Source organism: Acomys russatus, chromosome 3 (genome assembly GCF_903995435.1).
Source record: "Acomys russatus chromosome 3, mAcoRus1.1, whole genome shotgun sequence".
Lineage (NCBI taxonomy): Eukaryota > Metazoa > Chordata > Mammalia > Rodentia > Muridae > Acomys > Acomys russatus.
Window position 1 is genome coordinate 10,682,031 of NC_067139.1, and position 72,089 is coordinate 10,754,119.

At 39.3% G+C, this 72,089-nt stretch overlaps 1 pseudogene; it reads right to left on the reverse strand.

Annotated features, from left to right (window-relative positions):
- Positions 1–24,094: 24,094 nt before the first annotated feature.
- Positions 24,095–24,619, reverse strand: LOC127209767 (nucleoside diphosphate kinase B-like; annotated as a pseudogene).
- Positions 24,620–72,089: the final 47,470 nt, after the last annotated feature.

Consider the following 72,089-nt stretch of genomic DNA (forward strand, 5'->3'; position numbering starts at 1 on the left):
GCCTGGCAAGGCTGTCCTGTCAGGAGACCAGGTCCCTGTCAGAAAAAGTCCCTACTCCCCATATTATGAGACCCACAAGGAAACTGTGCTGCCTGTCTACCACATCTGAGCAGAGGGGTGGAACACAGGGAGTCTTATGGAAGAGTTGGGGAATAGAAGGACCTAGACGGGTCAGGAGATCCACAAGGAAACCAGTGGAACCAACAAATCTGGGTGGAGGAGGCAGGGTGCTGCAGAGACTGATGCACCAACCAAGAACCATTTATAGAAAAGATATTTCTTATACATAAGAAATAAAATAAATGATTGATTATGAAGTTAGCAGAGTCAGGAGTTAAGAGTCATCTTAAACTCTATAACAAGTTCAAGGCCAGCCAGATCCTGTCTTAAAAGTAAAAATAAGTTCTCTGGGTTGTTTTGGGGGGAGGAAGTCTCCCTCAGTCACAGTCATAGGGGAAGGGAGTAAGGGGAAAATGGGAGGGAGGGAGGAATGGGAGGATACAAGGGATGGGATAACAATTGAGATGTAATAAGAATAAATTAATAAAATAAAATTAAACAATTTTTTAAAAAGTAAAAATAATTAAAGCATGTAAGAACATCAATAATTTTATTTTATTAATGAATTGTAAATTGTTATTTTTATTTATTTTTAAAATTTTTTTTATTAATTTATTCTTGTTACATCTCAATGTTTATTCCATTCCTGGTCCTATAATTCTGATAACTGACATGTACCTACCAGAAGGATAAGATTGCCTTTATGGTTATACCATATGCATGCAAACTAAATTATCACTAGAAAATCATCTGTAGATAGGAAAACACAAATGTTGAAAAGTAATAAATTTAAATTTAGTCATTAGGCTAACACTGCAGATATGACAGAAACAGACAGCATACTTAGGAGAACTCCAGACCCTATTGAAATTACTGTAGGCTCCACAAAAGCCATGGAAACATGCCAGTGCCCTTGACAACTTTCCCAAGATCAACATATGCCTGGCTGGTAAATCTTCTTTGAAAGGAGCATCCTCCAAACTCAGATAATTCAGGTAGTGGCATAATAAGGGTAGCGCATAGATTAGGAGGGTCTGTAGTTGTACAGCCTTGGGCTAAATCCATACTGACTAGCCCTAACCCTAACCCTAATAATATTAGTCTTGCCTCAGTTTCCACATCTGGATACTATTTTAAAAATAATACCAGTTTTATAGGGCTGAAGCTAGTTAGCCATGTCATCACTTGTAAAGTATTATATAGTATACTAAATAAAACTTACACATTTTGACCATTCGGTATTACTTTTGAATCTAGTCATTAGAAGTGCTAGGGATGTTCAAGAAATTGTTCTCTCTGCATGTCATCCACCATATTAAGTGTAACAGAAGAAACTTAGCTACTTAAAATTCATATATTCACTAGATGCAGTTGTGGATGTCTGTAATACCAGCACTCAGAAAGCAGAGGCAGGAGGATCACAAGTTTAAGACTACCTTGAACTTTGTAACCCTTCCGGATCATCCTAGGCTACATAGTGAGCCCCTGTCACAAACAAACAAACAAACAAACAAACAAACAAATAATTCTCTTAATGAATTTCTCTGGTCAATTAATCTTTAGCACTATTTTGTTTATCACTAATCAATTCTCATTATTAACTATTGGCAATTTCAAACTTCTCAAAATCAGTGCATAGAAACAGAAGCAAGCAAAATGTTTGCGAAAATGTTGTGAAGCATTCGCTGGCTTTCCTTTATTTTACCGATCTTCACTTACATATATACATATCTGAGCAGTAATTTATACTAGTAATTCACTATGATGGCTTACCATAGCTACCTCTACTTAGCTATAAAACTTTTGTTAGACGGTCAGTAGGACATAACACTTCACAAAATAATGATATGACTAACTTATACTATTATCTTATTTGCAGATATTGAAACTGAGATAACAAAACCATACTCTAGTCCCCAGGACTGAGGCCATCTGGTCTACCAGCAGCAATTCTGGGACTCTCACTTGATTTCCCTAATCCAACTCCTTTCCTCATAAAAACAATGCAGATAACATCAGAATCAACACCAAGCAGCTCAGACTTCCCACTTCATTTGACGTGAATCAGTTATGTCATCAACTGTACCCAGCTTTCTAAAAGAGTGTGGGAAGAAGTTAAGGTAATATGTACAGAACATTACAAATTCTGTGCAGAAGTTCGGGATGAAATGTTATCATAATGGGTTCATCTTATCTGACATATTAAAGTAACTATGACATTAGGAGGGCAGAGCTGTCTCATTACTGCATGTTTAATATAAGCCCTTGGCAGCCTGGGTGTAAAAGAGCAGAGTATCTCAATGTGATGCTGGTGGGGAATTGTTTAATTATAACAGAATTTCACACAAAAGATATGATGATTGCTCAGGAATGGTCGGAGATCTAGTCTATTTCTAGAGGCTTTGAAAGCTGCTATTATTGGCTCCAGTGGTGTACTTTGGGCTATTTGAGATGATGATGATATCAAGTCATTACACTGAAATTAAAAAAATAAAAAAGAACATGCTGCCATTGTTAAGCATTGACTGACCAGATGAGAGTGGGTGGCCAGCTCTCATTTGTATTTTTGTTACATGGGTAGATCTGTTACCAGATTCTCAGTAACACTTCCTTTGCCGACTTCATTGAGAAATTAGAGCTAAGACCTTCCTAAATAATGGCTTGGCTCAGTCTTTTGAAAGGCTGGCACAATATACCAAAACAATTACCTGTGTTGTCAACAAAGTAAATTTACTTTTTTCTTGGTGTATGATGTTAATACTTGCTAGTGTATGCATGTATGTGCGTTTTGTGTTTGTGTTTGTTTGTGTGTGTGTGTGTTTGTGTGTGTGTTTGTTTGTTTGTTTGTTTGTGTGTGTGTGTGTGTGTGTGTGTATGCATGTGCATGTTGCCCCTGTAGAAATATAAGTTAGGGGTCTACCTTATTTCTTTTGGACAGGATCTTTCCCAGGACCTAAAGCTCATTGATCCAGTTCTGCTGGCCATGCAGTGAGCTTCAGGGATCTGTTTCTGTGCTCCACAGGGCTGGGTCACAGACACAGATCATTGTGTTTAATTTTTTAAAATGTAGGTTTGGGTATCCGAACCCAGGTCTTTATTCCTCAGTGACAGACATTTTACTGACTCATTTCCATGGGCACAAATTAGTTTTTTTTTTTAAAAACAAAGGGAAACAGTGCTTCTTAGATCAATGATGATGTGAAAGTCACTAGGAATCCAGGTCTTTTGTTTGAGCACCCCTTTGCTGGAAGCCATTTCTTATTTTATAAACACATATTGAAATCCCTTCACAAGCAACTGCACATTCAGGGCAGACTTTATTTATTACATCTACAGCTGGGCTTGCTGCTCATTAGAAGCTTGCACTCATCACTTCATAGCTGATAGATTATTTTCATTACATAGTATCTTTAAAGGCTATTTGAAAAGTAGGGGTTATCGTCATCTAATGAGCTTCCAATGACCAGAATGCCATCTTTTGCTAAGGCACTTTGGAATTTGATTAATTGGAGACCGGCCCCGGTCTTTCTGCAGGCATCCTTCATAAATCATTTCCCGTGGTCTGCAGGGAAATTGTCCACACTCTATTATTGGTGCCAAAACTATCTGAAATGGTCTCAGTTCCTCACAGGTTCAATCGTCTCCTCATAACTGTACCCACCCAGAAGTAGGAAAGCAGGGAAGGTAGATACCTGGCCTGGGGTTTGGTGAAGTGTTTTTCAATGACTCCCTGGTTGCTGTGGAGGCGACAATCTGAAGACAGGGTGATGCTGAGGCAAGATGAGCAGCCTTGGTGTGGGCACTTGAGAGTCCTTGGAGTCTGTCCCTATTTTTTTCTTCTCTTCATTTATGGAGTGCTTTTCAGTTTCGTTTTTTAAAAACAAAATCTGTAGGTGCAGAATCAACTGAAAGTTCTCCATCTTTGCTAGGTGTATTAGAAAGCTAAATGTTGCCACCAAATTAAAAAAAAAAAATCAGTGTTACCAATTGTTAAAAGCAGTCATTTTTGGTCACCATCTCTACGTATTCTGATTAAGATTTTGGACATCTAACCCATTCCTAGTTCATAATTGACAAAGACTTTTTCTCTGCATGGGTAGAATAAAGTAATTATTGGAAATAAATTTGTGTAACACTCCACACTTACTACAATCATTACGCAGCTAGTTAATTAAGCAAGGAGATCCTGTTCATTTTTCAAGGAAAATTGAAGCTACCGAGACACAAAATCTAAGTCTTATACTCTACCTTTGGTAATGTTGTTTAGCACTGTGTGTGTGTGTGTGTGTGTGTGTGTGTGTGGTGTAGGTGTGCATGGAGGTCAGAGGTCAGCCTTGGTTATTGTTCCATTTATTGGCCTGGAGCTTGCAGATTAGTCTACACAGGCTGGCCAGGGACCCCAGGGCATCCATCTGTCCCTTAGCCAGCATGGAGATTACAAGCTTTTGCCACCATAACTGTATTTGTGTGTGTGTGTGTGTGTGTGTGTGTGTGTGTGTGTGGGTAGGTTGTGGGATTCTAACTTGGGTCCTCCTTGCAAGGCAAGCACTTCACCAACTGAGCCACCTCCATGTCCCTGAATAACAGCAGACCTCTGGATTTCCAAGTGCCTAGGACTGTCCCTGCTTATTTTGACCTAGGAAATCTAGCTGATCACCATGCAAGCCCCTATGGAACTGAAGCTTTCCTGCTGACTTTCTGCTAGACACAGGAAACAGAGCTGCTGGGCACCCCCTATTCCTCTGAACTGAGCTCCATCTTTCTTGCCAGGATTCCATGTGGTGCAGTGAAGAAGCCAGCGGTTTCTGTATCCTGTCCTTTCCAGTACAACCCAATTGACGCATGGACAGACAGTAACTTCTTAAAACCTTAGCTTCTTGAAGAATTGGACACTTCATAATGTATGTACAGCCTTGCTCTCCTCAGGCCTTTCGATGCGTCTTTAGATTCCATGTGTTCTGGGGAAAGGAGCATCTCCTCAGTCTCCAGTCAGGGACTAACTCTCTTCTACAGGAATATGTGACTTTTGAGTGTGCTGATGGACTTAGGCCATAAAAGCAAGGAGTTTCTTGGGTGTACCATCATCCCTCGTGGTTTCAGGACAAGGCTCTATGTGGGAACTTTGTTATTACCTGGGCACAGACAGTGATGTAGAGACTTGTGTTAATGCACATATTTTGAGTCTCTATCTCCTTGGCAATTTCCCCCTTGAATTCTCAAGGTGCATACTCCTGAAAGTGCACTCCATGGAGGCACTGTGAATGCTGGTGGTGTATTCTCTGCTCTATGCAGAGTGCCCCTCTTCCTCTCTCGCTCTGGGAAATTATTACACTGAGCTCAAGGTAGATAACAAAATCATTGTTTTTTTTTTAAAAGAAAAGTTTAAACTCTTCTTTAAAGCTTGTTGAAACTGCAAAGACCCATGGAGACTCTCACAATGCAATTGGGGGAACACATCAGAAAAATTGCAACTGGAAAATAACCCAGCATTTCAAAATTAGATTTTACAGGGGAGCTAGCAAGCTGCTGAGAATTCTTTGCCTTAATGGTCTTGGCTTGAAGAAGTAGCCGGGAATTTGTATCTGACTATGAATCTGAAAGGAATGACATGGGGTTTTGTATGGCAATTTAAAAATTAATTATTGATATATTAGAATCTGGGACATAGCCTAGTTGGTAGAATGCTTGCCTAGAGTGAACAAGAGCATTAGTTTGAATCCTAGCACTGTATACACTGGATATGGTGGTGCGTGTCTGTAATCAGGGCACTCAGGAAGAGGAGACAGGAAGACCAGAAGTTCAAGGTCACCCTCAGCTAATGTAAGTTTGTGGCTATACTGGCATAGTGAGACCCTGTCTCAGAAAACCAAAACCAGAAGGAAAACCAAAACCAAAGCCTTTATGTTATACTCAGAGATCTGCTGTGAAAACTACCATGTATGAGCATGAGATGCAGGAACACTTAACTCCACAGCTGTAGAGTTTTTCATTTATTCATTTACTTACTCATTTATTTAATTACTTTACAGCCTGATCCCAGCCCCGTCCCTTCTCTCCTCGCAGTCCCACCCTCACTCCTGTCCTCCTCCTATTCCCCTCACTCCTTCTTCTCTGAGAATAGGAGGCCCAACCAAGGGGTACCAAACCTACTCTGGCACCTCAAGTCTCAGCAGGGCTAAGTGCATCCTCTCCTACTGATGCCCCAGCAAGGCAGCCCAGCAAGGATCCAGTGGCAGTCAATGGAGTTGGAAACAGCACCTACTCCCATTGTTAGGGGACCCATATGTTGACCACGCTGAACATCTGCTACATACGTGTAGAGGGTTTAGGTCTGGCCAATGCATGCTCTTGGGCTGGTGGCTCAGTCTCTGTGAGCCTCGGTGGGTCCAAGCTAGTTGACTCTGTGGGTCTTCTTGTGGTATCCTTGTCCCCTTTCTCCCTCTCTCCTCCCTCCGACTCTTCCACAGAACTCCCCAAACTCACCTATTACTTGGCCGCGGGTCTCTGCATCTGTCTCCATCAGCTGCTGAATGAAGGCTCCTAGAAGACAGTCATGCTAGGCTCCCATGTACAAGTACAGCAGAATATAATTAATAGTGATAAGGGTTATCTCTCTCCTGTGGGGTGGGTCTCAAGGTGGGCCAGTCATTAATTTGCTATTCCCTCAATCTCTGCTCCATCTTCACACCAACTCTTCTTGTAGGCGAAACACATTTGGGTCAAAGGTTTTAAGGATGTGTTGGTGTCTCTCTCCCTCGCCTGGGAGTCCCACCTGACTCTAGGAGGTGGTGGCTTCAAGTTCCTTAATTCCCATGATGGTTAGTGTCTCAGCTAGGGTTCCCCCCCATACACTCCCAGAAGCCTCCCCTGTCCCAGAGATGACCCCCCTCCAAGGATTTACATCTCTCTCCTGGTCCTTCTCCTCCCCCTCTCCTCCCCTCCCCTGCCCTCTGCACACCTGATCTCCACCCCTGTTACCTATTACCCCCCCCACCCCCTGTCCCATCCAGGTCCCGCCTCCATCTACTTCAGATATTTATTTTATTTCCTGTGTAGAGTGAGATTCAACATCTTCTGTTGGGCTCTCCTTGGCATATTTGGGTCAAGTCCCAGCTGTCTCTCAGAGATCGCTTCGAAATAATCTCAACATCTACAGGTGACTGGTGACCCGGAGAATGGGGGGCAACAATGACAGGGGCCTGGAAAAGCTGGACAGTTTCTTTCCCCAGGTACATTCAGTGCTTAGTTTCTCAAAAGCTGCTGTTCCCACTTCTATGCATTTTGATCCATAGCATTTCCCTGTTTGCAAGCCACATTTTAAAGTGTTTATTTAAAGACATTATGGGATTTGAATGGTGTCAAATGCATCCTTGACACCTGTGTAAATGTTCCAGGAGAGAATTATGGAATGGGAATGCAATTAATTTTCTATTGAAGAAAGCCTAATGGATCATAGAAAACACCCAAATTGGCATGTGTAATTTAATACTCGGCTCTTAGTGTTTCCCTGAAGGTGTTAGACTAATGAGATAAGTAATATCACAAATAGCAGCTCACTTCCCTTTGTTTACACAGTTTTGTTGCTTCATGCACTGTGTTTTCCACTTACTAGTGAACAGTTAACGTGGAACCATTCTCAAGATTAAAGAAGTCTCCTATACTCAAATAGAGTGACATTATTATTTTCTTTATCTTCACTGTTGAGAATATTCTAGAAACACACTGTTTAATTGATTTCCCACCTTGGAACTGATTGCTTCTGTTAACTCGACATTCTAAAACTATGAAGCTAAAAGTAAACACTGATTTGAACTAGATTTCATTCTCCTGAAAATGAAAACATTGATATTAATTAATTCAAATCCTAGAAGCTTGGTTTTTCAAAGCATTCTTCCTTCAGTGTCTTTTATTATGATTCTGCTTCTCATTATATCAAGACGTTCATATTTTATCATGTCCACATGGATAAATAATTTGTCCTCTCCTCACACAGTTCATCCCCCATCCCAGCCATCATGAATCCACACTTCTTTCCTGTAAATCCTTATCCACATAGCCTTTGATGTTCAGCTATGATTATATCAGTATGTCCAGCGACACCTTTGGACCCTAGACTTCAGACATTTGTGAAACATGAAAAATGGAAGTGTTTAGATCATCTGCATGGGAAATATGAAGACTGAAGTGATCAGTAACAGGGAGAACACACCTGGTGACTGCAGATGGCAGCAATAGGAAGGACCCAGCTTGTGACATGGTCTGCAGCAATATAAAGGACAGATCCTGGTGCCCATGGGAAGCAGTATTGGAAAGAACACAGCTTGGAGACTGTAGTCTGATCTTTTCATGGCATTTTTTTCTTTCCTATGGCTGTAAACAGGGTAATGCTAACTTCTCTGCTCTGGTTAACACCGGAATCTTATCTAAGTGGGCAGATAGTGTGTGTGCTGGAGGATATGGTAATTATTAAAGGCCAAAATGGCATAATGGTAATATATTTGAATAGCTTTAGGGTTTCTCAGACCTCCAACTATGATATTAGTCTTGGTATAGAGGAAGAGCAGGTCTCCCTGAGCCTCTGGGTACACATGTGCCTGTGTACCTCTGGTGGCATCCTCCACTCTGTGCTCTGCTGTGTCCCCAGAGAGCATCATTTCTGGTGATTGTCAAGCTCCCTCACTGAATGCCCGTTAGCTGAGCCTGTCAACGGGAAACAAAAGCAAATGTTATTGGAAGAGATGGGAGGAGCGGGGAAAGGAAAGGAAAAGGGGAGGAACAGAGAGGAGAGATGGGAAAGAAGAGAGAAGATAGGAGAGCAGAGAGTATGGAGAGAGAGGGGAAGAAAGAAAAAAGGGTGGGGTAAAGACAAGAAGAAAGAGAGAGGGAGCCAGAAAGAGTGAGAAAGAATGAGACTCTCTTTTTTTTCTAGTGCTTAAACTTTAAAAATTATGTTTAATGGGGGCTGGAGAGATGGCTCAGTGGTTAAGAGCACTGCTTGCTCTTCTAGAGGTCCTGAGTTCAATTCCCATCAACCACATGATGACTCACAGCCATCTACAATGAAATCTTGTGCCTTCTTCTAGCCTGCAGTTGTTGCATGCAGGCAAAACAGTGTATACATAATACATAAATAAATAAATAAATAAATAAATGAATAAATAAATCTTTAAAAAAGAAAAATTCATGATGGAGCACTAAAAAATATTTTTTAAAAATTATCTTTAATGGCAGAACGAGGACATTTTGCCCAGTCATTATATTTTCTTTTCTACTTGCTAGAAGACCTATCTGCAATATTTCTGTAAGACACAACACTCAGTGACAAACTGAACATTTTCCTCTAAGACAAGAAATAAGGCAGAGTTGTCTATTCTTAACAATCCTATTCATCAAAATATACAAAATTTCTTGTTTGTATAAGTAGATGTGGAAGAAAAAGTAAAGGCATCAAGATCAGAAAGCATTAAAAGCTGATTTTGTTCACAAAAAATTATATTTAATTAATTAAGTTTGTGTGTGCTGTGTGTGTGTCTGTGTGTGTGTGTGTGTGTCTGTGTGTCTGTGTGTGTGTGTGTCTGTGTGTGTGTGCTATGTACGTGTATGGGTATCCTAGTGACTGTGTTCAGCAGCATGCTTATGCAAGTCAGAGGACAGCTTCCAGGAGTGTGTTTCTTTCTGCTATGGAATATGGACTTCAACCTCAGCTGATCAGCCTTGAGGTCTTGCTGCCTCTGGTATTTCAACTTTAAATGGTGACAGCTCTGCTGTGTGTGTCCATTTTTGTAATAAGGATGCTTCCCTGACTCAGTTTCTCTAGACTTAATTTTTCTTTGTGGGAGTTTTACCGTCCCTTCTGGAAGCAATATTCTCATCCACGTTTCTTGGTTTGGACTGATGCTCTTTCCTGCCACTAGCTCTGTCTAATTCAGAGTTGGATATGCCAAGGATGGCCATCTATGCTCCACTCTCTGCCCCAGGGCTAGAAGTCACTAAGCAGCCCCTGGCTGACAAGTAGAACAGAGAGAAGAGCTTGAGCAAATAAAGGGTGCTAAGGAAAACTTGGGTTGAACTTTGTACAGTCAGTTCAAACAATTTTGTGTCCATTTTCTTCCTCAGAAAAATTGGATTTGTAAGTGTGTTATCACTCAGTTGTTCTGTGTGCCAAATGGAACTCAGCACACACTATCAGGTACACATAACTAGATAGTATCAATGTCTCACAATTGAGACTTAACATGTTGTAGCTGTCATGGTGGTCTTAAGCATTTCTTTGTGAGTGTGTGTGTGTGTGTGTGAACATGTGTTTGCATATTCATGTATGTACACAAGTCCGTGCAGCTACATGCATATATGTGTATATGTGTGTTTGGAGCTAGAGATCCATCTTGATTCTTGTTCCTTAGAAACTTAACCTTGGTTGGTTTTGGTGTTTTGTTTTGTTTTGAGACAGAACTTCTTTGCCAGCATGTGCTGTCATTTGTTTTTATTAATCTTGGCCATTCTAAATGGAGTAAAATGGAGTGTCAAAGTTGTTTTAACAAAGGAAGAAAAAGAGAAAAATGTATGAAATGAAAGTGTAGCCATTTTTCCTTAATCAGAGCAAAAATGGAAAACTCATTTGCATGAGATAAGAAATGGCCAATGGTCTCAATAAGTCAACTACTCGAAAAGGGCTGTAAAAGGTATTGGGTGAGATTAAAAACCCAAATTTGTGGTTGTGGAATATTTAGCATATCTACTGTTGTGGTGGTAGGTTTTCAGATAGAGGCACTATCCTGGCTTGAATGGCTGTGTTCCACCATAGACCATGTTTGAATACTAGGTTCCCTGTTGGTGGTGCTGCTGTTTGGGAAAAGTAGAACCTTTAGAAGGTGGACCTTCCCTGGAGAGGGACCTCACAGGACTGGGCTTGGAGGGCTTATAAACTTACTTTCACTTTTTGTTCTGTGTTTCCTGTGTGGATGCAACTTGATCAGCCAGCTTCCTGCCAAGATGGACTTTGGTACTGTAAGCTGAAATAAATACTTTCTTCCCCTTATTTTTCCTTTCCTGGGGGTATTTTTATCACAGCAACAGAAAGCAAACCAGTGACCTTGAAAACATCCTTATGTTTTAGAATCACATGTTACTGCAGCTGGCAGGATCCTTCCTAGTGATCTATTTACCCTCTCCTCCACTTTCAGGGAATTCTGAGACATAGGGGAAGTAGTGTGGCTTGTGAGGAGTAAGAGAACATAGGTCTTCAGATTTAAAACCCAGTACCACTTTAATTACAATAGGGAGTAGAAAATAGGTTTCATCTAGGCACTCTCCTGGATCCTTGATTGGTGCTGGCTTATCATACTCTCTCTTGACTGTTCAGTAGTGTCTGCCATGGGTCCTGGAAGGTAAATAGCTGAAATTCGTTAGAAAAGCCCATCTCTGATCTATTCAAACCTATGAATACTGGACATAGACTTAACAGTCATGCGTAGATCTCAAAAAGGGAATTGTGAGATGTAGTTAGTATATGTGGAGGGAAAAAAATCTAAATTATGTGTTGTTAGTAGAATTTGACTTTTGCCCATGGAGAAACATGTAGATATTTTCTTCAATCAGACTGTCCCCTAGAGCTCAAACCCCTTGTAAAGCTCTGGTCCCAATTTAATGGACTCTGGAACTCTTGGTGACTGATCTGCTAGCTTTCCTTTGTTCTTTTTTGTTACCTTTAGTTCTGTGGGTGCACTATTTGTGATTATGGAAATTGAACCCGTTGCTTTCACCTCTGATTTTTCTCACTACTAAAGTCTCCTCTTTGTCTCTTTAAATCCTCGGTTCATAGAACATTCACATAAAAGAAAAACACACCCTTCCTTTATGCACCTTCCCAGCAGACCGCCAGGCTGCTGCTTGCTCTTGGTAACACACTGTGTATAGCAGAGATTTGCTGTGTGAAAGACCTCAAAGGGTTTCACAGAATGGTGTGTGCCATTAGGCACAGTTTCCTAGTGAGTTAGAGAAGCACTGAGCTTCAACATCTCTTTCATGTGTAGGGAAAAAATGACATAGAAAGTGATTGGATGGCCTTAAGCCACACAGCAAGCCAGTGTAACCAGTATGAAACTGTGTTGTTTCTCCCTGTGTCCCTGTGCTCCTTTCCTGGAAGATCAAGGGCAGAGCAACAGAGTTCATTTTAAAGTCACCAAAGCCCTGGGCCAGTATCTTCAGAGGTGTGGCAAACAGGGAGAAGTGAGCCTTGCTTTACCCCCAGGGCCTTGTCTGCTTTCATGGATGCTGACTGCAGCTTCCTTTCTGGAGTGTTAATCTTGAGTCTGACAACTTGAAATTGAAAATCCCATTCAAGGTTCATGAGATCCATTGACTGTGGCCGGGGAGGAATCTCATGCATGTCTGCGCTCAGACCTTGCAACATCGGGACTGCGCACTAAGAAGTGATGCTCACACAACCAAGCAATGTCTTGAATGAACAGTAGCTCAAAGACAAGGATCTCAGTAGGATGACTAAAGACTTCTGTTTAAAACTTGCTCAGCCAGTGATGCACAAATTTATAAATTTATAAATACGATAAGCTGAGTCTGTTTTTGTTGTTTGTGTGTATAAGGCTCCAGGGCTGTCCACCTTGCATTATGCATCTCTCTGTCTCCCTCATGGACTCTTACACACACAATATATATGTATATATGCATATACCACTATGCCTCTATGTATGTATGTGTAATAATAACAATAATAATAATAATAATAATAATAATAATAATAATAATAATAATAGAAAAAGAGACCATTAATTTGAAAGAGTGGTTGGGAATGGGAGAAGTTTGATGGAATATACATGGCAGGGGCTGGATGGAGAAACTGGAAGGGGGAAGTGATGTAAAATGATAGGTTAATTTTTAAAATGTATTGAAAATGAACAGTAAAAAATTTAAAAAAGTGATAGAATTGTTTTAAGTCACTTGATTACTTATTTATTTATTTATTTGCTTTTTGGCCACAAGTTTTGGGCATGTTGCTGGCACCTTTCCTCCAAGATCTCTGTTTTAGGGTATGGATTACAGAAAGTTACTGACAATCTTAAGGAAAGAGAAGACACAATCTCATTCAAAGCACTGACCTCCAGAGTCAGAACTTCAGCTCTCTTTGCATCCACATGACAAAAGATCAACTCCTTAAAATGCCTTCTCAGGCATTTCTGCAGGATGTTGTGTGGCTTGGAGACACTGTCATCTGACTGCCGGTCCATCATAGTGTCTGTAACCTGATTTTCTGTGGCGCCCCTTCACAGGAAGACAGAACAAATACAAATTACTTTTTTTTTTTCATTTTTATAATTCGGTAATTTGTATAATTCCCCCATCTGTAGGGTATGGTTAGGGAATAGTGTCCTTATGTTCTAGCTCAATAATGGAGATATTTCTTACAATGAAATCCACATTCAAGGGACATTGTATATACAAGCATGTCAACCTGTGCCTCACAACATCCCATCAAGTAGTAGGGGAAGAGGGAGCGGAGCAGGGAAGGAGGGAGAGAGGGAAGGAGGGAGAGGGGGAGTGAGGGAGGGACAGAGAGAGAGAGAGAGAGAGAGAGAGAGAGAGAGAGAGAGAGAGAGAGAGAGAGAGAGAGGACATGAATAAAAGAAAATCCACTTCACAGAATTTATCAGTTTCAAGTAGTTTTCTTGTGACTCTTTGCAAATGGCTTTTTCAGTAATAAATAAAATGTCAGGGTGACCCAGGTGGAATGAATATCTTAGCTTTTGAAGGTCATTAGCAGCTATCACAGCACTGCTGTGGTAGAATGCTCTTCCCGAACCTCCGCACTGTGCTTCTTCAGGAGAGCCTACGCTTCTCTTACTGTGTGTCTAATTCTGAGAGGGTCTTATGTGCATATATTCTTTTCCTCTGGCCCATAAGCCAGAATTGAGGCTCCGGGCACCATTCATACCAGTAATCTGGGAAGGAAGTAAGGGTTAGTTAGTTCATATATCCACAAAACTCTTTCTGCGACCTTTTTCAGTGATGCATGGGTGGACAGATGAGCATGTGGATTGGTTCATATAAGCTACTTGCTAATTGGGTAGATATCTTTAATAAACACTGTAATATATTTTATTAATCAAGTACCCAGTTATTGAAAACACGTGACCGTAGAAAATAGTATGACGTATCTACTACCTTGCTCTTTAGAGATAACAACAGTGGTGTTTTGACAAAGCTCGCTTTTCTTTTTAAATATGCATACTTTAATATCTAAAAGAAAAGTTGGTATTTTCTCCATACAATTAAATATTTTCTGGTTAACTTACTTCCCATTATAACATAATTTCAGTTTCTTGCATAACTGTTTATTTGGATTCGTTCTGATTTTCAATGTTATTAAGAATTTAATATTCTTTTATATTATATATTTGAATTTGAATATATATGAAATTTCACTGAGAATATTTTTTAAATTGATTGTTTTGGTGACACATCTCTAATTGTTACCCAATGACGTTGCATAAATGCTAGCTCCCCCCACCATATGGAAGTACCATCTCCACACAGCATCACTAATTTTGAGTTATTTTGTGTATTTGACAATTCAGTTTATAAGGCTGAAAACATGAGGATAGAGAAGGAGTAACTCAAGTTTCACTTGCATGTTTGTGGAACAGGAAGTGAGCAGGAAAGCTTTCATTAGGGAGAATCTTGGAGGGACACAGGTCATCTTCGGGTACACAGTGATCGAGAAGCTGAACACAAAATGTTGTGTTATCCATGCAAAGAGGCAAGGCCAGGAAGAAGCGCAGACATTGCAGTACAGGCCAGAGTGTGGCTCCTCTCTGAGTAAGGGCTAGGGCAGCAGGATGTAGCAGACAAGGATGATAAAGTCTGGACCGCTTGATAAATGTTTCATCATACCATGTAGTCTTTGTCCTGTGAACCAGAATTTCTTCCAAGGTATCATCCGGTATCCTCTAGTTTGGCAAAGGTCCCCTTTGGTGTGGCAATGTTGCCTCTTTTCTTTAAACTTCTGTATCTTTTCATCGATGACATTGCTTGCTAACATTTATGTTTTCATCTATGACTTTACTATTTAACTATATATTGACTTTTTGTGTCATCTTCAAAAGCTTCTTAATCCCTTACTTCCTCTTGGGTGAGGTGGGTGCCTTGTTGCAGGGGGTGGGGGGCTGAGCCAATGGGCTCCTGCACAATAGAATTGCTGCAGTTCAGTGAGGTTGGACACAGAAGGACTCTGCCTTTCTTAAGAGGGCGCGCGCCTGTATGTGTGTGTGTGTGTGTGTGTGTGTGTGTGTGTGTGTGTGTGTGTGTGTCTTAGTCCTGTTTGTTGTGAATTCAGCAGATATATACACACAGCACGAACACACTAAGCAACAATAGTGAATGCCTGAATGTGGCTGGAAGGGCCTCAGTCAGAGGAATGATAAAGGTGCACAATTCTAGTTTAGAGAGAAGCCAGATGGTGACATGGAGAATGAGCTCGCACAGGAGGGGTAGTTAAGAAGCTACATTCTGAGGGGTAGGGAGAGGGAGAGGAGAGGAAGGGAAGGGAGTGGCAGAGATACTGGGATAAGACAGTTGGAGCGAGCAAGGAATAGAAGTTAGAGAAAAAAACTTTAAGGCATTTGTGAGGTGTGTGTGTGTGTGTGTGTGTGTGTGTAGAAAATGGTAAATGATGATTAAATAGAAGAAATAAATATATATTATTTCTGGCTTCGATGAGCAGGTAAAGCTCGAGAACAACAGGCACAAATATAACAGAAAGATAATAATTAGAGTGTCCCTGTACATTTGTGGTTCCTGAGTTAGTGAAGACATCTCTGGGTGTCTATTAAACAGTTCTCCTCATTTGTGCCAGTGTTTCACATGTGAAACTTTTACCACTCAGAGATGGGTCTCAGGACTTTGTTCTGTGAGATGTATGTATTGGAAGCAATTAATTTTTTTCTGTTTCTGCTCACTTCCTGTTCCACAGTCATATGCAAGTGAAATTTGAGTCACCCTTTCTATATCCTCATGTTCTCAGACTTATAAACTGAATTGTCAAACACATAAAATATGATTATTTGGATAGCTTATTGACCAAAATTGAATAGGAGGCATAGGTGAAGACTATTATAAAATTAATCAGTTCCTTCTCATTCCATTATGTTTTGATTATTGAGATGGTTTAATTTGCTGAAATAAAATTACTCATGAAACTCAGATATCCCAATTCTTTTTGTTCTTTGCAATCATTTTTATACTGTTGATATGAACTTTTAAAATGGCTAACAACATAGAATTCAAAATACACATTAATCTTATACTTCAAAATGATTTGCTACAAAAGCTTAATTATGTGAAAATTAGAAAAGACAGTTTATTGTTTTCTTAACATTGTCTGTAATACTGTATAATTAGAAGCTACAATTTATTTTATAGAATAAAATAACATTATCTGACTAAGTATGTTTTGAAAATATCTCCGAAAACAATTTAGAAAATGATTTACACTTAAACATATTTGGCTGTAAGTGCTTGGTCATTTGGTTATGTGGAAATATGAGTTCGGAACTGGAAAAGTAGTTTTTTTAATAAGTAAGATACTATGACGTGTTTCTGAAGTAAGAAGGAGTGAGACCGTTGGTTCTCTGTTATGGGCTGAGGTGGCCGAAGGTGAATGTGAAAACTGTTCTAATTCACAGGCTTAAATTGGAAAATTTCAGTAATGGACTTTGTGAGAGATGAGCTAATGCTTTTTTGCGACGAGATTTAACACATTTAGCATATCCTGTTAATTTATTTAGAACAAAAGCCTTTTGCATAATGTAAACAGTCTCTGTGCTAGGTAGTCTAATGCTTTCAGGACTGGGAGTTAATTAGTAACTATGGTAACTCTTAGACCCTCTAAGTCAAAATGCAAGGGTGATGCTTGACTGACAGGAGGCAGCCCATAATGCCCTTTCAGCTTTTGTGAAAAATAATAAGCTAATGGGCTTGCCAGAGAGGATGGTGAGCAGGCATTGAAGGCAGGGTGATGGATTTACTCAGACCTATTTACGAAGCCCTTTTCTTTTTAAAACATCCCTATGAGCAGGCAAATGGGCCCAGGTAAATGTTTCTCACTGAGGTGTTAGAGAGATGCAACAAGAGATAACGAAGGAAGACAAAATGATGATTGAGGCCTGGGACAGTTGTGTAATGAGGCAGCATCCTATGCTTTGAGAAGCTTTCTACCTGACTTCAAGCATAAAACAAGATCATCTCTCTAGGGAGTTTAAACATTGGAGTTGCAGGGGTTCGAAATATTCCATTTCACCAAGTAGGAGAAAGGAGAAACCATTATTTTAAAGGTCATTTAAAAGTCTTTATTCTGGGCCTTGAAGAGATAGCTCAGTGGTGGAGGGAGCACTTGCTGCTGCTCTTCGAGGGACCGAGTTCGATTCTCAACATCCACATGAGAAACTCACTGCCATAGAGGAATTTTAATACAGCAACATGGCTATGCTGGCTGGAATACAGACACATATTTAATCCCAGGAGACCTAGGCAAGCAGCTCTCTGAGCCTAAGGCCAGCTTGGTATAAGGCAAGTTTCAGGTAAAGAAAAGCTTAGATCTAAACATGGTAGTACACACCTTTAATCCCAGCTCTCAGGAAACAGGAGCATGCAGATCTCTGCGTTCCAGTTAGTTCTATTCAGACAGTTCTGTTGAGTTTTGGAAAGAAATGCAGGTATATGTGTTTCCTATATAGATCAGCATTTATTTTGTAGTGTCTTATTTTCTGTATCTTGGCTAGTTGTGCGTCTTTCTGTTAATCACCATATACTACAAATAGGAGCTTCTGTGATGACTGCTGAGGTATGCATAAATCTATGGGGTGGAATGATAAATCATTAGGAGTTAATTTAGTCCCGTGTCCATTTAGTAAAATAATAGTAGTGGATTCTCTCCTATGGCCTGTGACCTTTCTAGCCATAGATTCCAGGCTAGATAATAGGTATAGATTTCATATTTTAGAATGGGACTTAAATCCAGTCAGAAAGTGGTTGGTTATTCTCATGAGGGTCATGCCACTACTGCACTAGTGGGCGTGTCTAACTAGGCCAGTTGTTATTGTAGCTCACAGGGATGGGGTAAGGCTGATGACTACTTTTTCCTTCTCCTCGCGTGCATAGCACCTTCCTTTTCTAGCACTATGAAAGCTAGCCAGTAAGCATGACTTTTCCAGTGCAGTACTAGTTTGACTTCTCCATGTTCTATGACTCAAGTGCATCATTTCTTTAGCAATATAGTCTTAACTGTTGAGAGCAGCTAGAAACCTTAGCAATAGCCATCAATGTTTGAGGTCTTTGGGACCCCTGTGGCAAAGAGTTCCAAATAAATAAGCGTGTTGGTTAATCTCTTGTTTTCGTTAATCTCTTATTTTGTCCCATTATTGAAAAACTCTATTTTGACTCTTTCTATTTTATATGTATATTTTTAAAAAGCTTCCATAGTAGGTTTCCATATGGCTTTTTGAAGGTCTTTAGTGTTTGCCTTTCCCCATATTTCTTCCATTACTCTTCCCTCTCCTGCTCCAATTTAATAATTTCTGTTCCATTCTCTCTCCTTAACCCTTTATACTACTGTGTTTTTTCTACCCTTTCTTGAAGGACACTCATTATGGCTCCTTAGAAACCTCTGTGGATATTCCACATGAAACTCACATATCTGAGGCTTCAAAGCTAACATGCATAAATGAGATAAAACATATGACATCTGTCCTTCTGTCTCTAGGTCACCTGACTCAGACTATTAATGGCTCAATCCATTGACCTGAAAATTTCATTTTTCTTTTTTTTTTCCAAATGAAAGAGAAGATTTAATATACATCAAATATATATGAACACAGACACATGAAAACTGAAACACACACATATGTATATCTATATGAAAGTTTGTTCTGCATTAAGTTAATTGATCTTTTTTTAAAAATTTTTTTTAAATTAATTTATTCTTGTTACATCTCAATGTTTATCCCATCCCTTGTATTCTCCCATTCCTCCCCCCTCCAATTTTCCCATTATTCCCCTCCCCTATGACTGTTCCTGAGGGGGATTACCTCCCCCTGTATATTCTCATAGGGTATCAAGTCTCTTCTTGGCTACCTGCTGTCCTTCCTCTGAGTGCCACCAGGTCTCCCCCTCCAGGGGACATGGTCAAATGTGAGGCACCAGAGTACGTGAGAAAGTCATATCACACTCTCCACTCATAATAGATGAATAAACCATTGTATAGATATACCATATTTTCATTTCCTATTCATTATCTGATGAGCATCTAGGTTATTTTCACTTTCTGGTTATTGTGAATAGAGCAAAAAAAAAGAACATGGATGAGCAAGTAACTCTCTAGTAGGATCCACATGGTCCAGCCACACCACACACCTTTTGGGTATGGGTCCAAGAGTGGTATAGCTGGACCATGTGTAGACCTATTTTCAGCATCTTGCAGAACTGCAACACTGATTTCTACAGTGCCTACATCAGCACTAATAATCAGCAGTGATCAGTGTTCCTCCTTTGCCACACCCATGCTAGCATGTATGCGTGTGTGTGTGTGTGTGCATGTGTGTATGTGTATGTGTTTGTGTATGTGTGTGTATGTATGTGTGTGTGTGCATGCGCGTGTGTATATCAATTCTGACTTGGGTGAGATGAAATATCAAAGTAGTTTTAGATTGTACTTCACTGATGTCTAAGGGTGTTGAAAATGTTCAAATTCTGAAAACTTCGTTCAGCTCCATGCCACATTTATAATTGTGCTCTTTGCTTTCTTGATTTTTTTTGAGTTCTTTGCATATTCTGTTACTAACCATTTAATCAGGCATATATCGGTAAAGAGGGTTTTTTTTTTTTTTTTTTTTTTTTTTTTTTTTTTTTTTTTTTGCCTTCTCTGTGCTGCCTCTTAACACTTTAGTTTTATGAGGTCCTATTTATTAATTGTTCGTCTTAATGCCTGTGCTACTGGCTTCTTGTTGAGAAAGCCTTTTCCTGTGCCAGTGAATTCATTGTACTTTTCATTTCTTCTCTACCAGATTTAGGCTTTCTGGTCTTCTTCAAGACCGATTTCTGAATGGAATGTTGGAAAGAAGGCAAAGGACAACTGGTCTACCCTCAAGTGATAGTGCTGCAGGAATTGCTCATGTGAGAGTCTAGTCCACTCATACTTGATTTTAACATTATGTAGAGTTAAGTCTTCTATGCACGCAGAAGAGCTTTTGTTTTCATTTTTGTTTTCTGAATTTGAGACCAAATCCAGATAAGCATCAATACACATGTTGATAATTTATTTTTTCATTTCTTTTTTTTTTTTTTTTAGAATATTACCCTATTGCAGAGATGTATAATGGCTCGTTCATCCACTGGTTCACCTACTGAAGGCAATCTGGGGCATTTTTATTGCGAAGAGTTTACAACCAAAGCTGATATAAACATGCATGTACAGCCGTAGTAACATTAGTGTCCATCTGTCTGGCATTAATGCCTGAACGCAATTGCCTGGCTGTACAATTTGCATTCCCACTAACACCGAGGTTCCCAGTGTCTTTGCTAACAGTTGCTATTGGCATCATCTTTTATTTTAGCTCTGTTCTCAGTGTCAAGTTACAGTTCTGTTGTGAATATCCTAAAGATGAGGATGCTGGGTCCTAGAGGATAAGAGTGTTCAATGTGTGCCCTTTCCATCTGACAGTGTTCTCTAGGATATGCTTTTCCTTGTGTCTTGCCCAAAATTGTAACTCTTGATTTTCAAAGTTCTTTGCAGACATACTGCAGATACCGATCCTTTCTCAAATATATGGCTCAGAGGTATTTTCTCCTAGCTTGTTATTCAATTTCTTTGACATGTCTTTCTCAAAGAAAAATGTATCATTTATTTCAAAGTGCAGTCTGTCAATTTTCTGTTAATGGATGATATATTCATTATTTTCAAATGCTTGTTCCTCATTCCACATTGTAAAGGTTTGATGCTTCTTTTCTAAAATGTTTATAGTTTTAAATTTGAGTTTTTGACTCAACTGGAATTAATTTTTGCGTGTGGTATGATACTTAAGTGATTTATTATTACTATTATTTTGATATAAGGTTTTTGCTTTTTGTCTGTTTTTGTTTTTGTTTTTTTTTTGAGACAGGGTTTCTCTGTGTAGCCTTGGCTCCCCTGAACTCACTTTGTAGAACATTCTAGCCTCAAACTCAAATTGATCCTCCTGCCTCTGCCTCCCAAGAGCTGAGATTACAGGCCTGATCCACCATACCTGGCTCTATATACATTTTAACATTGTTTTCTAGAGCTACAAATACTTACTAATATTTTGAGCAGTGTTCATGAACCTTCTATATTAGTTTGGAAAAGGACTAGTACCCTTGCCATGTTGGATCTTCCAGAGCTTGAACATGTGTCTCAGTGTGGGTCAAGATACAGAATTTTCTGCTAATATTGTGTAATTATTAGCATCGACCTGGATTTTATTTTTGAATGATTGCCTCCCAAAAAACCCCAACACTGTATTTTGTCCCACTCACACATTTATTTCTAGTATATTAGAATAGATGTTTTAAGTTGATAAAGATGAAATATGATAGATATTGATTTACATTCAGATTTTTAGACTTACCAAGATAGGAAAGACATTTTCTTGAGGACTGCCAAATACAAATAGCCAAAACACTAGGAATGTAATACTTATATAATTCCCGATTGTTTTTTGGTTCTTCTTGCTTTATGTAGTTTATTTTATTTATATGTAATAATATAAATGTACATGTAAAAAAGAAATATAATAAATAAAGAGAAAATATAAAAAATAACAAAAAAGTTTTTATACCATAGAGGTAATAGGGAATACTATATTTAAGAAAGAGAGAATAGAGAAAAATAAAGGAAGGAAGGAAAGCTTGGGAGCTGGGATGTGGTAGTCCATCTCTGTGAAACAATGACAAGGTAGAATAGGTAGAAAGTCCAGGTGCTGAAGACTAGCCTCAATTCCATTATGAGAACTTCTCTTAAAAACAAAATAAAAACAGACACTAAATAAACTAAACCCCAAATCAAACCCAAGAAATGAAAGAATGAATTGAAGGGAACTTTCTCATGTAGTGCCTGGAGTCAGTCACAGACTGAGGACACATTCTTCTATATCAAGAACTCTGGGGCTCCATATTTGACCATGGCCCCTTGATGGGGAGGCCCAATGGCACTCAGAGGAAGGATAGCAGACTACCAAGAAGAAACTTGATACCTTAGCATCATATTCAAGGGGAGGAGGTCCCCCTCAGACACCGTCATAGGGAAGGGGAATGGGGTGATAGCGGGAGGGAGGGAGGAATGGGAGGATTCACGAGATGGGATAGCAACTGAGATGTTATATGAATGACTTTATTTTTCAATAAAAAAAGAATTCCTATCAAACTACATGTACTTGAAAAGTTTCTTTTTTTTCAGTTTTTTAAAAATTGAACTCTCTCTCTCTCTCTCTCTCTCTCTCTCTCTCTCTCTCGCTCTCTCTCTCTCTCTCTCTCTCTCTCTCTCTCTCTCTCACACACACACACACACACACATCCCGATTACAGTTTTTTCCTTCTACTCTTAGTTTCTGCTCTCACTTCTATCAAAATCCTCTTTCTGTTTCATTAGTAAGCGAACAGAAATAAAATTAATCTAATATAACAGTAAAGACTAACACATTGGAGATGGACAAAAGAAACAGAAAGAAAAAAGCCCAAGAAAAGGCACAAGAAACTGAGACCCACACGTTCAGAAAAACACTACACTTGCAACCATAATGTAGCCGCCACAGAGGACCCAGTGTGTTGCCCATGCAGACCCTGTGCATGCTGCCTTTGTCTCTGTGAGGTATATGAGCTTTGAGCATGAATAATTCAGCATGCAAGAGCCAGAATTCATGGCAGCCTATTTTAGTTCATCCTTCCTAAATTTTAAAAATATTATCTATATGCTCTTAAATGCATTTATCATTGCATATATATATATATAAAATGCTCTATCAACAACAATATTATCAAGAAATATATACCTCTTGGTTCTACTTTGTAAAATTACACATCTTCAGAAATTACAAATTTATTATTTTCAATGTCTAAGTTCTGTGGTCTGATTTTATTGCAATGTGCATTGTTGTCATTTATTAAGACAATTATACAGCTTGTCCTCTGATTTCTTGTCATATTTGGCATTTGAGACATATTTGACAAGTGGAATTTCTCTCTCTCTCCTTTCTTTCTTTCTTTCTTTCTTTCTTTCTTTCTTTCTTTCTTTCTTTTTTTCAAGTCAGGGTTTGTCTCTGTAGCCTTGGCTGTCCGGGACTCACGAGACCAGGCTGAGCTTGAACTCACAGAGATTAGCCTACCTCTGCCTCTCATAGTGCTGGGATTACAGCGATGTACCACTGCACCTGGCTGACAAATACAATTTCTTATTAAGCAAAAATATTTGTTTTATTAAACAATTTCCTTGTTCTTGGCAATGTGCATTCTGTTTGACTTGAGTTGGCCAATGGATTTGGAAAAATCTCTGGGTCACGGTTTGTATTAAGAATATTGAAGAGTTTATGTTTACAAGTAATTTAATCCATTGCTAGATCACATAACTTTAAGAAGTTCTAGCCATCATTTTATGACCTTCCATTCTCCAGGAAAGATACAATCATTCTTAATTTGCCTTTTGGAATGAGTCCTTTCTTATTCTTTTTGCTAGGCTACTGTTACTACACATTGCCGCTATGTGTTTTGCCAGTTTATTTAATGACGTGTTAAAAAGAAATCTAAGGTTTTACCAAAAAACATTTAAAATTATAAACTAAATTTTCTTAATTGTTACAGGGGAGTATCAGATAGTCTTTGGTACTGACTAAGCGAGAGTAATTTGTGTTTTTTCCCCCCAGTTCCAAAGTCTTTATTGTTTTATAAAAGAGGATATCCCTCTGCTCAGTGGGATGAAGAGCTGTGTCCAGGGGCCCGTCAATAATGCTGAGATTCGCGTCTACTCACGCACCCAGTCATGGGCACAAGACTTTTAGTCAATCAGCTCTTCAGGGTTAAACCATAGACCGACCTCTTTCTCAGCACTTTCCACCGAATCGCTGCCATGAATGATGTTCCTGCCAACTTGGATGCAGAAATCCTCCCTAATGGTGCCTGGCTTAGAATCGGCTGGATTGGTCTTTCCCAGCATCACGCGGCCTGTTTTTTTTTTCTTTTCTTTTTTTTCTTTTTCTTTTTCTTTCTTTCTTTTTTTTTTTTTTTTTTTTTTTTTTACCACATTGAGCCTCTCCAAGACCACGGCCCCCACAGGTCCTGAGTTTACGTACTTCACCAGCCCCGGGAAGAAAGGACGGTCCTTCAGGTCAGTGTAGTGCTGCTACAAGTGCTCTTCAGAAGACCCAAGGGACTTCATGGTTGCCAGGCGGATCCCCTTCTGCTTGAAGTGCTTGCCGGTCTCGCCTACCCGGCCGCGCTGCACGCCAGTTGGCTTGGTGGCAATGAAGGTACGCCCGAGGTTGGCCATGGTCTGAAAGTCTGCGGGTCGGCTTGAGTCAACAATGAGTGATTTTTTTAAATGAATAGGTCTGTCATGTTTACATAGACCATCAAGTTTCTGTGGTAATGTTGTCAGCTGCTTTCCTTACTGTTCCTTGGATGTCTCCTGAATCTACCGTGATATCTTAATGACTGACCATCCATTTCTCTTCTTATGTTTCCTAGAATTTTCGTAATTTTATTGTTTTTGTTTGTTTGTTTCTTAGATCACATTTTCCCCTCTGCTCTGTTGGTGCTAAAAGTGTGGTTTCTTCTTTTCAACTTTTGAGATAATTAAAAATTAAAAAGGTATCTTATAGTAGACCATATTGCCTGCAAGGCAGTGGTCACAAATTAGAGTTTGCATGTGTATTTTTGTGCTTTCCCTCATTCCAGATAGTACTCTAGATGACTTCAGTGTTGTGAAACGTAGCTTGGACAACAATGGTCAAGTAGTGTGAGAGAGAAAGAGAGACAAGGCCCAGTCCCATGTGATCAATGGATTAATAGAAAGTTGTAGATTTGTGAATGATACAAGAAGTTTTTGAGGCTAAAAATGATGAAAATATGCAGATTAATATATTAATTAAAATAGAGCCTAGAATGAATAGTATTCAAATGAGAGAAAGTAATTGAGAAACAATGGAGTTATTAAGAGGAAAAACAGATTGTGGCTGAAACAGTATTAGTAGTGAATGTTTCCTACAAAAGGAATGAACAATTTCTTATAAGATGGGGCTAGAAGCCTTATTCATAACAGCCAGAACCTGGAAACAGCCTAAGTGTCCCTTAGTAGAAGAATGGATAAAGAAACTGTGGTACATTTACACTATGGAATACTACTCAGCTATTAAAAACAAGGAATTTCCCAAGTTTGTGGACAAATGGATTGAACTAGAAATGATCATAATGAGAGAGTTAACCCAGAAGCAGAAAGACTCAAATGGTATATACTCACTTATATCTGCATACTAGCCCAAGGGGCATGTCCCATGAAAATCTTCACTTACCAGGAAACTGGGACAGAGGGGAGGACATCCTACTGGGACTCTGGGTGAGAGAAGCATGGAGGAATGTCAAAATAGAAGGATCCAGAGGGTCCTAGAAACCTACAAGAAGAACATCATGATGGGCATATCTGGGCCCAGGGGTCCTGCTCAAACTATGGCACCAGCCAAGGACAATACATGCAGTAAACTTCAAACCCCTACCCAGATCTAGCCAATGGACAGGATGTTCTTCACAGTTGAGTGGAGAGTGGGGACTGACCTTCACAAGAACTCTGGTGCCCCATATTTGACCATGTCCCCTGGATGGGGAAGCCTGGTGGCACTCAGAGGAAGGATAGCAGGCTACCAAGAAGAGACTTAATACCCTATGAACATATACAGGGGGAGGAGGCCCCCTTCAGTCACAGTAATAGGGGAGGGGAGTAAGGGGAAAATGGGAGGGAGGGAGGAATGGGAGGGTACAAGGGATGGGATAACAATTGAGATGTAATATGAATAAGTTAATAAAATATATTTAAAAAACTAAAATGGGGCTAGAAATGAACTTGCATATTAAAACATATGAATTAATTTCTATAGTAAGAAATAAGCCATGCAAGTCAGTCCCCTTCAAAGAGGAGTTGGAGACTGTTCACCTCTCTACTGCTGTGTGCTCCTCACTCATGGATCAAGAGCGTCAGAAATTTTGTCGTGACTCTCTGTTGTGCTCTTTTCGTGGATGCCTTTGAATTGGTAGATTTGCCTTTTGACTTTCCTATTTACCTAGAAAGTTTCCTAATTCTTTTGGAATTAAGTGCTAAAGCCACAGTTTCTTAGAATTACACCACCATGCCTGTTGATGAGCAGACCCAAGCTTTATGGCTCCTCAGGGCTCCAGCAGCACTTTCAACGAAAGAACACACCCAAAGGGGTCCTTGTCTCTCACTACCTCATCCATTGAATGTCCTATTTAAAAGGAATGTAAGGAATAAATTTTTGTTCTTCCATCTTTTATTTTTATTCTCACAGACTGTGTATGTATTAACAAGATCTTAGAGTTAAAAATAAAACTCTTTTGGATTAACAAGGGAATAGAAAACATAGTTTAAATTTCTTTTTAAATTTGCTCTCAAATTGGTAAGCATTTATGCAGCCATACCTCTCAAGGGCAACCTGAAACATCAATCCATAGCATCCCTCTAACATTTGCAGTGCACCAGTAGTGTCAGAGTGTTAGCGGCTGGAAATCTGTTACCATGGTTACCACCTATAAAAAGGTCACCTTCAGGAAATTCTTTCTGTGTGCAAGATAATACAGGGATAATGAAACTTCCTTTGGCGAGGATAAAGCACCAAGTTTGCCGTGCAGGTCTATAATTACCTAGGTGGTTTGGAAATCTGAATATTATAATCAGTGCCCTGTGCTTCAATAAAAAGAACTACATTAATCAGATAATATCTAAGACACACTTCCAGAATTATACCAGAAATATAGTCCTGATGGGTCTAGCAAGCTGTGATGAATGCAGGATTGTTTTATAAGCTTTTTTTTCTCCACTGTAAGTTGTTTTGTTATTTTAAGTCAACTAATAAGAGTCCAAGGAGAGGAACTCCTTTTGAGAAAGGTTAAGCTTTTTCTAAAAACTGGTTAAAAAACACCTTAGCTGCCTAGCATTCTCTTACTTTCAGCCAGATGCACTGAGGGCACTAAGACATTTAGGAAACATGAGGTTTGTTTTGCTTTAGAATTTATTATTATTATTATTTTTGTTGTTGTTGTTGTTGTTATTTATATCAAAGAAATTAGTTTCACTATGACATTTTTAATATGCATATATTACTGTGCATCTTTCTTTATCACCCTATTTCCCTCGGTATGTCCCCTCCTGCTTCTAAGACACATACACATGAGCTAAAAGTTGGGTTCCTGTGCTCTTTTGATCCTTCCCACTGTATGGATGACTTTTTGTATTAGAAACATAACCAGTTGTTTCCTATGCTATCATATTGGTCAGACTGCTTTACTAATGTTTTAAAAAAAGCCTCAATGAAATACATGACTTAGTCCAGGTGTGCACAGGCACACACGGGGCCAATCTGTGTCTTTTGCACAGCTTCCTTATCTGATTTGCATTTGGACAGCAAAATCTCCAGCTATGATTCTAGTTCATTGTCCCGCTGAGCTCCTGAGCCCTAGAAGGAGCTGGAAGCTTCTGGGCAAGCACTGAATGTAGGTTGGGCCCTCCCTCTGGGCTGTGCACTGCAACTGCAGTCAGCCTGTGGCAGAGGCACTCCCTGCTGCTCTAGGTGAGCCTCCTGTTGAGGAAGGAGAGCTGAGAGGTGGGAATAGGTGGAGGTAGCTTTGGGGAAAAGTGAGAACATGTACTTTTTCTCTTTGCAGAGTCTACCTGAACAAACACAAGTCAGTTTGGGACTGATGGTTTCCCCCATGGTTTTGCAGTTGTTTGCTTTGTTTCTTAAAGCAATCATAGGCTGTCAAATATAAAAGATTTCATACTTACAGGCTAAATAGAAAAAAAAATCTTTTTGTTTTTTCAAACAGTTCTCTTGCCTAGACATAGTCCAGCTGTAAATGAGAGTAGGGACTGAAGGCACAAGCTTGCAATGCCCTTGTCGGAAGGAGCTTCATATTCCCTGCCGAACACTGGAATACTGAACGCATGAATGTCTCTGCTTCGTGATTCTAGAATTTCAATATCTGTGCTACTTTCCAGCATGAAGTAATTCAATTTAATTGATCAAAATTAGTCATATCAAATACACTTTTTAGAAAATAATTTCTTTGTTCAGACTTTTAGTTTTCAAGAAAAAAAAAGCCTCACTCGTGTGAAAGAGTCTACAGGACTGTTCAACTTATTAGAGCTTCATGACTTTGGAATGTTGCGTGCCTCTGATTAGCTTGGGCTTTAGTCCTTTAAGTTGTCATTTATTACCTACCTCCATGTCTGAGCTAACATCCAGATATCTTCTGGGAGGTACTAAGAGACCTCTGGCTTCTGGCAACCCCATAGCTTAGTACATTATCAGGTAGGATCTTAAACCTATGCCGTCAAACTTCCCCTATTGCAGCAGCCAGTCTACTTAATGTTCTCACGGATGTATTTGAAAGGTAATTATAAGATGGTGGCACACGCCTTTAATCCTAGCACCGGGGAGGCAGAGGCAGGCGGATTGTTGTGAGTTCAAGGCCAGCCTGGTATGCAAAGTGAGTCCTGGACAGAAACCCTGTCATGAAAAAAACTAAAAAAAAAAAAAAAAAATTTGCTTAAGCTGTTTCCACGATGGAACATGATATTTGGAGTGACTTAGATCTGTTTCCTAGGCTGTGATCACTCATTTTTGGCTCCATAATAAATTGTCCTGTTCTCTTTGAGGTGAGAGCTGTGTTCTGAAAGTGGGCCAAATATTAGGAGGTGATCAATGTATGAAGAGATACATTCTAGACAGAGCCCTGCCACTGGCTTATGAGTTTAGGTGAGGGCAGGATGACAGAATGAGGGCACAAAGTCTCAGAAGATGAAAGCTCACAAAGGTGGGGTCGGATGTTGGTATGGATGTTAGTTTGGTTCTCCTTCACACGATAGCATAGTGATGCCTTCATCAGGGCGGGACACACCCAGGGCTCCATGCTCATCAAGTGCTGCATACAGTCTGCACCATACACTTCCTGATTCTTTACATTCTTGTCTCTTCATTACCAGAGTCTCAGTTTAGTGGCTTCTCGTGATGCAACTGCTTAGAAACACCTGGGGAGTGGCTGAGACTCCACGAACAATCTTGTTTCTTAAGCGAGGACAGAAGAGCTACACTGACTGTGCTTTTGAGTTTTCTTTTGAGTTTTTGCTGAGACCAAGTCCTCTGTGTGTGCTCAGGAGCTAAACCTCTTCATTTGAGGTCACAAGCAGATGGATGATTGGGAAAGACCAATCACTGGTGGAAACAAACAAGAGTAAATCCTGAGCCAGTCAGAACTCAAATCTGAATAGGGAGGACACCAGAGAAAAGTTTGTGAATTTGAGTAAGCACGTGGATAGTCACTGTAGACACAATCAGGAGTTCACTGAATTAAGACCACATAATTTATTGCACTTACTCCCTATGAAACGTGAGGTATGTTACTTATATGTACTTGACCCTATTTAAGAATTTAAACAGAATAGCCAGGATATAAAGTGAATAAATAAAATTTAAAAAGGAATTTAAACAGAAAATATGCATAACTTGGTAAGAAAAAAAAAGTCCCTAAAAATAATAGCTCAGAACATCCTGGGTTGGCAAGACGACTGGGTGGGCAGGCATGCTGAGACCAGATGGCTGAGACTTGAATTCAATCCCTGGAAGCCATACTGGAAGGCGTGGTCCAGCTCCCGCGATTGTCTTCTGACATCTGTTTGTGCACCGTGGCGTGTACACACCTGCTCACGCCCCACACTCATTCACACACACATACCCTAGACAAATAACAAACAAAATAAAATATCTCATAGAGATAAATCTTATTTCCCCTAAAGCATCTACTTCTATAGACTATTTACTCATTTGTTATAGGTACACATGGTGCTAGGTACATGAGCTTTTTACCACAAACCATAAACATATACGGACGAGGAAAACATTCTTCAAGAAGTATGATTCTATCCATTCTCTCTTTTCTTCCCCTACGATCTCTAAATAATTAAACTCAGTTATCTGCACTTTTAAGACATTGGGTTCATTGGAATAATGGCCTTACAGTAGTGCAGGGAAATGACTTGTTGGTAAAATGGGCCTTAGCATTTGCCTCTCTTCTGGCTCATCTAGATGCTTTTACTCATCCACACTACAAGAGTCCTGTGGAAGTGGGTGGAGAGTGGTGGGTAGCTGTGGCCCTGAGCTCTGCATCTGCCTTGTCAACAGCAGCAGTGGCAGTCTTGGAGGTGGCACAGGCCACCTGGGCCTTTTCTAGGTCTCACAGCTCACAGCACTAACCTTGGGAGAATTCTCAGCCTCCTGTACCTTGCAGGTTGGTGCTAATTCTTTATAACCCTGGCTGTGCTCCTGGACCACACTGTCACGTGATCCATTCACTGTCCATCATTTGGGACCCAAACCACAGCTCAGAGACTGAATAGGGTCATACTATTACTTTGGACACTACCTTTTCCAGTTACCACTGAATTTTGGAGTAATATAAGGGAGAAAATAGAAGACTCTGCAAGGGACCTCAACTGTGCACTTATCACAATAGAAACAATATGGAGGTAGGAAAACTTTCAACCAGAAAGGGACATAGAATGCCTTCTTAACTCTAAACAAGAGCCCTGTGTACTACCCAACACAGTTTGTGTTGCAGTTAATTTACCAGTATGGCCTAATAATGTTTATTATTAGGCCTATAATTATTATCATGGCAGTATTTTCTCACCTGGTAGCAATCACTCAAGACACAGACATCCGTTATATATTAAAATAGCCTTAGTTAATGTGGGACAGGGTAGATAGTAATACCATAAACTACTTTCCATAGTGGGCCAGGTATGGGATCCCTTCCCCAACCCCATGCCATCTGCTTCTGATAATTTCTATCAAGCTACTCCCATTCATTATCCCAAATACTTGCTAGTTATTATCATCTGGACCAAGTCTCCATTTATGCCCGCCGTGTGCTTCTCCTCCACCTTACCCATGTGCAGCCTTCTCCCTCCTTCTGCTCTGCTCTGTTCTCTCCTCTTCCAGATTCTCTCTCTTTCTTCAAGCCCGGGAGCCTTAGCCATGCCTATACCATGTGCCCTGCCCAGGGGTGATGGCCTTTTATTGGGCAAAGATAACAAACAATGGTTAGCGTCAATATACATCAGACCAACCGCCAACAAGTTTGTTTCTGAATGAGGACTTTTTGCTTCATTGGTACTCCCATGTTCATGAGGATCAAGTGTTACGATTCTTGTTACTCCCATTACAGAAGGTTTTCCGAGTGAGGTGAAGCAACTCACTCAATATTATTCCCCACCCCTAAATGACAGAGTCAGCCTTAACGTTTACATCTCCCTGATTGCAACACTCATACTTTCAGTGTAGTAACTGCCTTACCAATTTCTACATTTTATAGAGTGTCTATGAAGGCAAAATACTGTTTTACAGCTTTTATAAAATTAACATATTTTAATAAAATGCATAAGATATACATCTAAGGTACTTGATATACTGTATTACATATTATATTTAGCTGATGTATTTATAAATATAGATATGTGGTCTATGGGTTATTTGCATATTTTTCCTGTATGGACTACAGAATCTGAAGATAAGGATTATGTAACTTTCTTCATGCATTCTCTGAGTTCTGTGTTATGGAAAGGCATGTGCCAATTACACTTTATTATTTTAATATTTGAGAAGAGATAGCAGTTACACATATGGAACCACACAGACCAGACTATCAACAAAGTATTTACCATTTCACAATTTCTGTTCTAGGATGAACTATTTAAGGTGAGACATGGTTTTCTCAGACTGACCATTGGAATGGTAAGGCCCCCCCTCCCCCAGCATGTATGAACGAGTTAGCACAGAGCTCTGTGGCTAATTAGGAGTCTCTGCTCCTCGTTGCTCTGAGTGTGGCTGCAGAAGATCCCTGTAAAGGCTTCTTGTTCTTTGACTTCTATTAACAATCTTATGGTGATTCTAACAAGGAAAGTCGATTGCAGAAAGAAAATACAGAAAAGTACAAAGGAGGCAAAAATTATTACCCAGGGTGATTAGGTATGCTTTGCCTCTATTTTCATAATTATTTACATGCCTACTTGTAACTGTAATGTTTGTGTAATATTATTCTATATAGACATGGTTTTCTGTTTTACTTCTACACTTAGGTTATTATATGCATTTGTTAGTATAACAAAATTTCAAAGATACTATGTTGTTGAACACATGGATTTAACCAATCTTTTTCTGTGCTAATTTATGCTATTAACTGGCTTATCCACTGGCTTCTTTGCTTTTGCTATTTATTTTCAATAGTTTGTTCTTGAGGATCTTGTATGTACATTTCCAATCACACTTTTAGTTATTTCCCTAGAGCAGATTCATAGAGGAAGGGTTGTTAAGTCAAAGGCGGGATATGTGGAGGCTCCTGGTTCCCATTACAATCGTTTTGTGTAGGTTTTGCCAATTAATATCTCTTCCATTTGGATTTAGAGGCTCAAAGTGAACAGTTTTGTGTTCTATGTGTTACAGAGTACTTTCATAACCATTATCAAATTTTATTTCCACAAAATTATTTGAAAAATGTTAGCAATATTTTTCTCCATGCTCCGGACAAAGTGACTTCCAAAAAGCAATAAAAACAAACCTGAAGTTAAATGTCTTGTCCAAAATGGCAGAGACAGAACTGTAACCAGAGCCTCCTACTTCATGAGCCATCAGGGGGACATTAGAGTTCTCAATAAATCTTATTTAGTGCCTGGAGTTCTGTGTAACGGAAATCTTATTTCACAAAGAGCGTGAACAATGCCCCTTGCCCAGGTATGTTGTCAGAAGGCAAGCAAGCTCCATGTGCCTTCCTCCGACACTGGCAACTGAGTCCAGAGACCACACTCTGGCTGAGGAAGCCACCTAGAAGCTAACAGAACCCCTTTCTAATTTCTTCTGACATTGTTATTAATAAGTTATGATGTTTCCCACAAATTTCCAACTCCTTAGTGATTATATGGAGATTAAAATTTGCACTAGTGAACTATTTCATCAGGAATACTTATGAGCATGTAGTTTCTTTGTATGCTTTTATTAAAAATTATGCTGTTTTTGCAAGAAATAATTCTACAGCTTGATTTGCTTTCAGATAGTAATTTCTATTTTCTTTATGTATTAATAAAGTAGAATTTTTTCCTGGAAGACAATGGCAGCATACTCCGGCATATGCTATGTAGGATGGCTTTGTTATTGTTTTCTACTATGATGATGGTGATGATGATGATGATGAGGAGGAGGATGGTGATGATGATGAGGATGATGATGATGAGGAGGAGGAGGAGGAGGAGGAGGATGATGATGATGAGGAGGAGGATGATGATGATGATGATGATGATGAGGCGGCGGAGGAGGATGATGATGATGATGAGGAGGAGGATGATGGTGGTGATGATGATGATGATGAGGATGATGAGGAGGAGGAGGATGATGATGATGAGGAGGAGGAGGAGGAGGAGGATGATGATGATGAGGAGGAGGAGGATGATGATGACGAGGAGGAGGAGGAGGAGGATGATGATGGCGAGGAGGAGGAGGAGGATGATGATGATGATGATGATGATGATGATGATGATGATGATGTATGCAGAAGAAATTCTCTCATGTTTGAGAGAAATGTGACATTAGGAATCATTGACATGGTAACTTTACCAGGACTTGAAGGTTTACATGTTACAGGCAGCTGGCTTCTGCACCTCCACTGCAGATAAAGAATGAACAGAAAGATGGAATCAAATGCTTGTCACCACGTCTATAAAGAAAAGTGTTTGGATGGTACAGCAGGTCCTACAGCTGGCAAGTGTTCTGGGATTTGCGAGGATGGCTGGGCATTCTTAGTGGCAGATCATCAGCTCTCATGGAGAAGGAATACAGAGGGACCCCTTGGAACTCATCCCCTCTCCTTCTGCTGATTAGGTGGCACTGGGGACAGTTTTGTATTTTCTGGCCCATGATTCCATTTTGTAAAATAAACGAGGTGGAATACTCTTGAAAAATCTGCAATTGCTCTAAAATTCCACAGTTCAAAGATGTCTTCTTCATGTGTTTGCTAAGAGGGTCATACAATCTGAGCAGCATCAAGCCTTTCTCACTTTAGACCATATTCTGAAAAAATAATCTAAACTGCTATACTAATAAATACAGAGATGGTAGTAGAGACTGACTATGCACTCTTGGGGGGTTTTGGTTAGATAGATAAAAGATGGAGGTTTTTTTGTCCATTAAGTTATTTATTTGTTCATTTTACATCCCAATTGCAACCCCACTCCCTCCTCTCCTCCCACTTTCTCCCCTCAGCCCCCTCAACCCACCCTGGCACATCAAGTCACATCAGTGGTAAGTGCCTCTTCTTTGACTGAGGCAAGACAAGGCAGCTGTTAGGGACATGGGATCCAGAGGGTGGCAACAGAGTCCAAGTCACAGACTGCCCTACTTGAGGACCAAGCAGCCCATCCACTTCATATAAGTATGGGGTCTAGGGCCAGTCCAGGCAGATTCTTTGGTGGATGGTTTAATCTCCGTGAACTACCATGGGCTCAAGTTAGTTGGCTATGTAGGTCTTCTTGTGGTGTCCTTGACCCCTCCAGCTCCCTCAATCCTTCCCCTAACTCTTCCACAAGACTCCCTAAGTTCCACCTCATGTTTGGCTGTGGGTCTCTGCATCTGTTTCCATTATCTGCTGCACGAAGCCTCTCAGATGACTCAGCCTTTAAAGCTTGGTTTACACCAGAAATAAAAACGTTTTGTTGTTGTTGTTGTTGCTGTTGTTGTTGTTGTTGTGATCCTGTCTTGGGCTTTCCAAGCTTGCTTGACTCCAAGAAACCTACTTTTCTACACTTTGGGAGGAAGAAAGATAGTATACCTTTTAGTAGTGAGGACTGCTTAAGATACCAGACATGACAGAGCTTAGAGGTGATCGTTTGGGCCATCTTGGTGAATATTAGCCAGCCTTTCTAGAAAGCTTTCCTCACTGTGTAGTGGAAGCTATGGCAGCAACAGCACCTTTGCTCTCTTTTCACAGCCACTGTAATCGCAGTACTGGAAATGGCACCGGCCGCCTCCGTTCCTCTCAGAAAGTGTTGCCCGCCAGGCATCAAGAGTGTGTTACAGGCAGAATCTGTCAGAGTAATTATGATTGATGGACAGAACATATACTTGTGATTCATATAATAAAAATCATTGTCTCCGCTGCATTCCAGCTGAGCCAAACAAGCCCAGGTCCGGTCGGCTGAATGATAATGTGCGCAATTGCTCCCTTCCTCTCAAGAAAGAGCATTACAGTATTTTCGAGTGACAGCCGTTGGGTAAACAATGTCCCTTGAAAATACAAGGCTGACAACTAAGCAGGCTAGCATCATCCGTTTGTCACCAAAGCTGCTAAGCTTTGATAGCAAAAAAATAAAAATAAACAGCAACATTGCTTTACAAATATGCTTTATCCTTGAATGAGGGATTAGGAAAACACCTGGAACGTCTTGGCTTTGGGAACAATTCCCACTTTTCCTTTTTTGTGAGGGTCTCTGTTTCATGCAGAGGTCAGTGGCTCTGGGCTGTGTGCGACAGTCTTTAGGTTTGTCGTGAAGCTTCCTAATGTCTGTAGAGCTGAAGTAACATCACACCCTTGGTTAAGATGCTCAGCCTGCATCCCTCCTCCAAGTGCCCTAAGCATGCAAACTCTGTTTCTCAAAGAACTTTTTAATTTCAAACTATATGTACAATTTTCCTGACATAATTTTTTTGTGCATCCAGTTTTTACATTTTCTACATTCTTATTTCAGTTCCAATGCAGAAATCCTTGGACAGAAAGGCTGCATAACGAATCACAGTGTGTGTAACTGTCTCTGAGGGGGTTGTGGGAGCAGAGACTGGGGTGCTCACCAGAGAGATTCACACCCCTCTCAGCCAGAAATCTAGGACTTTGAAAAGAGATGACTTATCAGATATATTTGCCAGACTAGACATGAATATAAAACGATTATCTTTTAGACCATGTGTGGATTTTTTTTGATATTTTATATATACTTTTATATTTGTATCTATCAGACTCTGGGCTGATTTTTAATTTGTAACATTACTTGATCCATAATTTTATTTTATGTTACATTCATATTTTTCCAATACTTTAGAAATTACATAGTCTATTCCTAAAAATCCATCCTTAATACTCTTTATTTCAGTCAAAAGTGAAAATACATAGCCTTGAGCCCTTCTTCCCTATTCCTTCTGCTCTCCTCCCATTTCCTCCTCTGCTCTCCAATCCTTTCCTGTCTCCTCTCTTACTTTCTTCCTCTGCTCTTTCTCTTCTCCGTCTTCTATTTTTCCCCCTTCTCTTCCTTCCTTTCTTTGGAGAAGGATCTCATTATGTTTTCCAGACTGTTCAATGACTCCAGAGCCTAAGGAAATCACAGGCCTCTGCCTCCCCAGTTCTTAGAACCGAAAAACAGAACCCGAGGGTTTAATTCTTAGAACATTCCAGTTATTTATTGTTTGTGTGTCTCTGCACGCATTTGCTCATGCATCTGTCACTGTGTGTCACTATTTGCACACGGAATTTGGAGGACAACATGTGAGACACTTTTCTTCCTCCCCCCAGTGGGTTTCCAGGACCTAACCCTCATCTTCAGCCTTGGAGGCGAGCACCTTTACTCTCTGGGCCATCTCGGCAATTCAGTCTTAAGTCTTCAAGAATTCTTCTTCCCCCTTTCAGTGCTGCTATTTGGTTTGATTTATAACTTGGGCCTTACAATACAGACACTTAATTTTTAGATTAAATATTTTTGCCTAAATTTCCCATTTTGATTTTCATTTTTGAGGATTTAATTCCATAGATGCCTAAAGTCAGTTTATTAAAATATTTATTTGGATTTGCTATTTAGCTGGCTTCAATGCTCACTGAAATTTTGCTTTCTAAATTATTTTGGATGGCAAATGTAATCTTTATTACAAGCCAATGTGCTTACTCAGTTTTCAATGATTTTTATAAGTGAATTTTGGAAATATCTCCCTTTGCCTCTTTTGCAGTCAGGGGTTGAAGTTTCCTAGGCTCAGCCCATCCTCGGGAAACCATAACTGTTCCAGTATGTGCAGACCCTTTTGTTTTTATTTGCTTCACTGCTTGTAGTATTTTCCCCTGTAATGATGCAATTGCAAACATGCATAGAGAAACTGAGAATTGGAGTGAGGGTTTCCACTCTGTACTTTCCTAAAGTTCAGAAGGGATCTCTGTTTTGCACGGATCCTAGTTGTGTTAGGACCTAACAGGATGATTGACACAATGTCTCAAAGTAAAATCATGATGGGTGACATACAAAGACAACAGTTAGGACCGAAAAAGGGAAAATGACACTTTTTCATCTCAATATGATTTACCTCTGTAAAACAAAGACTTGGTATTTATCACAGTGTAGAGTAAGTGTGGCACATTTTATACAGCAGTTAACAGAAACAGTACAAGAATGGAGCTGTAAAAATGTTCACTTCTGTTTCCTCTTGGACCCCATGTCCAACTCTGTGGAGCTGAGCTGTTCACCACTACCAGAGTGGGCATGGCATCCACCACCCTATTAATATCTACTTCTTAAGGATGGGTAGGATATTCTTGCCAGGAACTGTGAACTTTCCAGAGCTGTTAACATGTTGTAAGATGGTTATATTTCCCACCAATCCCCAAATGGACAATTTTATCTTACTGTTTGCTAGAGTAAAATTGTCTAAAGGATCAAATACTTTCAAGGTGAAAATGAAAATCATGTTTGTTTCCATTTCACTGCTGTTGCCACTAACGCTGCAGTTAACGTAGGGGTGCAATTATATTTGTGAGCAATTTATTTGCATGTGTCTTTGTATTGTTGGCTCACACTGTGAAGTTCCTGGTAATTTGCTGAAGATTTCCTATAGTGGCTGTTCAAATTTACATCTCCAGGACAAGTTTTCAGAGCTGTCTTTCTTCCATGTCCATGCTCACTGACTTTCTTCTTTCTGATGACAATCAACTGTAACAGCAACGAGATACGATCACACTGTGATTTTGATTCATATTTCCCTGATGACTAATACTGTTGACTGTGAAGCTTGTACATCTTCCTTTCAGTAATATCTGTTTCAGACTCGCTCATTTTCAGTGGGTTATATATTTACTGTTGAGTCTTTGAGGTTCATATTCTGGGTATTAGTTCCTTGTACATTGGATCATTTACTAATATTTTTTCCTTCCCACAGGTTGTGTCTTCATTCTGTTGATTATTCATTTTAGGGCCTTTTCCCAGAAACCCAATGCCAAGAAGCATTTTCTCTAGGGGGTTTAATAGTTTTGGATCTTATATGTAAGTTACATATATTGTGATTTTATTTTTGTAATTACTAAGAGTAAGGGTTCTAATTTCACTTTTCCATACTTGTGTATCTAATTGTCTAGTGCTATGAATTAAAAGGGAAAAACCCCACAAAGAATATGTTTTTTTCCAAAGCTATCCTTAGCATTGTTATTGACAGGCTATAGGTGTGTGGTTGCCCTTGGATTTGTATTCTGACTCATGGGCTTGTTTGTATGCCTGTTTTGATGACAAAATTCTGGTGCTTTGATTACTAAAATGTGTGTATGTGTGTGCACTCATTCTCTCTCACATGTATGTATGTATATTTGCACTAAGGCACACTCTCACTGTGTAGTTCTAGCTGACCTGGAAATTCCTGAGTAGACCAGACAGGCCTTTAACTTACACACATCCAGCTGCTTGTGCCTTCTAAATGCTAGGAGTAAAGGTGTGTGCTGCTGGCTGTATTATATTTTGAAGTAAAGTAATATATTACACCTTACACTTTGTTATTTTTATTCAAGATGGTTTTGAATACTTGGATATTATTATCATTTACACAAATTTTAGGATATTTTTCTAGCTCTCTAAAAATATTAGAAAAAAGGGAATAGGGCTTCCTCAAGACCCAGCTATTCCACTCCTTGGAATATACCCAGAAGATGCTCCAGCACACAACAAGAAAATTTGCTCAACCATGTTCATAGCAGCCTTATTCATAATAGCCAGAACATGGAAACAGCCTAAGTGTCCCTCAGTAGAAGAGTGGATAAAGAAACTGTGGTACATATACACTATGGAATACTACTCAGCTATTAAAAACAAGGAATTCCCGAAATTTGTGGATAAATGGATTGAGCTAGAAATGATCATAATGAGTGAGTTAACCCAGAAGCAGAAAGAATCAAATGGTATATACTCACTTATATCTGCATACTAGCCCAAGGGGCATGTCCCACCAAAGCCTTCACTTACCAGGAAACTGGGACAGAGGGGAAGGCATCCTATTGGGACTCTAAATGAGAGATGCATGGGAGAACAGCAAAATAAAAGGATACAGAGGGTCCTAGAAATCTACAAGTAGAACAATATGATAGGCAGATTTGGGCCCAGGGGTCCCACTCAAACTAAGGCACCACCCAAGGACAATACAGGAGGTAAACTTTAAACCCCTTCCCAGATCTAGCCAATGGTCAGAATATTCTCCACAGTTGAGTGGAGAGTGTGATACGACTTTCTCACGTACTCTGGTGCCTCACATTTGACCATGTCCCCTGGAGGGGGAGACCTGGTGGCACTCAGAGGAAGGACAGCAAGTAGCCAAGAAGAGACTTGATACCCTATGAGAATATATAGGGGGACGTAATTCCCCTCAGGAACAGTCATAGGGGAGGGGAATAATGGGAAAATGGGGGGGGGGGAGGAATGGGAGGATACAAGGGATGGGATAAACATTGAGATGTAACAAGAATAAATTAATAAAAAAAATAAAAAAAATAAAAATATTAGATTGTATTGTGAGATAAATTGCATTATATCTCTGCATTTCTTTAGATATGAACATTTAACCACTATTGATTCTCCAATCCATGAAATTAGATCTTTCCATTTTGTGTATGTGTATATGCAGTATGTGTCAGCTTCTTTTTCTTTGGTTAAATTCACTTTTAGGTATCTTATTACTTTATGTAGCTACACCAAATGGAATTGCTTTCTTGATTGCTATTTCTCCTAGGGAGCTGCAGCTGTCAAGGTGACATAGCCCCAAGTGATGTGAGGAAGTGTCCATTGGGTGAATGCTCAATAGATTGACCTGTGGACATGTCTGTGTGGCATTTTTTTTTTGATTACTAATTGATAGGAAAACCTAGCCCACTGTTGGTAGTACCATTTCTAGACACGTGGGCCTGTGCTATCTAAGGATAGCCTTGGAGTAAGACAGGGTGGACAGCATCCCTCCACGGTTCCTGACTTAAATTCCCTCAGCGGTGTATAGTGCCCGCAAGTGTAAGCCAAATAATCCCTCTCCTCTTCAATTTGCTTTTGGTTATGGTGTTTTTCATAGCAAGAGAAAGCAAATTGTCTGAGTCCGTTGATTATTGGTGTATAGCAGTGCTGCCCATGTTTGAGTGTCCGTTAGATCCTGCAACTTGTCAAAATTTGCTTATTAACTATGAGAGGCTCCGTTTATCTTATTGTTTTGGGAGTTTTCCATATATCGAATAATGCCATCAAACTACCACGTGACTTCTTTCCCAATTCTAATTGCTTTTTTTCTTTCTCTTGTGTAGCGTGTTTTTTTTTTTTCCTCCTTATGGTGGTTCTTCATGGGTTCTTCTCCTGTCTCCTCACAATATCTTCTCTGCTCTGCTCAGCTTCTCCTGGCTCAACTGTCACAAACCAGCTGTCTTCTCTCCTCAGTCTGCTAGCCCAGCTCTCGTTCAACCGTCTCCTGTGTTCATGCTGCTCAACCTCCTTTCTTCTCGTCTCTAGCCCTACTCAGTCTTCTTTCTTCCTGCACCAGCCCTCTTCTCTGACCCCACTCATCTCTCTCAGCCTCTGCTGGCTTTTTATATGCTCTCCTGTTCCCCAGAAATCTAAGAACCAATAGACACTGAAAGGCACAGGGTCAACTGGGGAATCCGTTAAAGAGCTAGGCACACAAAATTAATCACACTACACTCTTGCCTAATTTTTTTTTCCTGGCTAAGACTTCGGGGACTTGGGTGAACAGAATTGGTTAAGGTGGCCAATCTTCTCTGTTCCAGATTTTAATATAATAGCATTTAGCTGTATCCTATTGTTGATTCAAACATTAACTCATTTTTGCAACTCTGAGATGAGTCACCCTTCACTATACCATGGTAAATCCATCAGTGTACTGTTGAATTTGACTTACTGGAATTTTGTTGAGAATTTTGCAACTATGTTTATCACAGATACCTCCCTTCCAGTAGCTTGCTTGTTTGCTACAGTCTTTCTCTGCTTTTGGTGTTTGGGTAATACTGGTCTATCAGTTTTCAAGTTTTTCCTCACAATTCAGAATGAGTTGGTGTTAGTTCTTTTTGAAATGCTCGGTAGTACCCAGGGGTGAAGGCATCTAAACCTGCATTGTTATGTGATGGGACACTTTTTTGTTGTTGTTATTGATCCAATCTCATTTACTATTAGTTCATGACGTTTGATATTTTCTTCCTGTTTCATCTTGGAAAGGTGTTTGGGTCCAGGAATTTGTTCCAGTTTTCTAAGGCATTAAACTGTTTGGCCTGTAGTTCTTGACAGATATCTTTGGAATCCCCTTTGTTTGTGTGGTGCCTCAGGGTCTCTCTTTACCTCTGACTTCCTGCGAGTCTTCTCTTACCTCTCTTCACTAAGGGTTTATCAATTATCAGCTTGATCTTTTGAACAATCAGCTATCCATCTTTAGAATTACTTTTTCATCTGGATTCCATTAACTTCTGCTCTGATGGCTATCATGACTCCTGCTCTAGTAACCCCCTGTTTGGTTTGTCCTTGTCACGGGTTGTCATTTGAGATCATTCTGATTTCTTTGCAGGCCCTGCTGAGCACATGCATCCTTCTTGGGGCCACACTTGCAGCTTCCTTGGAGTCTGCTAGACTGTGCAATCCATTTTCATTTGCTTAGAGCCAACTTTTAATTCCATTCCTTCTTCCTTGATCTACTGTTGGTCCAGTAGTTTACTTCATTCCTATGTTATTTTTATACTTGCAAAAGTTTTCCTTTTTCCTCTTTGGCTAGAGATTTTTAGTTTTATTGCTTAGCTGCCAGCAGATATACTTGACTTGATTTCCATTATATGCATATTTGAGATTTTCTTGCCATTGACCATATGATTAATTCTGTAGGGTGCTCTATGTGCTGATGAGAAGACATGTTCTGTAGCTACTATATAGAATATTCCATAGCTGTTGGGTTCCTTGGTGGAGGGTGCCCTTTAACTCTGCAGTTTCTTTAATGATTTTCTCTTTGTGTGATAGGTCCCTTGCTGAAAGTAGGGTATTAAAGCCGCATGCTGCTGTTGTAGAAATGGATTTGCCTTTCCCTTCATATTTATTAATATTTGTCTTACATACTTAGATCCTCCAATTAAATGCAATTAGAATTTCAATGTGTTTCTGATATATATATATATATATATATATATATATATATATATATATATATATATATATATATATTCCTAACTATAACTTTCTCACCTTCTCAATCTTTGTAATGTTACTTACTTGCATGTATGTTTTCAGGACTGAAATTTGGTATTTCCCTTGGGAAAACCTTGGAAAATCTTCCCTTGGGAAAATGATTTTCCTACTCTCCGCTTTTCTTAGTTGCCTATAGTTCTTTCTGTAGGGTTGAGGCCTTGTGGTTCCCCCTTTGAACTGTTTTTTTAAAAACAAAAGCAACTTACAGCAATTATTAGGAATAAGTAAGCAAGCAGTGGATTCTTCATTATCCTCTTAACCTCCTTCATTTCGACTGTTTTGTTTTTCATTCTGTATCTTTCTGTAGTGAATGCATCTTATTGTATTAATATAATTTATGTAGTTATTACTGTCTTTGTTGTTTAGTTTCATTCTAAAGATGTGACAGAATGCCCTCAACTTTCCTATATAATTACTCTTGCATAAGAGTTTTATATTCCTTTATTTTTAGTGGATCTTTCAGTTTTAGAATTTTTTAATAACATTATGGTAGGTTTATATTTTCCTAATTTTTGTTTGGCCATGTCTTTACCACTCCTATGTTTTTAGAGGATAGCTTTGCTGGGTACAATATTCTCATTTTGTAGTTTGTTCTTTCTCCTAGCTCCAATGATTCCTGCTCAGAAGAGCACTATCAGTAGAATTGAGCCACCCCATGTGTGCTTTCTCCTCTTTTGCATCTTTGAGAATATTTCCTTTACCTTTCAACATTGAACATTTGATTATATCTTGGAGCAGTCTTAACTGAGCTGACTATGATTTGTAATGTTTAATCTTTCTGGACCTGGATGTTTGTACTCATCTCTGAGTTTGGGAAGTTTTTGGTGGCTTTCTACTTGAGTCTTTCTTGGGGGCCAGTGCCCAGTGTCTACTCTTTTCAGGCTGCTTTGATGTTCCTGTGGGTTTTCTTCATCTGCCTCTGTTCCCCAACCCCACCATGTGTACTCACACACCCCTCCTTTTAGGTCCCTGTTTTTTCCTTCTGTTTCATCTATCATATTAATGCATTCTCTCATGTATTTGATTTTATTTAAGCATATTTTTTTGCTTAAAGATCTTTGTTTTTTAAAAATGACTTTTATGTCTCTGTTAAGTTTTTGAATTAGAGATTTCTTCAGGCTCATTGAGTTTCCTTTAAATGGGTGTTTAAAGTCTCAAAGTGTTAGCTCATGGTGGTGGTGATTTTTGTTGGCTTTGAGGTCACATATTTGTGAGAGCTCTTAGAGCGTCCTTTATAGTATTGTCTGGGCACTGAAGATATCTACATGTATTTCCAGTCTTCATGGAGCTTTGTTTATGCTCATCTTTCCAGAAATTCTCAGCATGACCCGCCCCGCTCCCCCAAACCTGTGGTTGCTTCAGTTGTTTCAGCATAGAGTGGTGCCCAAATCCTGGGTCATTGTCTGCTGTTGGTGTGCTGTCACCATTTCACCACTAGAGGGCAATCCAAGCCTAGGTTTCTCATAAACCTAAAGCTGTGCTGTTCAACAAGAATTGGGGAAAAAGCTCAAAAGGGTAGTTCCTTTCTTTCCCTAGGGCTCATCTACAGCCACAAGCCCATATAGTCAGCTGTTAGTTTCTGTCTGGCTCATGGATTGAGGGACCAGATGCAAGTTCCTATGTGATTCCTGTGGCCACCAGTACTGCATCACTCATTAAGCCCAGTGTTCTCTGAGACCAGTACTGACGACAGAGCAAGGATCACAAGGCTATGTTGCTGTAGACTCATAGTCCAGAACTACTGCAGTCAACAACATGTCAACAGAGGTCAAATGGACCGAGACCACACATATCTCCCACTGGTGTCGATGCTTTTCTAGAAGTTCTGTCTGAGGATACTGGTCTGGGGATGGAGACTTCTAGGATTTGTCGGGTGCTAGGATTTACCATCCTGGCATTGCATTGTAAGGTCAAATCCCTATGTTCAGGACCATTCTCTGTCCTACCATCAACGAATGGAGTCTTGCTTCATGTTGTGCTGTGCAGTTCTGGGATGGCCACCCATCACTGGCATGGACACTAAACTGGATTGTATCTGGGTCTTACATCTGCAAGGAACTATTTGATCTTTGGGACCTGGCACTAGGCCCACACCATGAGCCTAAACATGAGACTGTCTTACTAAAACACAGCTGTCTGCCTGGTATAGGGAAGACTAAAGATTTTGTCTTTATGTAGTGCTCTGGGTGGGACTCTCTCTGCTAACAAAAATTGGGGGATTGGTCAGTGAGACAATTTTTGTTTTGGCTTTTAAGATGGCATGAGTTGGTCCATACCTGAGACTCACATCTCTAGGTACTTGTGAACTGTGAGGATGGTTGCCCAGTGCCCATGCCAAGTGATGTTGGGTTGGGTAAGGGTGGGAAGCTCACCCATCACAGGTTCTAGGTTCTTTTTGGTCCAAACAAGGAATGAAGCAGAAATGCAGAGCTGTGAAAAAAACCACGGGTCACTGTTTCTCCCACGGGCACATAGGTGTCTGTGTAATGTTTTGGTGTGGATAGAGGCTCCCTCTGTGATTGCAAGCCTGCATATGGTAATAGTAATACTCTTTAGCTATTACCTGGTGTGGTGTTTCCACAGTACTGAGTGCATGATGAAGTCTTGTGTGGATTTTTGTGGTTTGTACCCAGTAGGACAGTCTTGGCCTTCTTTCTGCTGCCTAAGGTTAAAGAACAGTTAGGTACCATGCAGGTTCCATTCTAACGTGATTCAAGTGCATCCGTCTGGGAGTGCTGACTTGGGAGTTGGGGTGAGTGAGGTTCCTGGGCAGCATTGATTTTCATCTTGTCACACTTGGCTATGGGATTTAGGACTTAAGATCCCTCTTGCGTGCACATGGAGCATCTTTCTTCAAATAGGACAGTGTGGCATAGGAGTGGAAAGACAGCTCTCTCTTTGCACCTTCCTCAAGGCATCTTCCAGCAGCATGCTGAGGTAACACACTGTTGTCTCACTCCCAGCTTTATTGTGAACAGTTTTGTTATAACTCAGGAGACCAGAACTGAAGGAGCATAGTCAGCGACCATTTTGTTCTACTCCTTCCATAGCACCTAATTTCATAGTTGTTTCTGGACATTAATTTCTGTATCACCCATTTTCTTTGACAGTAAGCTCACAGTATTACCAGAGCTGTGTCAGTTGTGTTTTACCATCCTTTTACCATAGCAACAAGGGTCAGGCCACCACCTAAAATTAACTCTCTCTCTCTCTCTCCCTCTCTCTCTCTCTTCTCTTTCCCTTCTGCCTATGTTCCTACTGGAGCATAAAGCCCCCCCACCCCCCTAAATTGCATCTCCCTGTGAGATCTTGACTACCATGTCAGTAGCTATAGTTTCAACAGCTCAGAGAGGTCTGCCATCTAGGAGACAGTCTACATAGATTTGCTAAATACATGATTCCTGGCTACTTAGTTCTGCTTATAACGTACTGTCCAAAGCTCAATACAAAAATATTGGCTTTAAATTGGACAAATAAAAAAAAAAAGAAAAAAAAAAAGAAAAAAAAATAAATTGGACAAATGACTATTTTCCATAAAAAGCAAAACAACATTAAAAAAAGAATACAAAAATTCTCTTTTACTGTCTCTTTCCTAGTACATATTAAAGCATAGGAATGGAGTTAAAGGATTAAATTTTTCTAAAACACAGATTTCTATAACATACTTTATTTAGAATTGATTACAGCTTCTACCTCATCCTTACTGCATCTTTCCTGCATCTTTCATAAAGTAAAATATCTCCTTCACTTCATCACTAATATTATATTTTATTTTTTCTCATCCATCTCATATTTTCAGAAGAGCCTGTGACTCTTGTTACTGTGGAAATCTAGGTTGTGTTCTGCTCTGTGCTGAGTTTTGCTGTATCCACACATGTGGGATGATGAAACCTAGGTGGATTGGTTGGAAATCTAACCCCACTGCCAGGCAGAGGGGATCAATAAATCAATATAAACCTGTATGGCAGTGTTTCTATGTATCAAAAGGATAAGAGCAAGAAACACGCTTTCTGTACACAAACAGCCCCTAGATTGGGATGCATAAAGAAGTTTTAAAAGAGATCGTACTTTTTATTGTTGATGGCAGTTATTAATAAAGAACACAACAGCAAAAATTGATTTGATCTTTGCTGTTTGTGGAAAAGAATCCCTGTAGGTGACTTGCTGAGAAAGGTGATGGAAGAGCAAATAAATTAGGCCCATCACAAAACTTGCCTGTTAAACCGGGCGTGCGTATGGCCATTGAGTGAAGGACACCACATTAGGATGCCATGCACACATTGTAAGTTAGAGTGTGAAATGGAGTAGTTGATTTCACCGGCAATGGAAAAACCTAAAATGAAAAAAATGTGGCTTAAGATCTTGAATACGTAACTGGAGACAAAGAGGAAGCACACAGCCTTACCTGTCTACAAAGGAGAGTAAGGTAAGCATGACCAATGTGCCCCTCCCTCTCTCCTATTCCTTCCCCATTCCATTCTTCTCTCTGCATGCCGGTTTCTAATCATGGGTTAAATTAGAGCTCAGTTGAGATGAGTGGTACCCTAGGACTTACAGGGTCAACAGTGACATTCCAATCACAATGAGCATGTGCTCCCCCTGATTGTCTCAAGCCGTCGTCAATATTCTTCCTCCTGGACAGCCATCCTCTTACCAGGTGCTGGGAAAACTTACTTCAGACTCTCACAATGTCATTTCCTCTAAAATATGTATCGTATAGCATCTGGAGAGGAGACATGGGCCGTGATATAGGGCATAATGGCATTTATTCACAAAATATCCATTTTTCGAATAGCCCCTCAAGACAGAAAAAAAAAAAAACCCCATAAACATAGAAATAACAACTGTGATTACTACAGACTTTAAGTTTTCCTTAGGCATGTGCTCATATGTGTTCCTGTGTGTGTATGTGCATATGTAGAGGACAGAGGACAGAGAACAGTGTTAGATATTCTTCCTAGTTCCTCTAGTGTTTGTTGAGAGTATGAAGTTTTATTTTCCAAATGAAGAATGATACAATAGCAGTCACAAACTAACCCTTGACACAAAGACATCACTGTTTTTTTTTTCTCCCAAAATTCAACATGTTGGATTTTAGTTTGCTATTTAACAGCTTCATAAAGTTACAACAAACCCAACAGCAGGTGCATTATTAGAACGAAAAGAGGCCAGGGAACTTGCTGATTGTAGACAATCGACCTCATCATCTGCAGCCTTAGAGATTCCTTTGCGTGTTGGTGGGGTATTTCAGTCCCACACAGTAAGGACTTAAGAGAAGACTGGCTCATGAAATGCTGTGAGAGATCTCACAGGTTTTAAAACAATTTTTATTAATTTATTCTTGTTACATCTCAATGGTTATCCTATCCCTTGTGTCCTCTCATTCCTCCCTCCTTCCCATTTCCCCCTTTTTCCCCTCCCCTATGACTGTGACTGAGGGGGACCTCCTCCCTCTGTATATGCTCATAGGGTATCAAGTCTCTTCTTGGTATCCTTCCTCTGAGTGCCACCAGGTCTCCCCCTCCAGGGGACACGGTCAAATATGAGGCACCAGGCTTTGAGTATGTAAGTGAGATAGAAAACACACACACACACACACACACACACACACACACAAGATGATAAATTGGAGCAGGCATGTTCAGAAAGACACCCTCTTGATTACATTTATCTTTGAAATGTCAGTCTTCAGCTTCAAATGATTGTTTTCATGGTGTGTACAAGAAATGTAACTTAGTCACCAATGCAAACATACAGAAAGAGTGCATTAGAATTGCCAAGTGTGCACTGTTCTGTGTCCTTTTAAAAAATAAAATTCTTTATTTGTTCTTTATTTATTTATTCACTTTCATCCCAGTCATAGCTGCCTCCCTCTTCTCCTCCCAGTCCCACTCTCCTTTCCTCTGTCCTTTTGAAAGGTAATTGCAAACACATGACAATTAATTCATATTTTAAATATTAAAATAATTATCAAATCCTTTATATATTTTTTTGTTTTCTTTTTTTTTTGTGTGGTTTAGACATGAGTAAAGCAGAGGCTTATCCCACAAGGATTTTTCAACCATTTGCTTATGAAATCAGTCAAAAGTTTGGGTTAATCTTATGATAAAAGGTAGGGCTCAATATTGAGAGAGACAGGCATGTATTTCCGAGTGAAATGAATTCCTATAACATTTAGGAAATACTTAAAAGGTTTTTTTTGTTTGTTTGTTTTTTCAAGACAAGTTTTCTCTGTGTAGCCTTGGCTGTCCTAGACTTGCTTTGTAGACCGGGCTGACCTCGAACTCACAGTGAATCGCCTGCCTCTGCCTCCCAAGTGCTGAGATTAAAGGCGTGTGCCACCATGACCGGCTAATACTTTAAAATTTTACTGAAAGTATACATTATCCATTTTAGCAAGCATGTGACTAGTTAGCTGTGAGTACAGTCAGATTTACCCTCAGCTTTGCATAACAAGTACCAATAATGGTGTTGATCCAAGGAAACCCAGAATGTGAAAGTGGAATCAGAGTTTGTCAATTAAGTGCAGTGAGGTAGACACTGACAGTGCACATACGTGCCCATGTGTGTACAGACACTGGGAAAGCACAGTCCTGTGCAGCTTCACTTCCGAGCACGAAGCTCAGGAACACTCTTCTGCCTACTTTGTTCCCTTTTCTCTTAGCCAAAGACCTCAGCTAATTGGGTTTCTTGATGTAGTTGGATGACCTACATTCTAGCTCTGAAGGGGGACAGTGTCCTCACATCTGTTTTCATTTGTCGTGGTAGTAAAGACTCTTTATTACTTATTTGCAGTACTGGGGGTTGAACCAAGGGCACCACACATGCTAAGCAAGTGTTTGATCACTGAACTCCACTTACTCTTAGACTCGAAAATACTAAGACATACTTAGAAGACGTTGACTTTATGTATAGGCCTAAAGCCTTAGGATGTTTGAAAGTGATTGCCCTCCATGGGCTCACGTGTTTGAGTATTTGGTCTCCAGACCATGGTGCTGTTGAGAGAAAACACCAGGCAGAAGGCTTCGATTGCTGTAGAGCCACCTGTAACTATGCTTTCTCTGCAGTGGTGCGCTGTATCTTCTCAAACAGAGAGCCAAAAGAAATCCTTCCTCCTTGTGTTAGGGCATGGTCTGGTGCTTTCTATTTAACTAATTGCTTACCCCCTCCCCCGAAGTTCTTACTGTTCTACGAGCAAACCTCACGCATACCAAAGTGATGAGGTATAACTTTGCCTCCAAATTATCCCTGATTGACCAATAAATGTATACACCTGGGCAAGGCAGAAGAGAGGGAGGTAAAACTAAGGTTCTGAGGCTTGGAGGACAGGAAGATTATGGGGCAGGGGTGGGGTGGGAAGAGACCCAGGAAGAGAGAGACAGGAGAGGAACAGGCAGAGACTGCCATGGGTTAGCATAAAGAAGAACCGCGTGGCCAGGAGGAGTTAACTCTGAGATCGGCATGAAGAGAAGCAGCCCGAGATGAAAGATGTGCAAGTATTTATGGGAATTTTGAGTGGGAAGTAGCCCAGATAGAAATAATTAAAGCAAGTGGCATGGGATAAGGAGCTGGGAGATAATAAGGTAGCTTAAGAGATTATATCTCCCCAGACCTAGAGTTTAAGAAATATTAAATATCTAACAGGTGTCTGTGTCTTTTATTGAGATGATAGCAATTGAATAATAACTGCCAATATAATTCTAGCCTATTAATAGTAAACATTAATAGCCTTTTTATTCTCTACAGCATTCTTGGGGTTGTTTCTTGTCAGATTTTTGGTCAGAGCAACATGATTAATTATTTCAGGCCCCCTCTTGATTAGTATCATCTTAATTTTCTTGATATAAGGGCAAGTGGTCCTTCTACTCCGCAGTGTCAATGCAAATCTCTGCTGGGTTGGTGGATGTGAACTTCAAATGGACAAACTGCAGCCCAACCTGTCAATTTTCTAGAAGCTCACTGTTAATTCATTGGCAAAGTATTGATATTTTTGGGATGTGGGGAGAATTTACAAGAGAATTAGGAAAACTAAACAATATAGGGAGAAGAAACAGAATTTTGGGAGAATGGATGGTGATTATCTGTAGTGGTGTAGAGGACACTTTGACCCTAACCCTTAACCCTCAAGATCAAGAACTGCATACTTATGGCAAAGATAACACACACCATTGATAGGGATATTTGCACAGTAAAGTAGTCTTGTTGCCTTTCTGGTCACAATATCTGTTTCCCATAGCTTCTGTTATTGAATGTCCGCTGAAAAATTGAAAAGCTGTGATCATTAAATCATTGTGTCCACAGCTAGGGAAATCATCAGAGACTGGTTTCAGTTACTTCTTGGATCACTTCAGCACAGCCTTTAGGTTAAATCCACATCAGGGCCCCATATGTGCGACACCTCCAATGTGTCTAGGAGAAGGAAATACTGAAGTAAGGACACATTAATTTTCCCTCTGCATTGTTGGGCTGCCTCAAGAAGTAGTTGTTTGTTCCTGTTCTGACTTCACCTGATTTCCACCCTCCTCTATAAAAATTCAATATCTATTATTTGCTAATATGTGAACCACTATCCAGAGCTATAGAATCCATGTAATGTCGGTAGGTCAGTTGTCTTTGGTGTTACAGACCCACTCTAGTTGTCTACTCTGTGGAATAAAGTGTCTGAGTTTGTAGTCATAATTCATTGTATTTCTGGGACTTCTTCAGTCTGAAACATTGCACACCTCTTCTTTGGTCTCAGTATAGCATCATTTAAGGAGCAGTGCCCCAAAGTTGAAATTCTATAGTGTATGATTTTTTTTATTTGACCAAAACTTTATTTTTATGACAACTATACCACAGGCACAATTTTCTGATTCTCTTGCTGTATACTCCAGGTTATTTTTTCATATTGTCATTATTAAAGATGTTGACTGTGAATACCAGTGGTTGTGATGTCTTGTGAGTTCTCTTCTTTTAGGGATGTTCTTACATTTTATGATTATTTTGTACATAGATATTTGAGACTATATTGCTTAGTGCCTTTGTGATCAAACCCCTGGTTTCTTCATTTACTTTTTTCTATATCAACTTCTTGTAGCTTTTATATGGTGGGTTATAACTTATTGATATCAGTCTTGGATATCTTGGATAATGATATTCCATGCCTCAGTTTCCCCTTATGGTTGAGTTTACTTGACAAGACAATTTAATTCTTCTTATATGAATTCGACTTTTAACCTAGTTCTCACATAGCCTAACAATCACCAGACATTTCTCAATATTACCAGTTTCAGTGCTCCATTTCTCTTTGGCTGATGCCAAGTTATGAGCCAACACGTCTTCTAAAGCACATAAACCTATTTACCTTGGGCAGTGTGTAGTTCCTGGATTTGTTAATGCTGTCAGTGTTAGTTGAACTCATCTTTCTGGACCCCTCAACTTTTACCTTAACTGCTCTGGAGCGCAGCTCACCAAAAAAGTTTACACTGGAAACCTTCCTTCTGCAGCAGGCCTCCCTCTCAGATTTCTTCCCAGAGAAAATTAAAATGCATTTGGCCAAGTAAATATATTAAGGTTAATATATCTTCAACTCGTTCCTCACTTAGTTTTGCTTCTTACATCATCTATTTCCCTAAGAACTCTCATTTCTGTGATGTCTTCCCACATCCGTCTTTTTAGCACAAACATTTTAAGTTCTCCTTTGATGAACAATAGTTATGCCACCTGTCTTCACGCAGCGTTTCCAGGCAGTGAAGCTTGGGGAGGGGATGTTTTCTGGCTGATACGTGATTTAATCTCTCCCCATCATTTGTGAGATGTAACGTGGAGCTGCAAAGACTAATTATCTGTTAGGTGATGTCTCAGTTCCTACTTGAAAAGTGCAAAAGATTAGCATGTTTAAATTAAACCAGGCCTACTACTCACAGAGGATTAATTACTTGGCATACAGACAAGAAGTCATTGTGTTATTAGTATAATGAATAAGGAAAACTGTTTCTATAAGAAAAAGTGGTAATGAATGATGCTCAGCTAGAACATCAGCAGAGAGGAGAGGTGAACGGTGACAGCATGGATAGTTGTTGCCCAAGTGTAAATTCTAAAGCAGGACCGGTCTCAATTATTATTCCATTATCCAGTTATTATTTTTTTAATAATTCTGGAATGAGTTCATTCAGATAGCATTGATTTATGTAAATGATGTCAGAAGACTAAGTCTGTAGTGTGACTAGTCCAGACTCTTGTCATCACCCTCATTAGAATATTGTACAGGCTGTCAGTTGTCATGACCCGGAAGATGAGGTACTCACAACCTTTGTGAGAGCTTAAATATTCATCATGAATTCACCCCTGGGGTTGTATTCAGAGATATGAAAGATAGAAGATGCCTCAGAGCCCTCATTTCTAAACGAAACATTATGACAATCTGACAGCTACAAAAACAAATATGCCAACAGCATACGAGAGAATAAAAGGGGCTAAAGCAACCCCACCAAGCAGGAGAAAGGGTGTGTGTGAGGACAAATAGCATTTCCCCTAAGTACACAAAACCTCGAGAGATTTTTTTTTCATTTTTAATTTATTTCACTTGAAATATGACTGATGTTTTTGCAAATTTTGAGTGCAGAAACTGTATTAAATTATAAAAAAACATAATTAAAATAATTTCCATGGCCTCATCTTCAAGAATATTTTCTTTCCTTTGTTTTATAATGTTATAAATAAATAACTTCATTTTTGGAAATAACTATAGAAACCATATTTATTCTAAAACTTCATTTAATATTAAATTATAAACAGTTTATTAGGTTACAAAAGTTACTTGAAAATTTCATTAACAGTGGCTGCATGCAATTCCAGCAAATGAATGCATACTTCTCTATGGTCAAGCACTCAGATTTTTTTCCATAAACTTTCTCTTAAAATTTTTCTTGCTTAATTTTTTTCTTGTTTAGAACATCTCTATATAAAAATCTATACATATTCATGTTTACCTACTTTGAAGAGGCAGGCATCTAAATGTATAAATCTGTGTATTAATATCTTATGGCTCTAGGTAATTTTAAGTCTCTAGTTCAAGTTTTCACAGTATCCCAGCAACTAGACACCATAACTGGAAGTATTTTTACTGGAATTGGTTACTGGATGTAAAGGGCACCACTGTGGAAATATTAAGAACAGTTCGTGAAGGGCAGAGGAAGATAAAATACAACAGTGAGGAATACAGCATTAAGATAATATCTGACATAAAAAGCAAAATAAATTCAGACAGGAAATTTAAAAAATTATATTACTGAAATGTAAAATAGAAATTAAAAGGAGGACTTTGATACTAACAGATAAGACAGAGCTTCAGAGCTTACATATGGCAAAAGAGCTAAGTTTAAGGAAATATACAGAATATGATATATAGAAATGAGTCCATGGAAAATACAGAGGAGAAGGTAACTGATTTACGGCATCTAAGGAGAGCTGTGTCCAAACATTAACTGATGCCTGTGGTCATCAGGAAACAGCTTTAGTGAGTATTGTTGACTAGAAGAGAGGCACTATAGAATCAGGATAACTAAGTTACTACCAATCAAGCATTCATCACTGCCTCAGGAACGCACAACCACAGGAATCTTGGTAGGGAGTGTCTAATTTTACAGAGCTCCCACATTAAATATTATATTAAATATATATTATATATATGTGTGTTAATGGATATGTTAAAGCAGAAGAGGGGAAATTTTCACAGGGTCCCACCTCTAGACAAAGGCCTACATGAAAGGAAACTCCTGACTGCTGGGAGAAGGAGAATTTGCCTATTCCCAGGGATGAGCCCCTTTATTGGTGGCAATTGAAATATCCTGGAAAACCAAGAGAAAACAACTCAAAATGTAGGGAAGAAAGAAAATAAAAATTATATAGCACAAGTTTGAATTTAACATAGAAGGCGGTTGTATTGGCTGTCTACAGAAGCAAAAACATTATATACAGTTAAAAAGAAAAAAAAATGATAGAAAAGTTCATTGTTGCTCTCGTTCAATCTATGGGAATTAGATGAAAAAAAACTGAAATTAAAGACATTTAGCTTAAAAAGAAGGAATTCACACTAAATCTATTCACAAGTTATATAGCTTTGCATGTAAAATATACTGGAGTCTTCATAAAACTATACTAAGCAAAGCCAAGTTCAGCAAGAATGCAGTATAAGCAATTATGTTCCTGTGTCCTAAAGATCAATATTCAATTAGCATTTATGTTCCTATGTATTTAGGATAAAAATGTAAAAAGTATAAAAATTCTGACCATTGGCTAGATCTGGGAAGGGGTTTAAAGTTTACCGCCTGTATTGTCCTTGGCTGGTGCCTTAGTTTGAGCGGGACCCCTGGGCCCAAATCTGCCTATCATATTGTTCTACTTGTAGGTTTCTAGGACCCTCTGTTTCCTATTATTTTGCTATTCTCCCATGCATCTCTCATTTAGAGTCCCAATAGGATGCCTTCCCCTCTGTCCCAATTTCCTGGTAAGTGAAGGCTTTTGTGGGACATGCCCCTTGGGCTAGTATGCAGATATAAGTGAGTATATACCATTTGATTCTTTCTGCTTCTGGGTTAACTCACTCATTATGATCATTTCTAGCTCAATCCATTTATCCACAAATTTCGGGAATTCCTTGTTTTTAATAGCTGAGTAGTATTCCATAGTGTATATGCACCACAGTTTCTTTATCCACTCTTCTACTGAGGGACACTTAGGCTGTTTCCATGTTCTGGCTATTCCCAGATCTAGCCAATCGTCAGAATATTCTCCACAGTTGAGTGGAGAGTGGGATATGACTTTCTCACGTACTATGGTGCCTCACATTTGACCATGTCCCCTGGAGGGGGAGACCTGGTGGCACTCAGAGGAAGGACAGCAGGTAGCCAAGAAGAGACTTGATACCCTATGAGAATATATAGGGGGAGGTAATCCCCCTCAGGAACAGTCATAGGGGAGGGGAATAATGGGAAAAAGGGGGGGGGGGGGGAGGAATGGGAGGATACAAGGGATCGGATAACCATTGAGATGTAACAAGAATAAATTAATAAAAAAAGTATAAAAATTCATTTGTAGTAGCATAAAATATAGTAACTGGGGGATGGATAGATGCTTGGGCAGTTGACAAAACTTGCTTTTCTTTCAGTGGACTCAAGTTTGATTCCCAGCACTCACATGGCAGCTGACAAGCAACCTCTGTAACTCCAGATCCAATGGATCCAGTGTCCACTGATGGTCTCTTTTGATACCAGATGTACACAAGCAAAACACTCGGGCACAAGGAAAAAATAAACAATAAGCTTTTTAAAACATGAAAAAATTAGCAAAGTTAAGCTAGAGAAGTGTAAGACTTGCTTATTGAAAACTACAAATATTTTTAAAACTTAAAAACAAAGAAATAAACATGGAGAGACACCATATGTGCATGGATTGCAAAGGCTGAAAGTGAGGATGCCCAGGCTCCTTAGCCTGATACACAGAATTGACAGATCCCAGTGAGGTGGCATCTCTTTAATTTTGATGAACTGAAAAGCTGATAAACTCATTCATATCTATATTATAGATGGAAATGCAGAAGGCTTTGGAATAGCCAGGACATACTTGAAATGGAACAGGTTATAGAATTTGTGCTCCCTGCTCTCCACACTTCCTGCAAATCTGTCACCATGAAGGCACATTGAACAGAAATAAGGAGGGAAATAAAACTCAGTGAAAAATAGTTGGAGGCCCAGAAACAACTGTTCACACTTAATTCATGACAATTTTTTCAGGAAAATCCAAAGAAGAAAAGAAAGGTTTCAACAAACAATGTTGGCACAAAGAGGCAGGCAAACAAAAATGAAAAAGGATTTGAGTCTGTGACTTACATTATGCTAAGATGTAAAATGAAAGTGGACTCCATGAACAAATTTAAAAGTTACAGTGGTAAAATTCTTAGAAAAAGTTATAGCTATAATATGTTAAATAAGCTTTCCATGACTATGACATGATGTACTCACAATCGTATTAATTAATAACAGTTGATAGGTGACAACAACCCAAATGTTTATCAGTTGAGGAATGGTTTGATGAAAGCTGAGTATTATTTTCTATGAACAGACATAAAGTGCTGACAGATGCCATGACATCTATGGGCACTGAAATGTGTAGCGATATTATGCAAAGTGAAAACACAGAAGCCAAATGAATAGGCTTTTATTTATAGAACATATCAAACATGCGAATCCATTGACATATGAAGCTGATTTGTGATTGCAAGGACCATGAGGTGGGAGCATGGGGGATGAATGCTGGTATCCATGGAGCTGCTGAAATTATCATCACATTGGGTGGACAGTCTTAAGCAGCCTGCGGTGCAGAGATGAAAACCTCTGTCTGGGCTAAACAAGCAAATGTGGAGTAGCATGTTGAGTCCTATGGGCATATGCTAAGGATTGGTATAAGTGTGTCATGTGGTAGATGGGTCTTTTGCCTTTTGAGAATTCTCCACACTCATTTCTAGAGTGGCCACTCCAGTTCACAATCTCTCCAACAGTGCATGAAGATTCCTTTCCTCCTGTATCCTCTCCAGCATTTGTTGTCAGTCGCTTTCTTGGTCTTAGCAATTCTATCTGGGGCAAGAAGGAATGTAAACACACTTTCAAGTTAACATTTTCCTAATTTTAAAGGGTGTTGAACAATTTTTTAAGGATACTTGTTGGATATATACAATTTCTTTTTTGTGGAACTCTTTGTTCAGATTCATGTATCGCATTTTTAATTGGGTCTTTATTCTCTACCAGATTGCTTGTTTTCTTGACTGTAAAGAAGCATTTTAATTTTATTAGGTCTGATTAGTCAATTGCTAGCCCTTATTATGGTAAAGGGAGAGACTTACCTGGAATGTGAGAGAAGGAGGGCAACAGAGAGGCAGATTATGGGGGGAAGAATACATAGTACTAAGGATTATTGAGAAATCATCATACCCCCTTTTTTTTTTTTTTTGGTCAGTGTCCTTTAAAAAAATTTTTTTTTACTAATTTATTCTTGTTACATCTCAATGGTTATCCCATCCCTTGTGTCCTCCCATTTTTCCCTCCCTCCCATTTTCCCATTATTCCCCTCCCCTATGACTGTTCCTGAGGGGGATTACCTCCCCCTGTATATGCTCATAGGGTATCAAGTCTCTTCTCGGTAACCTGCTGTCCTTCCTCTGAGTGCCACCAGGTCTCTCCCTCCAGGGGACATGCTCAAATGTGAGGCACCAGAGTACGTGAGAAAGTCATATCCCACTCTCCACTCAACTGTGGAGAATGTTCTGACCAATGGCTAGATCTGAATAGGGCTTTAAAGTTTACCGCCTGTATTGTCCTTGGCTGGTGCCTTAGTTTGAGCGGGACCCCTGGGCCCAAATCTGCCTATCATAATGTTCTACCTGTAGGTTTCTAGGACCCTCTGGATCCTTCTACTTTGCTATTCTCCCATGCTTCTCTCATTTAGAGTCCCAATAGGATGTCCTCCCCTCTGTCCCAGTTTCCTGGTAAGTGAAGGCTTTTGTGGGACATGCCCCTTGGGCTAGTATGCAGATATAAGTGAGTATATACCATTTGATTCTTTCTGCTTCTGGGTTAACTCACTCATTATGATCATTTCTAGCTCAATCATTTGTCCACAAATTTTGGGAATTCCTTGTTTTTAATAGCTGAGTAGTATTCCATAGTGTATATGTCCCACAGTTTTTTTTATCCATTCTTCTACTGAGGGACACTTAGGCTGTTTCCATGTTCTGGATATTATGAATAAGGCTGCTATGAACATGGTTGAGCAAATTTTCTTGTTGTGTGCTGGAGCATCTTCTGGGTATATTCCAAGGAGTGGAATAGCTGGGTCTTGAGGAAGCCCTATTCCCATTTTTCTGAGATAGCACCAGATAGATTTCCAAAGTGGCTGTACTAGTTTGCATTCCCACCAGCAATGAAGGAGTGTTCCTCTCTCCCCACATCCTCGCCAGCATGTGGTGTCTCTTGAATTTTTGATGGGTGTAAGATGGAATCTCAGAGTTGTTTTGATTTGCATTTCCCTGATGACTAAGGAGGTTGAGCATTTCTTTAAGTGTTTCTCAGCCATTTGATATTCCTCTGTTGAGAATTCTCTGTTTAGTTCCAAGCCCTATTTCTCACTTGGGTTATTTGGTTTGGTAGTGTTTAGTTTTTTGAGTTCTTTATATATTTTGGATATTAGACCTTTGTCAGATGTAGGGTTGGTGAAGATCTTTTCCTAATCTGTAGGCTGTTGCTTTGTTCTCTTGACAGTGTCTCCTGCCTTACAGAAGCTTCTCAGCCTCATGAGGTCCCATTTATTAATTGTTGACATTAAGTCCTGGGCCGTTGGTGTTCTGTTCAGGAAGTTGTCTCCTGTGCCAATATGTTCCAGCCTCTTCCCCACTTTTTCTTCTAAGTGACTTAGTGTCTCTGGTTTTATGTTGAGGTCTTTAATCCACTTGGATTTGAGTTTTATGCAAGGTGACAAATATGGTTCCAGTTTCATTTTTTTACACAAAAACCTCCAGTTAGACCAGCACCATTTCTTGAAGATGCTATCCTTTTTCCATTGAATGGATTTGGTGTCTTTGTCAAAAATCAAGTGACCATATGTGTGTTGATTCATATCTGGGTCTTTGATTCGATTCCACTGATCAACCAGCCTGTTGCTGTGCCAGTACCATGCTGTTTTAATTACTATTGCTTTATAGTACAGTTTGAGATCAAGTATGGAGATTCCTCCGGAGCACCTTTTATTGCACAAGATTGTTTTAGCTAGTCTGGGTTTCTTGTTTTTCCATATGAAGTTCAAAATTGAACTTTCAATGTCTTTAAAAAATTGTGTAGGTATTTTGATAGGGATTGCATTGAATCTGTAGATTGCTTTTGGTAGGATGGCCATTTTTACTATGTTAATTCCCCCAATCCATGACCAAGGAAGATCATTCCATCTTCTCAGGTCATCTTCAATCTCTTTCTTCAGAGTTTTGAAATTTTTTTCAAACAAGTCCTTCACTTGATTAGTTAGAGTAATTCCTAGATATTTTATATTGCTTGTGGCTAATGTGAAGGGTGTGGCTTTCCTAATTTCTTTCTCTGCAAGCTTGTCATTTGTGTATAGGAAGGCTACAGACTTTTTTGAGTTAATTTTGTATCCAGCTAATTTGCTGAAGGTGTTTATCAGCTGTAGAAGTTCTCTGGTGGAATTTTGAGGGTCTCTTATGTACACTATCATATCATCTCAAATAGGGATAATTTGACTTCCTCCTTTCCCATTTGGAAACCCTTGATCACCTTTTGTTGTCTTATTGCTCTGGCTTGAACTTCGAGTACTATATTGAAGAGATATGGAGAGAGTGGGCAGCCTTGCCTTGTTCCCGATTTTAGAGGAATCATCATACTTTTTTATGTTTTACTTAAAATAAAAAATACGGGTATATGTTTTAATGATGTTATGCCACTTGGGGTATCTTGTCCTTCACCCTTCAAAATCCATAGACTATGCAACAAAAAGCCAGTGTCAGGCATAGATAGCCTTCTTTTGAGTTACTGGTAAGAGGAATCTAAGAGATCCCTCAAACAGGTTGTCATTACCCTGGTCATCTCTCAGAAATTGAAGGTGAGACCCTATTGCTGAAGATACCACACATGTCAGACAGAGGACTTGGAGCCGAAACTGACCTGAAGTCTCCTCCCTGAGGACTAGCCCTGCCCTTAGTACTGAAAGAAGCTATACAAGCTGCTAAGGGAGAAAGGGAATTGGTAGTCCTATCCAGCTTTAATGCCTAAAAACCATAGTGACCAGAATAACAGGATGCCATAAAAAGTATAATAGTGGTAGTTATGCATGGGTCAACCAACAGCTGCCTATTTTGACTTAAGGAACACTCAACATGAGAGAATTCGTGCTATTCTAATTCAGTCCACCTACTTGGCTGGTGAGGTTATGGACCCTAGAAGAGAACCTAAACCAATGTGATTTCTATCCACCTTCTAAAATCTTAGCTTTTCACCCACAGATAAATGTAGATTTCATCTCTCATCAAAGGATCATCTTTTTGCAGCAGATGAAGACTATTACAGAAAGACACAATGGGTCAAAATGAAAAGAACAACTGACCTGGCCCTAGTAAACACATCTTCAGCATAAATGGTAACCCTAATGCTCAGGGAACATCACCAAAAAGGATGCAGAATGGTTTTAAGAGTCAAATGACCAGGGCACTTGCTGTGAGATAGTGTCTCTATATATGATAAGTTGCTCAATCCAATATAGCCCAAGAATTTTGTTGCCTAAATAAGACGTGAAAAACAACATAATTGACTTATCAAAGAATAGGGGAAATACCACAACACATTAAAACATTTTCAGCAAGAATATTTTATAGTTTTCCTGGTAAACATCTCTTAGTAACTATGATTAATCTTCGAAGTTTGTACTTAATTTACAATAAATAATGCTGCCTCGTATTCATTTTCTGACAGCATTATTAAGCTTTTATTTATTACACTTTATTAGGCTTTTATTTGTGTGTCCAATATGGCAGCTCTTTAAAGGAAACAATCAGTGACATTTAACATTAGGGCCATCCCATGTGAACTGATCCCAGGAATACACGAAAAAATGTCTACTAGCCCCAGACATGGAATCAACAGCAGACAAAAGTATGGATACCACCAGACTTCGAGTTGCTTGGGAAGGTGATGACAGAGAAGTAGAGAGCTAGCATGTCTGCTCAGTTTCTGGCATTTCCTGAAGCCTTTGGCCTTTGGGGATGATAATAAGGATATAATTTCTAAAAACATACATTTTAGCAAGAATTCGAGAGTGATACTCAACCTGTTGTTGTTTTCAATCACAAAGTATTTGAAATTGAGACATAGCCATAAAGCTGTTGCATTTCAGAGTTGGAAACTCCTATTTGAAGCTGAGAACATACAAATTGTGCATAAAAATAAAAGAAATGGCAATGGTCTCATCTGTGATTTTCTTAAGATGGTAGACTGCCAAACCCAAGCAGCAATGAGATAAGGGAAACTATGAACTGAGAATTTAAAACCCTGATTTACTGTTCTAGATTAAAGGCAAGAAAATCAATATTCCCCATGGACCATTCATTCAATCTGATCCACCGCTTAAGGTATTTGATGACTACATATTGCCAATGAAAAAAATGACCAAAACAAAAGTGAAATAAAGCCTAAAGGAACTTGTAGTTGCTATCACAACCTTATGTAAAATGCCATTGCCAGAGAGTTGTTGAATTTAAGATTGTAAGATTTAATATCTGAGTGCAATTAATATTAAAATAAAAAGTGAGGCATAAATAATAGCCAAGAGGTTAAGAGTGCATTATGCTCTTTAGAACTTTTTTATACAATATATGTTGATCATATTCTTTCCCCTCTTCCAACTCCTTCCAGATCCTCTTGCTTCCATTTCCACTCCACTTCAAGCTCTATTTATCTCTATCTCTGTCCTTATCCCTGTGCCTACCCCTACCTCTATCTGCATCTATCTCTCTGTTTCTCAAAAAAGTCAAACAAAACCCAAAATGTAAGGGCCAAACAAACAAAACCACAATAAGACAAAAGAAAAACAAAAACAAAAGACAACTGATCCAAAACAAAAAGTTCCCAAACAAACAAACAAACAAACACAAAGACTGTTTTATGATGGCCAACTACTCCTAGGCATGGGGCTTGCCCTGGAGTTTGGATGATATAACTAGTGACACTATATTGGAGAAAACAGTTTTCCCTTTCCCCACAGATATACACTGCAGATAGCTTCTTGCTTAGAGCTGAGGCTTTGTGTCCACTTCCTCTTCTCCATGTTGGGATTTTTATCTGGTTTGAACTTGTGCATATCCTGTGCATGCTTTCCCAGTCTTTGTGAGTTCTTATGTTCATCCGCTCTGTTGTGCATGGAGGATGCTGCTTCCTTGGAGTGATCTAGCACTTCTTGTTTTTACAGTTTTTTTTTTTTCTACATGGATCCTTGAGCCTTGAGGGGAGGGTTTGGTGAAATCAGTCTCTCATTGTCTGAATGGTGTTCAGGTGCTCAGTTATTAACAAGAAGAAGCTTTTCTGATAAGTGGGTAATGCTCTGATCTATGAATATAAACTTATGTCATTAAGAGTCTTTAATCTCAGCACTCGGGAGGCAGAGGCAGGTTGATTGCTGTGGGTTCGAGGCCAGCCTGGCCTACAAAGTGAGTCCAGGATACTCAAGGCTACGCAGAGAAACTCTGTCTCGAAAAACCAAAAGAAAAGAAAAAAGGAAAAAAAAAAAAGAGTAATTTCACTGCTATGCTCATTTAACAGAATAATAGGAGTGTGTTCCCTTGGCACATGACCTCTCTAGTCTCAAGGTCTTGACCATTTTATCAGTGTCATTGTGTGGAGTGGGCTTTAAACTCAATAAAATAGTGCTTGGTTGCTCTCATCTTTGTGTCACACAGGCACAAATATTATGTTGGTTTCAGGGTTTGCAGCTCAATGATATTGGAGGATTACTTTTCTTCTGAGGCAGTTTACAAGGTGCTTCCCAGCACTATGGATGCTAATCATTAGGGGTGAAACTTCTAGTTGGGCACAGGCTTGATATTCCCATACTTAATGGCATAAGTAACTGGTAGCAGTAAATTCAGAAACCGGGTAACCCACAGCCTTGGAAATAGCCTATGATATTTGGAAGAAGTTTATAGGACCTCTTTGGCCAATACTCAACTAAATATAACCCATTCCCAGCACTGGTGGTTTTACTTGGTGTCATAAAATGTCTGTTTGTGGCATTCTCTCCTTCATTGTGTTGTGACTCCATTTAAATTCCTCTCGTATATCACATATATATATATATTAGGAGGCTTCTATAATAGTAGGTTTCTATATGGGTTTTCAAAGGCTGTTAGTGTTAGTCATCCTTACCCATCCCTTCTCTACCTGCATTATACTGTTGCAGAAGACTTGAATTCAGTTCTCATAACAGATGTAAGATACTTCTTTAATATCTGTAACTCCAGCTCCTGGGAATCAGATGGCCTCCTCTGCTCCCCCTGCACACCTATAACTATGTGCACATACAAACACATAGACATATAAAATGCATATACTTGAAGATAAAGTATTTCTTTAAATATATGCAAACTGATAAAAGTCAGAGAAGTATGAAGATAAACAGGTGATACGTCTTAAGAGGATCGACTTTTATTTTGATAAAGGGAAGAACCAGGATAACTATGTTAGAGGACATTTTTACAACAGGAAACAAAATATTAAATAAAATGCTCTGATAGCACATATGTGAATAAATTTCACTAGAAAAACTAGACTGGATCCAACGATGAAATTAAATTTCCCCTGAATTAAATCTCTTCCTAAATCAATGTCATCAGAAAAACCAAAATAATAAAAGTATGGGACAAAGCAAAGCCAGCTAGAGAAAACAGAATGCAAAAATCAGATTAGTAAATGTAGGAGAAGGTGGAACAGTGGGACAAAACCATTAATCATAAAACATAAAATGACAAAACCAGCAACATATATTGTAAAACTAGTCCTGTATTTACACACACAAAGTAACACATCATCAATATCTACCTATTACTTGTCTACAATGTGTGTATGTATCTATTCACCCAAAACCCACAATGCCCAATAAGGAAGAGTAATTAAACATAGGAGTCCATCTTGATGTTGATGTTGTCGTATCCGGGTCCTTCACTTACCTTTCCAGTGCTGCCTTGGAGTGTGCTATGTATGGCTCACCACACCAGGTCATGTGCCGCCCAGCCCGATGATCTCAATTCTGTCCTAATTCTGACATCTGAACTGAAATCCAACTTTGACACTCATCCAGTTTACAGATCATCTCGAGAAAATGAGACTGCCTAACCCAGAGACTTCGACCTCCACAATTTAGCCTTGGCAATTAAAATGAAGACAGACAGTGGCCAAGATAGCAGGCTTAAATTTAATGCATCTACATCATTGACTATACACATTTTCCTGTGTACATACATTCATATATATGAATGTATATAAACATATATGTTAATGTGCAATACCCAAACTAACAGAAGTGAAGCTTACACATAATAGATTTGTACATGCTTGCCTATATGTGTCAACCTACTAACTTTATAAATAAAGACAATGTCTAGCTAGATGTGGTGACACATGCCTGAAACCCAAGAACTTTGGAACTTAGAAGGTAGAGGCAAGAGGATCAGGATCCTGTTCAAAATTATTCTTAGCTGCATTGTGAGTCCACATCCAAACTGAGACCACACATACACACACACACACACACACACACACACACGAGAGTAGGGAGAGAGAGAGAGAGACAGACAGACAGACAGACAGAGACAGAGAGACAGAGAGAGACAGAGAGACAGACAGAGAGACTGACAGAGAGACAGAGACAGAGACAGAGAGAAGGAGACTTATTTCAAGCATTCAATGAGCATATAGTACACAGCCCCCAAACTGAAAAAATTAGCTGAAGAAAAACAAATATTCCAGTATTTGATCATGAAATAAAACAGAAATTGATAGGAAATATATAAATGAAGTCCACAGCTCAATGAAAAACCAATTTCTATAATTTCTTGTTTACCCTCATATTTTATTATCATGTCTTTATCTGTTTACTTTAGACAGGGTCTTGCTGTGTAGCTCTGGCCGTACTGATACTTACTATACAGCTAATGCTGGCTTTGAACTTATGACAATGCTCCTGTCTTAGATTTCTGGATATTGAAATTGCAGATGTGTGCTATGCCTCCCAATTAATTATACAAAGATTAGATTTGAGGAGTATGTCGCTCAAAATAATTGACATTTTGTACCTCCTCTCTCCAGCTGAGGGATAAGACTGCTTCAACATACATAAGAATGATTGGCTTATTTTAATTATTTCTCTCTCTCTCTCTCTCTCTCTCTCTCTCTCTCTCTCTCTCTCTCTCTCTCTCTCTCATTATTTATCTATTTATTAGTGTGTAGGTTATAGCAGGTATGTGGAAGTCAGAGTTAACTTTAATTCTCACCACCATATCAGTTATAGGGAGTGAACCTGGACCCTCTAGCTTGGTGGCAAATGTCTTTACCTGCTGAGCTGTCACTCTCATTCTGTCTGTGTTATTTTTGGGTGGACAATGCGCAGTGTAGAATTGTCATTTGAATGTTACCCTTATATATTCAAATAGGATAATTATTGCCTACTTGACTCCCAGCTCTAATTGCACATTGTTTTGTGACCCTAGCCTGGCACTCTTCAAGATGTCCTAGAACTGAAAGGAGAAGTGGACACACAATTCCATCCTAATGTAGAAGCTATGTCTGATTGATGGCATTTGCAAATGAAAAATAGTTTTTTCACTCTTATGGGTAGGCCCAAAGCTCACTAGCAGATGGCCAACAGGAAACAGACAACAGCATCTTTAAAGGTTCTTTGCCTCATAAGGTTAACTCAGGACATTTTGTTTTCCTACCCTACAGGTCCTTTGTTTTTTTTTTTTTTAATTTTTTATTAATTTATTCATATTACATCTCAATGGTTATCCCATCCCTTGTATCCTCCCATTCCTCCCTCCCTCCCATTTTCTCCTCATTCCCCTCCCCTATGACTGTTCCTGAGGGGGATCTCCTCCCCCTGTATATGCTCATAGGGTATCAAGGCTCTTCTTGGTAACCTGCCATCCTTCCTCTGAGTGCCACCAGTTCTCCCCCTCCAGGGGACATGGACAAATATGAGGCACCAGAGTAGGGCTTCCTCAAGACCCAGCTATTCCACTCCTTGGAATATACCCAGAAGATGCTCCAGCACACAACAAGAAAATTTGCTCAACCATGTTCATAGCAGCCTTATTCATAATAGCCAGAACATGGAAACAGCCTAAGTGTCCCTCAGTAGAAGAATGGATAAAGAAACTGTGGTACATTTATACTATGGAATACTACTCAGCTATTAAAAACAAGGAATTCCCAAAATTTGTGGACAAATGGATTGAGCTAGAAATGATCATAGTGAGTGAGTTCACCCAGAAGCAGAAAGACTCAAATGGTATATACTCACTTATATCTGCATACTAGCCCAAGGAGCGTGTCCCACGAAAGCCTTCACTTACCAGGAAACTGGGACAGAGAGGAGGACATCCACTGGGACTCTAGATGAGAGACGCATGGGAGAATAGCAAAGTAGAAGGATCCAGAGGGTCCTAGAAACCTACAAGTAGAACATTATTATAGGCAGATTTGGGCCCAGGGATCCTGCTCAAACTAAGGCACCAACCAAGGACAATACAGACAGTAAACTTTAAACCCCTACCCAGATCTAGCCAATGGGCAGAACATTCCCTACAGGTCCTTTGCATATATATTATGGCCTCCAGTTTGGGGTTTTTATGGTATCCCTGTGTATTTGTGGATATGTGTGTTTCTGCATCTATATGTGTTTTTGTGGTTTTGTTGGGCTCTTTTTCTTGTTTTTTTGTTTTTTATTTAATCTCGTTTTATTTTATTATTATTACTTAGATGCTTGTTTGTTTCCTAAGAAGAGGCCGACAGAAAGGGTATGGATTCATATGGGAAGGGGAGGTGGGGAGGAACTAGGAGGAGTGAGGGAGAGGAATATCATAATCAGAATATGTTATTTGAAAAATACATTTTCATTAAAAGAAAAAAAAATAACTTTAGTAATTTCAGTTTCCAGACAAGACCTTCCTTGATTGTTGAGGTTCTTCTTCTTCTGCATACCTGATCTGTGGGAACTCCTGTAAATGTCCATCAAGCAACTTCTTTTCCTTGTTGCCCAGACTATACATGCAAGTCACTTCTATGTCTATAGGTCACTTTCTGTCCACTTGCCCTCAGAAGGGTACTCAATTAGGCTATGTCACAGCTCCTTCCCCCTGTAAAAGTCAGCACTCATGTGCCATATCTCCACTAAACAATTTCATTCAAGTAATTTGATTCTCTGGATGCCACCATTTTCTTGTGACATTGTGGATAGTAGGATGGTGTCTCTTAGATAGATATATTGCTTACTCTTTGTTTTGGCTCTGTTGACCTCACAGTAGGTAATTAGTGTCTTGTGCTTTAGAAGCATTAATTTTTTTGTTTCTTGTTTTATGTGTTTATGAAAGTAATCATAAATTTCAGAAAATGTGTTTATATTTTAACATATAAGATTCTTGAAGCATCTTTTTCCTCAATGTGTATTTAAAAAGACTGGGAGTGAGAAAAGGGAAAATACTATCTCAAAAGTGAACAACAAAGAGATTGACCAGAAATAGGTCTGGAAATACTTCAGCGTTGTGAAAATGATGAGGTTTTATTTTCTTCTTTTCAAATTGTTATCCTTTAAAAATTTGCATAAACAAGATTAAGATTGATAATAGCATTTTAAATCAATATTTGTTTTGGTTGACTCTCCTCCTCCGTCATCACTCCTATCTTCTGCTCCCTTCCTCTGCCCTTCTACCCACCCTCCACGACCACCTCTCACTGTCATACTTCATGTGTCCTGCCTTCCCCTCCTCCTCAGCATGGCCTTTTCTGCTTGCATGGCCTTTCTTCCAGTTTCCTATCTTATACCCCTAGTCACTGCACATCTGTGTACATACCAACCACATAGAAGCATCCACATAGGAGCCCTCTGAGCATACCCACTTTTTCTGAGTCTGAGTTACGTAACTTAATATAATTGCTACCTCCATCCATTTTCCCCCATAATTCATGATCTATCAACTGATAAATGAATAATTAGAATGTTTTGTATGTGTGTATTAGACACAGAGATTAGACTTTTTTTTTTTTCCCGTAAAGGAATTGTTTCTCTTCAACTGTGATCTTGGAAAAGGAAGTCTTTCAAACAGAGACACTAAGGTCTTTTTTTCAGAGAGATCTGACTTAGCTTACAATGCTTTAAACAAAGTTCAAGGATTAGAGTTTGACAATCTCACAGCTTCACCTTTCTGGTGGAATCGCAAGTTAAAAGTGGGAATTTGCTGTCTTTTAATGGCTATAATTGTATAGTGGTATCCTGCACATTTTCATAGGGAAAGGAAATTATAATTCAAGATATAGCTTATCTTCAGCAGATATTCAAGGAGGTGGGCCATTTTATACTAAGTTCATACTTCAGTCCAGCTGTAGTAGGCAGGTCCCCAGACCACGGAAAGTTGCTGCTCTGGCTACAGAGTCCTTCTGGGCCTGGGACTGTTGTGGTCATCTATCACTATTTATTTAAACCTTCTCAGTTCCCACTGTTGAGAAGTTCTGATGAACTCCACTTTGTGGCAGACCAGAAACAAGATAAAGATCTGTGAGTGTTTAAAAATCCTAACCGGCCTGCCATGACTTCTTTGCTACAACAGAAAGTGCTGCGTGGTAGGACTGGACCAGTGATGGAACCTAAGGAGCAGAGACACTTCTACATGCTAAGCTTCTTAGAGAAAAATATGGTGACTTCGTCATCATCGTGGGTTGTCCAGAGGAGGTAAAAGCTGTAAAACTCTAACACGTGCTTACACAAAACATACATGCACACAAAAACCAGAGGAGGTTGAGTGTAAACAAAAACACTTTTCAAAACAGTGAGGCATATGTCTATAAAAATCTAAACTGCATAATGCAATTGCTGTTCTCTAACCAGAATTAGCATGTTTTTTTTCTCCCCTGTTTATCTAGTAATCTATATTCCAGGATTGAAGAATGCCAATTTAGTTCATTTAATTTTATATCCATTTCATCACAAAAGCCATGCAAAATTATAGTGTAATATGATATGTTAATGCTCTGAATGTTTGTGTTTTTCCAAAATTCATATGTTGAACTCACTTTCCAGTTAATGCAGGGTGAACTGTGAGATACAGTTGGACTCGAATGGACTGCAGCCCTTATGAAAGAATTCTTATGGAGGCTCTTCTACCCCCCCCGCCCGGCCCCCTTGACTGTGTGGGGAACAAGTAAAGAATGTACCCTCTCTGAGGCAAAATCTGCTGACCTCTGGCCTCTAGAACTATCAAAAATAAGTTTCTGTTTTGTATAACTTACCAAGTGTGTGGGTCTTTTTTTTTTTTTTTTGGTTATATATGTCCAAACAAACTATGACACCACATGTGTTTGCATTTTGTGTGCATGTGTATATACGTATATACACAATCATGCATGTAGATATGAGTGTGTATAAATATAAAAATTCCTAGAGGAAAATATACTTGCTTAAAATCCATTGTGTATATATCATAATTCATTTTGTCTCTGTGATATTTATTTATCCTTTTCAGGCTGCTATAAGCCGAACATTATATTGCTTGCCAGAGGGTCACTGGAGGCAAACCTCAGAAGTGGAGTTGAGAAGTCAGTGTCAACACAGAATTCCACATGACTGTATGCCAACATCATTGCCAGTGTGTAGCCTGCAGTAGCCTATCAGCCTCCTGAATGTTTTCATGGTATCCAATGGGATTTTAGGATAATTCCCCACACATTGGCACTGGCATGGTTACTTAGTTACTTTTACTTTTCTTTCTAATGCAGTTCTATGATATATACCACTTGGTATCTCTTCAGTGTCACATCTGTTTTATTTTTCATTTATTTACTTTAATTTTATCTGCATTGGAGTTTTGCCTGCGTGTATGTATGCCTGTGTGGAGATTTAGGGTCCTCCTGGACCTGGAGTTACAGACAGTTGTGAGAAACCATGTGGTTTCTGAGAATTGAATCTGAGTCCTCTAGAAGATCAGTCACTGTTCTTAACCACTGAGCCATCTCTCAATCCCATCCCATTTGGTTTTTGTTGTTTTTACTTACAGTGTTTTTTTTTTTAAACAGTGTTCTTTTTTATCTCTACTTTTAATTCATCAGTTGCTTCTGCTGTCTATTTTAGAGGTAATTAACATTTGGAATATATCTCTCAACTCTACATAGTCCCTTTACAAATGGAAATATCTTTTCCACTGGAGACCCTTAGAGCGTTATAGCTCTATTCTCCTTATTCTGTGCCTTAATTTTGTTTATATTAAGCATAAATGGTCATTTTATCACTGCTTTTTATTTTACACACTTGGTTACCTTTCAGATAAATGAATTAAGAAAAAAAGCATATTTATAGCTATGTGTATCTTTTTAAAAATTTATTTATGTAGACCCTTGTTACCATCTGATAAATTTCTAATTAACAAATTTAACTATTTCTTCTCTCATGCAGTTATAAAATTTCTTACCAAGTAGACTTAGTTTTCTTTCCTTTTTGAGAGATGTTTTTTGCTAGATATCAAACGCTAGGTTTACAGGCTCCCCTCTCCCTTCAGTACCTTCAATACATTCTATAGTTTTTGTTTTGTAAGTCTGTATGTTCAAAGTTCGTAGTTATTCTTAGTTTTGGATTCTATATATGAATGTTCTCTCATCCCCTCTCTGTAGATTCTTGTCAGGTTTTTCTTTTTAGAATTGATTTTCAGGATATCTGTAATCATTTGTGTGTGATTTGATTTTTATTCACTTGCCTCTGGTTCAGCTAACTTACTGTTTTATCATGCCAGAAAAACTCAATGCCATTGGTACTGCAAACATTCTTACCCTCTCTCCTGTCCTCCTTTCTCCCCTCCTTTATCCCTCCCTCCCTTCCTTCCTCCCTTCCTTCCTTTTTCTTTATTTCTTTTCTTTCTTCCTTCCCAATAAGGTTTATTTTGCAGCCTAGATTGACCTCAATCCTTTGGTGGAGCTCAGGCTGGCATTGAATACATGGTGGCCCTCCCACCTTGGCCCCCAGAGAACTGGTATTTACAAGGCTAATCCAATGTGTACAGCAAATATTTTGTTTTCCTTTCTGCATTGCATCACTTCTGTGACTCCTTCTGCGTATGTTATGCTATGTGGAAACCCCAACTTTTATTCTTGTTTTTTTGTGGCTCATTTGTATATGGTCTGTTGATATGTCTATATTTTTACTGCTGTGGTCTAATCCACTATTAATCTTACCCTGTGAAATTTTCATTTAACGTTTGTATTTCATTTGCAAAAATTAAATCCAACACTACTATGTAGTTTTACTTCTCTTTTATTATCACAATACTTTTTTTTTTGAAGTCAAAAGTACACTAAATATTTTTCCTGCTAATGTTTATCAATGTTTCCTAGTTTGTTTC